This window comes from Crocuta crocuta, unplaced genomic scaffold (assembly GCF_008692635.1).
Source record: "Crocuta crocuta isolate KB4526 unplaced genomic scaffold, BGI_CrCroc_1.0 scaffold26, whole genome shotgun sequence".
In the NCBI taxonomy this organism is placed as follows: Eukaryota; Metazoa; Chordata; class Mammalia; order Carnivora; family Hyaenidae; genus Crocuta; species Crocuta crocuta.
The window spans coordinates 10823019-10895107 of record NW_027532249.1 but is presented as its reverse complement, the minus strand read 5'-3'; positions in this window follow the sequence as shown (position 1 = coordinate 10895107).

The following is a 72089-nucleotide window of genomic DNA, read 5'->3' as shown; positions in this document are numbered from 1 at the left end:
TCAAAAAGGTGAGCTAGGATATGATAGAGGGAACATGTGAAGGCATCAACCTTTGCCAGGCATTTCTCCTTTGAAAGAAGAGGAGGTAGAATATGGGAGAAGATTTAGGTTACATTTATAGATTTGGCCGTGAGAATATATAGCATATCTCTTTACAAGGCCCTCAATATTTCAGTTGTATATAATGCAACTAAAAATGGAAAAAGGATTATAAGTGGCAGGAAATTAGGAAGGAAGAGGTGTGAAATATTTTTTTTGCTGAGAGTAGGATAATACCTTTACTTGAAGAAACAGTATAGGTTTTCCAGTATTGAGAACCAGTTTGCAATTCAAGATCATGAATTTGTGATAAACCCAATCTGGCCAGTTTCAAGATTTTTCTTGCAAAACTTTACTGCAAGAGTCTGTACACAAAGAAGATAAGTGTTTAAATTGCAGCTTGTAGAATTTCTGGCTGAGTATAATGGAAGAATAAAAGGTTTACAAGTGGCTAAATGAGTACTTATGTTGATAGATCTTTAAATTGAAGCTGGAATAAGAGGTTGTGAGGTCTAGAGTAACTGGTAGCCACTGGTTTGAGGGTCTAGAAGAGATTGAAGCATTGCTTCCATGAGACTGTTAGACAAAACAAGCAGTAACAATAGGACATTTGTGTTTTGAAACCTAGGATGTAGCTATGGCTGATGTGCAGTGACGGAAATGGATCCTTTAATATTGCAATTAAAATCCTGTCATTCAAAAATGTATTCAAAAAAATACATTTTCAGTGCTTCCTGTGAGCAGTGTACTGTTTTATGCTACAGGTTTATAGCAGTGAACAGGACAGACAAAAAGTCCCTGCACCAATAGATTTTACATTCTAGTGGATAAAAGAGATGACAAACCAAAACATACTTATAATGAAGTGTCAAGCGTGACAAATGACAGGGACTGAAAAAGGAGAGGAAGCCAGAGGCCTGTTCAGATAGAAGGCCTCGTCAGTCATGATGAAAGGTTTGAGTTTTTTCCTTAGTGTGGTAGGTTGTCACTGGTAGATTTTGAGAGGCTTGTGTATATGTGGTGTCAGGGTTGGGAAGACATCAGATTTACATTTGTAAGTAGATCACTAGGCCTACTATCTGGAAAGTAGACCTTTTGTGGTCAAAGGAAGAGACCTGCTCAGAAGCTTCTGCACTACACAGGCAAGAGTTCAAAGTTTAACCCTATGTGAGAGCACAGCTATGGCAGAGGTAAGCAAAAGAAGTTGAATTCAGGGAAGATCTCGAAGTGGGATGTCGAATTGTTAGGTTCTTGAGCAATAGTGTTTGAGCAGTGGTTTTTTGTGATCTCAGCTCATTCAACCCCAAGAGACTACTTCTGCACTGATAGTCTTGCATGGTCAAAATTCAAATTTGGCAACTATATTCGCATTTATGATTGCATTTAATTATTGCAACAGTTTTATGAGGTAGGTTTCATTACCCATCTTGCAAGTTACTATGCATCATGGACCATGTGGGTTACTTAAAAAGAAGCATTCATTTTATAGATACAAAGAGAATACTATGCTTGTTCTCTATTATATATCTTTATTTGACTTAATAGCAGCCTTGAATTGAATTCTGTCTGTTTTAAGAAATGCACAAGAGAGTGTACACATTTTTGGTTAAAAAATCACAACAGTCTATATAGTTGAATTCCCTAAGAATATCAAGAGACAAATATGTCTCTATTTAAAACTTCACAAAATGTTTTCTACCACAGAAAGACACTGCTTCTGTTTAACAGGTCAGAATTTCTGTACATTCAGTTCTTGAACTTGCTCCCAGATTGTAAGATCTATGAAAAACAAACAGTTGTAGTTCAGAAAAGTAATCTTGATTTGAAGTTACTTTTGTTTTTCTTATGCATTTAACACATGAAATTTTATCACAAAGCAATAACCATCATTGACTTCCTACTCTGTTTTCCCAAGCACTAGTCTTTTTACTGGCTGAGGCACAAGAACAATTAAGAGTACCCTGAGAGATTAATCAAAATGGGGTTGGAGTAAGCTCAAGGAACTGAGAAGTCAGGGTTTTAGAGAACTGCTCTTAAAAATATTACAATTAAAATCCTGTCAGGAGAGGTGTGATGAGGAGATTGTCATCCAAGTCCTCAAAAGACGTCAATAAGGGAAGAGAATTAACAAAGAGGTCAGTGGAAGCCAGTGATGATGAGAGCAAAGTTAAATGCTAGCCCATCATTAGACTTCAAGGTAGTAAGAGCTTCGATGAGAGTAAGGAAAGGAAGTAAGGATATATAGTGTGTCTAGAAAGGAAGAAACTGCTTACTCCAATATGCAGGTGTGATCTTAAAGAATATGTGAAATAGGATTGCCTGAGTAGCTCACTTTCTTGAGGGTCTGACTCTTCTTTTGGCTCAGGTCATGATCTCATGGTTCATGAGATTGAGCCCCATGTCAGTCTCTGCACTGACAGCATGGAGCCTGCTTGGGATTCTCTCTCTCTCCATTTCTCTCTGCTCTTCCCCTGCTCCCACTCTCTCTTTCTAAAAAATAAAATAAATAAACATGAAAAAAAGAATTTGCGAAATAAACACATTCTACTTGATAGTAAGTATTCTCTAGGGATGGCCAGCATCAGTTGGAACAAGGTAGTAGAAGGAACTTTAAGAAAAAAGACTGGGGATATGAGAGAATGTGCTAGTCATAGAGAAGAATTTTAGAGGACACAAGGCAAATTGTTATTATCCTCCTTTACCACACTGAGGTAAACTGAAGCCCAGAAATTATCCTTTATTCAGAGTCACAGGGCTTTTAGGTGGCAATAAAATTTGGTTTCTTATACAGTTTTATGATTCCAAAACCAATGGTCTTTATAGGTGATATGAAGCTAACTTAGTGTATTTTCCAAGACCTGTGATTATTTACCATACTTTGGCCTACAAAGCATCACAACACAGACATGTAACAGTCCTTTTGATGGTAATATAAAGATGAATTCACTACCCCACTTATAAGATGTCTCAATGTCTTGATAGGTTTGTTGACTGCCTCTTAAAAAATTTGTTTACATGCTGGTCAGGGTGAATTCTGGGCTTTGATAGCTCTTAGTGCCTGCTTTAGGACGGATCTGGAAAAAAGCAAAGAAAAGATAGATTTGGTTGTTGAATAATGTTCGACCAGTTGCAGCATAGTTAAGGGCCAGCTACACACCCAGCTATGAAAACATGCTATGCAGAACCATGAAAAATAGAGTTTCATATCAGTAACAACTTTCTTGTATCAATCTTCATTCTTCCGTTTTGCTCTTCTTCTTTAACCATAAAATTATGGGAATGCTAATCCTTGACAGAGTGTAAAATCTAAATTTAACTTAAAAATTTTTTTTTACCTAGTCAAAAGGTGATCAATAGAGTGGATAGCGTTGCCTTAGCAACTAGCACATACAACCATCAGTAGAAATCCCTATGAACCTTGGGGCAAAGGTTTTCTGTGGTTCAGAATGTAAATTATTTTTAAAAATATAACTTTGGCCTCTTTCTACAACTATTTGAAAAAAATATATAGTAGCTCCGTATTTTAATAACTTTTTTTTAAATAGCAAGGCAGACAAAACAAAATATAACTTAAATGTCTTCAGAGGGGGATAATATTAAAACCCTGACTTACTTGAGAGGGATTCAGACATGTGATGGCAATTGAGTTTTGAATCTAAAACTCAAATGAGGGTTGATTATTTACAGCTAGTTGACCCTTTTTCCCTGCCCATCCCCAGCAGGTGAGAGATGTCTCTTTTCTGGAGAAACTAAATTCAAGATGCTGGGTAGTGGGGGGTCAGACTTACTGAAGATATAGGGATTAAGTGAAAATCTGCATAGGAATCATGAGACTTCCACAGTCATTCCTCATCCCTGCTCCAGGAACAGAGGCCAACAGGAATATGCCCTTCCAGTCATCAAAGCAAAAAAAATAAAATATTATTTTCGGGAGAGACTGCTCTAGAAAAATATATTTCTCACTTTTGAGATCTTCTGATGTTTGGAGTCACCTAAGGAAGAGGTCACTCTGTTAGATCACTTTACAATGCTATTTATCCATTAAAAAATCCTGCTTGCCTTGCACCTGGATCTCCCATAGGACCTTTAATGCTTCACTTGAATGAGAATTTAAAGGCAAGGGTTACAAGATAGTTCAAAAAACCTCTAAAATCAAGGCCAAAGTCTAAAATAAACAAGAAAAAATGACATGGAGAAAAAAGATAATTCAAGATAGACAAAAGCAAACTTTATAAAACTATTATTAATATGCTTACTTTGATAAAAATGAATAGTGCATCTATGAATGAGAATAAATTAAAATAGTGCAAATAAAATGTGGAAAATAAAAAAAGCACTCATGGAAATTAAAATTACTGATATTCAAGGGGCACCTGGGTGTCTCAGTTAAGTGTCCAGCTTTGGCTCAGGTCATGATCTCACAGTTTGTGAGTTCAAGCCCTGCATCAGGCTCTGTGCTGGCAGCTCAGAGCCTGGATCCTGCTTTGCATTCTGTTTCTCCCTCTTTCTCTGCTCCTCTCCTGCTCATGCTCTATCTCTGTCTCTCAAAAATAGGTAAACATTAAGTTTTTTTAAGATTACAGTCAAAATTAAAAATTTTTAATGTTAATTTATTTACTTTGAGACAGAGAGACTGTGCGTGGGGGAAAGGCAGAGAGAGAGAGAGAGAGAGAGAGAAAGAGAGAATCCCAAGCAGGCTCTGCACTACTAGTGTATTGTCCAAGACCTGCTATTATTTACCATGCTTTGGCCTGCAAAGCATTGCAACACAGACACCTAACAGTCCTTTTGATGATAATATAAAGAGGAATTTAGTCTGCACTACTAGTGCAGAGCCTGACCTAGGACTCAAGGTCATGAACCACAAGATCATGACATGAGCTGAAATGAAGAGTCAGACACCTAACCAGCTGAGCCACCCAGGCACCCCTGATTGTCAGAATTAAAAAAAAAAAAAAACAATAGAAGTCTCAGAAGATTTTCAAAATAATTCTCCTGAAATTAGAACAAAAACAAAGAAAGGGATAACAGGAAGAAAAATATTTTTTAAAATAAATATTTCTCTAGAATGTCCAGCAACCTCAAAAAAGAGTTTCCATAAGGAGAGAATAGCAAAACATGAAGATCATGCAGTTTTAAATGAATTACTTATGTAATAACTAATAAACTATTCTGTAATTGAAGGAGGGAATTTTTCAGATTTAAAGTGTTGTTTGCTCAAATCAGTGAATGAAAGACATGCATCAAACCACATCGTCTTGAGATCTTATAATAAAGAAAAAATAAGTAGAATAAAGGAAAAATGAGTAGAATATGGAAAAAATGAGCAGATCAAAAAAAATCCCCCAGAAAGAAAAGGTGGCATACAGTTAAACAGACGGAAATATGAACAGCCAATATGAACACAACATTCTGTAGTGAAATCTGGAAAAAACTTCAAGGATTCAAAACCAACCTTAGTATCTGATCCTGAGCCAAATTCTAAATTCTCTGTGCTCATTTTTATTACCTGTAATATGCAGATAATAATACCTTCTTGAGAGAATTAGGTGACATAATGCACAGAGGAAGTTCTCAATTAATATTAGATATTTTTGGAAGTTCTCAATTAATATTAGATATTTTTATATTAATAACATAATTAGGGGGTACCTGGGTGGCTCAGTCAGTTAAGCATCTGACTTCAGCTCAGGTCATGATCTCATGGTTTGTGGGTTCGAGCCCCGCGTCGGGCTCTGTGCTGACAGCTAGTTCAGAGCCTGGAACCTGCTTCAGGTTCTGTGGCTCCCTCTCTCTCTGGCCCTCCCCTGCTCACACTGTTTCTCTCTCTCTCTCTCTCAGAAATAAATAAAACATTAAAAAATTTTAAAAAATAACATGATTAGTATATTTTTCAACAAACAATTCTGACTGGAAAGAATTGTCTGGGAAACCATAGGTGTGAAAACAACGTTTAAACTATTATCAAATGAATAAGGACTACTGAACACGGGAAAATTATGGGAAAATATTGAAATGCTTAATTAGATATTTGAATATATAAAAAGCCACACATAATAATTGCAAATGTAATAATAAAAATATAAATTGGCAAGCTAAACTATAATTTTAACAATCATGTGATAAAGGGTAATATCATTAATTTATAAAGAACATTTTTAGTCAATAAAAATTCTGTTAATAGAAAATGGTCAAAACATCTGAACAAAAAATCATAGGAGAGATTAAAAAAATAAATATGTGAAACAATATTGCTGTAAAAGTAATTAAAGCTATACCACATGAAGAAATAATAGCGTTTTGACATTTTGGTCTAGGAATTTGGCAAATGACACCAATAACAACTCATTAACTTCCTAAGTATATCTTCATTATGCTTTATTCTTTGTTTAATATGTACCTTTACTTAACAAGTACTTTCTCAGGTAGGCTCTAGGCTTTATTAAGGTAGAGACCTTGAGTGTGTTGTTCAATCTGGCTTTCTCAGTCCCAGCCTCAGCTCCCTCAGGCCTATGTCGTAGGTAGGGAAGTCTATCCACAGGTCTTCTCTGGGCCTCTAACTGAAAAGCTGAGCTTCAGGGAAGGGTAGTGGGAGGGTTTAGTCCAAGGCAGAGTTTCTGGGAAACAAGGGTGATGGTGGCTGAAGGCTATTTGGGGGGCCCAGACCACTCCAGATGGTGAACAAATACACAGATATACATCAAAGCTAAGTAAGTAGAGGTGCCTGGGTGGCAGTTGGTTGGGCGTCCAACTCTTGATCCCAGCTCAGGTCATGATCTCACAGTTCATGAGTTCAAGCCCCACACTGGGTTCTGCAGTGATGGCATGGAGCCTTCTTGGGATTCTGTCTCTCTTTCTCTCTGCACTTCTCCGGCTTGTGCTTTCTCATTCTTTCTCTCTCTCTCTCTCCATCTCAAAATAAATAAACAAACTTAAAATTTTTTTAAAAGCTAGATAAGTATTTAATGACTGAGGAAATGCTATTTAGGGTGAGCAGCTATACAAGTAATGTGTGTGTGTGTGTGATTTTTAAAATAATTTGGCAATCTGTAAATTTATGTGTCAAGAGCCATTCATAATCTTTAACACAGAATTGTTTTTTGCTAAAATCTAGCCTAGAAAATCATACAATAATTGTTTATTTGTTAAGTGTGTTCACTTCAAGTTTTAATAATAATGAAAACATGGAAATCATTTATATGCCTAATAACAGGGGATATGTTATGCTAGGATGGAATATTGTGTAGCCATTAAAATCAACAATTTCAAAAACTACTGAATGGGAAAGTACTAATGACATGTTCAATGAAATTTGCAAAATGTGAAACTATACAGGGTAAGGCAAATGCTTAAAAGAACTTACATTTAATAAGGAACTGCACTAAATTTGTTAGTAGTAATTGTCCCTGAGTGTGGAATTATGGTACATTTAATTTCTATATTTTCTAAAACATTGTGAAACATTTTTTTAAAAAATTTGAGCCATATAATAAGCATTATTAAATCAGCAGGAGGCAGATAAAGACAGTAAGTTGTAAACATGTTTTGCACAGTATATGATTATTCCCTATGGGGATCATTGCCTTAGGTTTTAATTTGTTTTTGCTAGAAAGAAGAAACAAAAGTGTCCATAAAGAGATGGTAACTTGCCTGTCAGCAGCCCATTGCTTGAGTACCTCCAACTGAATACCTTTAGGAGAGAGAAGAATGGCTAATTTTCCACTCAGATTAACTAGCTCCTGGGACTGCTTACTGCCTGAGCAAAACCATCCTCTCTTATGGCTGGCACACTGGTACCTCTGGAGCTAAGGTGATCTGTCCACCATTACAAAGCATGACAGTTTCATGCACAACATAGATGAAGTAGTACAAGGTAATTCAAAGACAAATTTATATTCCAACAACTAAATAATTCCTCGAACCACCAGAGCCAGTTCTCTGGTTAATTTGTTGTGTAGGCTGTTGAGTCTCCAAATGTCATTAAATAGTTATAAAAGAATGTCATGTGTGAATAAGTTTGGTAAACAGTGGATTTCATTACTACAGCACTTCTGGGAGCCCTTCTTATACTAAAGAGCTTTGTAAATCTCAAAGATAGAAATATGATTTGCAGATTTTCTAAAACTTCATAGACTCTTGGGCCCATATTTTGCAATATTCTTCTTCTTTGGCATCAAAGATATTTAGGAAATGATGGCCTTGGTATTACCTGTAGAACTCTAAACCTAGATCTCCATCAGGAAAAGAGCTTAGCCTAAAATTTCTTAATCTGCCTTATATTGAAGACAGGTGTGTATTCATGTAGCTGTATGAGTACCAGAGTTATGCAAGGTAAAAAAATAAATAAATAAAACTTGGAGAGTGGGGGAAGATTGAAGTGTGTGGGCCCAGTGTGGAAAAGACATCAGTGCTATTAGAAAGTGGATTTGGATTAGTTGTAAATGTATATTACAAAGTCTATGGTAACCACTACAAAATGAAAAATAATTATAACTGACAGGCTAAGAAAGGAGAAAAAATGCAATCATGTAAAATGCTCAGTAAAACCACAAAAGGCAGAAAAGGATTGGAAGACAAAAATAGAAACAAAGAACAATGGAAGCAAAATAGAAGATAGTAATATATATGGTAAACATTAATCCAACCATATATCCGTCAACACTTTGAATGCCAGTGGTCTAAATGCAGCAATCAAAAGGTAGCAGTGGCTGGCTCTCAAGAAGTCAACAGACTTTAGTGAGGAAGCCAAAGAGGAGAACTCAGAAGATACAAGACTAGCATGAAGTGAATTGCCAAGTATACAATTCTATGAATTGCCATGAACAAGCCTTTGAAAGGTTTAGATGCATGATTGATTTTTATTTCCTATGGTATCTAACATTTATAATGAGATTATGAATTTACCAGTCCTATATCATGTCTCTACATTAGTTATTATGAAAAATAGCTAAATATTACAGTAATTAAATATATTTCCAACATTATTTTATGTCAAAATAGTAGTGAGAGTACAGTCTGGTCTTTGATAACAGCAAATATATTCCTTTCATAATTGGCCTTTGGTTTCTGTCTTATAACCTGTAATTTCCATCAATTTGATTTATCTGTAAAAAACTTTAAGTTTTAACAAAGACATGGCTTCTTATCAAAAATTAAAACTTTGCTTTGACCTCTAGGTCAAATTTGAGGTATTATGTTGATAAACATTCTTTGTTTTCAAGGTCTTTCTATGTAATATACTTCGGCAGGAAAAGAAGGCATTTGCTTCATGGAAGTGCTCCCTCTCTTTAATTAAAACTGAATTGGTTTATAAACATTGTTTCATCAAGAATGCAATATTAATAAATGAACTTGTGTGAGCAGTAAAGAGACAAGGTCTTATTCTGAGATTAGTTATATTTCGTAGGACAGTCAATTATCTTATTCATATGGCCCTACCAAGGAGTTAACTGCTACATATGTACTTTATCCCTAAAAGAGAGTCAATAACTATACCTAGGGATATCACATTATCAGAAGAGTACACATAGGCCACATCATTATGCTAACATTTTCCTTCACAGTCTACCCAAGTTCTGTCATGTCCATTAAAAAATGTCACTCAGGCAACCAGTAGGGGGAGGAGGTGATGGAGCCTTGGAGCTGAATATAAATAGTAGCTGATGCTAAGTATGGTTTAGAATTCAACATTTGAGACAATTGCATGTTGAGAGACATTTTAAAGAAAAATGGTGCTCATGTCCAGAAGAGAAGCATATCAATTTATCCAATGGAGATGAGCTCATGCTTATCCTAGATCTATAGACTCAGTGCCACCTAGTGGTTAATAACAAGTACAAGGCTGCATGGGAATCTTAACTCTGGCCACATTCCCAGTTCCATCAGAAAGAACTACTTCATAACATAGTGCAGTTCATAAAGAGCACTTATATTCATTCTTACTTTGTAGGATACTGTTTTGATTCATATACTCCATTGCTTCAATCTCTCCTGAATCTACAGCCACTAATTCCAAGCCATATTGTTTACTTTGGTATACCTGTTTCCATCATGCTAGCTGGCTTGTTTCATCACAAATTGAGTCCTATCTAGTGCCATTGTATCTTTAAAATAGACCCTTAGAGTCCTGTTAACAGCATAGACTCTGAACTTTGCTTAGAAAAACAAACTTTGCAATTTATTCACATTTTAATTCCAGCTCTAAAACTGACTCATTATATGGCTGTGAACAAATTATTTAACTTCTCTGAGCCTTATTTCCCCAAATCTTAAAATAGAATCAATAACTATCTCTTAATGCCATTTTGGATATATTTATATAAATAAAATGATCTATGTAGAGTCCTAGACATACAGTATGTGTTTGATAAATAGTAGCTATTATTATTAAAGTCTTTGAAAAAAGAAAAGATGCATTAGCAGACATTTTATCTCATTAAATATTTTGTAATTTCATATACAAGAAAATCAACTTTTTGACTGTATCCCACAGTGCTTGAAAAGGTATCTACACATTAGAAATTCAAGGCATATATTTTGAGAGGATGGAAATAATGTCTCTTTTAAGACAAGATTATCCCCTTTTGCTCTCCCTTCCTTGCAATAGCCCTTGGGGTAACAGTATTCACCTTTTGTGTTCATGGAATTCTTTCAAAAACTGGTAAAGGGAAATTTAGCAGAACATATGAAGAGATTAAGTTCCACTCACAGTTATTACATTGTTTACTCAGTCACTTGTAATCACCTTGTTGCAATTTTAGAACTGCCTTGACTGCACCGTCTCATAAATTCAGAAAGCAAATTAATCACATATTCTTGCTAAGTGAGATCTTCTCCTGACCCTTTCATAATAGTTTTCCATTTGGCACACATCACCTTAAAAATCATATATTCCTACTGGTGGCCAAAAATAAATCTTATACAGCGATAGTACTTTGATCAAAACTTGTCAGCAATTGGTTTACTACTGAAAGTTACTGTCTTAATTTTCTCTCTTCCTTCAAGTGACTACCATAGAATTGTGCCTTCAAGTTTCTTCTCATCAACATGAAATATACATAGATAAGCTTAGCCAGCCAGAAGCTGGACTTCTGTCCTGGGTAATGAACTTGGCATGTATGGGGGAGGCTAACAAGATTTATACAAACTACTGATAGCTATGTACACCGGCTCTTTTATATGAAAAATGGTGATATTTTCAAAATGAGTAGGGAATTATCTTTAGAACAAGTAGCACTTTGACTCTTCTCATTACTTATTACCAATAGTTGAGACTTTGGAAGAGAAAAGTTTACTATGCAAAATATCATGATGAGCTGAGCTGTGGCCTAAGACTCCAGAAGGATCATCTCTTGTGCAGAGATGGATTGTATTTCCCAATGTCAGAAAACAGTGTGTTTACTGGAAGCCTGGAAAACTCTGTGTTTTAAACTGGAGATAGAAGATGAGAGGAAAAAATTCCCAGGGCAACGAGAATTCAGAACAGAGTTAAAAGGGTGAGTGCAGGAGTTATAATGCTGAGTAACAATAAGAGGAGACATAAAATGCCTTGGACACTCAGATACTGATAAGCAGCACAGCAGGAAGAAGAAAAGCACATTTTAGTTTAGAGTTATCAAAATAATAAATGAGATGCATCTATGGGAGTGTGAGAAGAGAGTCAAGACTGGAAGGGCATGTCCTACTTGTACTGAGTGGTGCAAGGTTGAAAGTTCAAAACACATGTATTAACATCGAAAGGGAAAGAATCAGCAGTTACATGATTGTGGGAGTTCATCACAAATACCTACATGGTGCACCACACAAAGCCAGCACAGGTGGGACATGTAGCAGTGAGATTCCAATACCTTCAAATGCTTCTCCGTGACATACCAGTTTTACTCAAAACAGTCCATCTAATGCAGTACATCCTCCACCCATCTTATACCCTTACATCCTTACATGAGTAGAAGAGTAGAAGGGGGAAAGGAGCAACTAAAAGTGATGCTCCCGATTTTGTTTGAGTTGACAGAGAGGAATTATAAACTTAGCTGGGAGAAAAGTGAAAAAGTTTGTTTGTGACTTTACTACCTGAACCAGTAACTCTAAAGATAACCTCAGATTCAATGAAAATGCTATTTAAATATTTAAATACTTGGAGATTTTATGATCTTTATCTGTGTGGAACATCGCAGCACTGGTTCTTTCATTTTAAATACTGTTGTATTCAATGTATAAGAGTGCTGTAATTTACTGTTCTACCTCTTGTTTGACATCTGAGTTTTCTCCAAGTTTTTGTTCTTAAAATAATGTTGCTATAAATGTTGAACATGTCTCTGTGTGTACATGTGCAAGAGATGCCTTGTACTCTAGCAGTGGCATTGCTGTATCCTGATCTGTGTATGTATTTGGACCTCTAGATATTTAGATTGTTGTCCATAGTTGCAAGAATGTAACACTCCCATTAGTAAAGTATGAGAAGTTTCATTACTCTGTAGACTCACCAACACATAGGTTTGTCTGATCATTTAAATTTGGCTAATCTAATGGCTTAATCTTTTATTTTATGGATTCTTAATGATTTGAACTTTTTTTTTTATTTTAGAGAGAGAGAGAGCGCACAAGTGGGGGAAAGGGGCAGAGGGAGAAAGAGAGAAAAACTTAAGCAGGCTCCACACTCAGAGCAGAGACTGACATGAGACTCGATCCCATGACCTTGGGATGATGACCTGGGCTGAAATCAAGAGTTGGATGCTCAACAGGCTAAGCCACCCAGGCACCTCTGATTAGAACATTTTTATATATGTTGGTTATTTATGTTCATTTCTTTGTACATTTATTTTTGGTATATTTTCCTGTTTTCTCTTGGATAGTTTTCATTTTTCTTATTGTTTTGTAGAAGTTCTTTATATATTCCAACTGTTATTCCATTGTTGGCTATGTGGGTAAAAAAATATCTTCTTCTAGTATATGATCTTTTGCAGGTTTTTTATGCAGTCTTTTTTATGAACTAAATTCTTAAAGTCAAATTTATCAACAAAGATAATATTTAGATAATCAATCTAATTACCCAGTACTACATTTGGAAATCATGGAGAAGTATTGAGTGAGCGTAAAATGAAACACTAAAATAAGAGCTAGAAATAATGAAATGATGCTAAAACATTCATCATTTTGTGTTATTGTGCACTCCTTGACTTGGTTTGTAGCTTTGTCATTTAGGTATTAGAAAAATAAGTTTACTGGTTTACAGCAATGAGCATTTATTGTCACACTTGTAGGTCTGTAGGTCAGCCATGATTTTGCTAATCTTACCTGGAGTTGGCTAATAACTGTGTTACAGTCTATGGTCAGATTGAAGATTAAGTTCAGGTCTGCTTCAGGTAATTCTGGGATTAGCAGCTATCTGAGACATTATCTCATAGAAATGGCAGATGTTAAGTGATAAACCAAACTGTTCAAGCACATTCTAATGTTTCTGCTCATATCACCTCCCACTCACATTCTTAGTGCAAAACAAGTCACGTGACTAATTCCAAAGGGGAATGGGAAATTACATTCTGGCTCAAAAGAGAAGAAGGTGTAAGTGAATATTTATTGAACAATATTCTAGTCTATCACAGTTAACTTATATATTGGAGGGTATGACCTTTCATGCTGCATTTTTCTGGAGGGACATAAAGATACCATATTTTAAATCAGATTTTGGCATTTATATGTTATAATAATAATTGTGCTTAATAATTTTCACATTGGGGTGCCTGAGTGGCTCATTCGGTCTGACTCTTGATTTTGGTGAGGTCATGATCTCAAGGTTCATGAGAAGGAGCCCCACATCAGGCTCTGCACTGACAGTGCAATTCCTGCTTGGGACTCTCTCTTTCCCTTGCTCTCTGGCCCTCTCCTGAACTCTTTCTCACTCTCAAAACAAATACATATTAAAAACATAATAATTTTCACTTTATAATTTGTTACAAATAAAAAAGGAAGGAGAATGAGAGGATACACATATACATAAATCAAAGTTCTCTATTCAGAATAAACATGTAGAATGATTTTAAAAAATGGCCATTTTTTGTTTTAAAAAGTTCATATTTATTTAGAAGATTTATTCACAGATGTTGCCTTTTCAGTGGTCTTCACTCATTATTGCATTACATCAATTTAATTTGAAGTAACATTCCAATATTTTACTATGAAAATATTCAAATATATAGCAAGGTGAAAGACTATACAGTGACCCATCATATACCTACCATTTAGATTTTGTAATTAACATTTTTACCAAACTTGTTTCATCACATATTTATCTCACTCTCCACCTCTTTAATTATCTACGCATTTTAAAATTTGATGTATGCCTAAGTAAGTTACAGCCCTCACTATGTTGCTTGCTAAATATCTGAAAATGCACACCATTTACTAGAGTTCAATATTTATTCACAGTTACTTTAGTTTGAGTAAAATTTACCTGCAAAGAAATGCACAAATCTTAAGAGTACCATTCAATGAGGTTTTCTGGGTGTCTAGGCCATTACATATAGATTGGAGCAGCTCTTGCTGAGTATAAAGCCTTTAAGATCCTAAAGTTCTATGAAAGTAAGATGAATACAGGAAACAAAGACACTGACAATTCTACAAAAGAGCAATAAGAATAGCTCTAGGATTGATGTTTTTCATATCACCTGGCAACCCTGTCATCTAAGTTACAGAACTTGCAAAGCAGATGAAAAAGTGTTAAGCACAAGATGAGATATTGATCATTACCAGGCAACCAGAATTGGCAACTACTTGTTCTCAAAAACTAAAATTTTAATATACAACTCTTGAGGGATACTTTTGCTTTATGAAAAACAAAAACAAAAAAACCCAAAAATGATAAATATATATTTATATAATGATAAGTATCTCCAGGTAGCTCAAATAAGTAAATATTGAGAAAGAAGAAAAATTAATCTATTTTCACACAGTGTTTATCAGAAAAGTCATAAAAGCCTCCCTGCAAATATACATTATTTAACTCATCTCCCCACCTTTACTTTTTCTTAGTTCTATGGTTGATGATAGCAAGCTTTAATACTGAGTGGAAACATCTCTGTTACAACCCAAATATTTTTTAATACTATTAACTTTTTAAACAGTATTTTGGGGCTCTATGTTATGTTCAGATATAATTTGTTTTTTGCCTTTGGCCAAAAAAATGGAAAAAAAGCAATTTGTTATCCCTGTCCATGGCATACTAGAGTTCTACAAGGGACATAAATAGCTTAGAGCTGCATTCCTTTATATCAGGGGCTTGGAAGAGCTGTTGGTACAGTGTACACTGGGAGCACAGAAAGGGGCATAAACCAAGGTAGAAGACAGGGTAGGGAAGAAAGGAGGAAACAAAAGATCTCTGGGGAAAGAGAAGCCTGAGCTGGATCTTGAAGAACAAGTAAACAAACCAACATGCAGGAGAGTCATTCAAAGCAGAAGGACCAAACTAAATGGAGGTACACAGTTCACAGAAAACATGATATTGTTATCCACTGATTTAACAAAAATTTAATGGTAAGGACTGTGTGTCAAGCACTAAAGACACAGTGTGGGTACAGAGGTGAAGAAAATAGATCCCTTAGAATTCAGAATCTAGTGGGTACTAGACATTGAACACAGAGTAACAATGTGATAAATGATGTAAAGGAAAAAAATTTGTGAGAGATAATCTTCTCTGATAAATAATTTTAAGCAGATATGTATGATCAATAGGAACTAATGAAGGTGGGATGGGCAAAGGAGGAAGAAATGGAAGTTAATGTAGCTCCTTGGCCATGAAAGGGGAGAGAGCATCTGCAGACCCTGAAGCCTAAATAAGTGAAGTATGGCTTCAGAGTAGATTGCAAAGATGAAAACTACAAATGGAGGTTAGAAAAGAAACTGGGGCCTCTTTTACAAAGATTAAAAAAAAATTTTTTAATGTTTTATTAATTTCTGAGAGAGAGAGAGAGAGCAGGGAAAGGTCAGAGAGGGAGATACAGAATTTGAAACAGGCTTCAGGTTCTGAGCTAGCTGTCAGCACAGAGCCCAAAGCAGGGCTTGAACCCACAAACTGTGAGATCAGAGCCTGAGCTGAAGTTGGACGCTTAGCCGACTGAGCCACTCAGGTGCCCCAAAAGATTTTTTTTTAACCAGTCTACAGACAATGGCAAATGTTTGTTTTTCTCTAAAATCAATTGGGTGAAAAAAATTACCTAGAATAGAAATAGATATACATACAAAATAAGTGTTACATATGTGAGATTCTAGAAGGATAGATAGCCAAGAAAGAAACAAAAAAATTAAAGAAAAGGAAAGGAAAGAAAAAAAGAAGAGAAAAGGAAAGGAAAGGAAAGAAGAAGAGAAAAGAAAAGAACGATGTACCTAAGGAAAATGGGCATGTTCATCTTGGTTTGGATGGGGTTAAGTCATTATGGATTCACATAAAAAGTTGCAGAGGATTTGAGTCTTGAAACAAGGTATCTTATAGGAGTCAAGCAATTCATTCCTTACCATTTCAATTTGACTATTCTTTCACATGCTTGGAAAAAACTTCCCATTTGCTAACCTATCATTAGCTGCTTGCTTCTTTGTAAGTTACTTTGCTACTCATTTGATATTCCTTTTTCCAAAACAATGACACAAAATAATGAGCCCATGTTCAGCAGTAGCTGTCAAATTAGCAACATTGCAAAACAATAATCAGAGAAAATGGATTGTGGTGTTCATGCTCTAGTAATGACTATTCCTCTGTGGAGCTATTAGCAAAACCAAGTGATTTGATCAGTATGCAATTTTAATGAAGTCAGGAGTACACAAATGGAAAATGACATGGGAGGTGTTTTATTTCTTTTGGGGAGGTATACATTTGTCCTTATTTTTCACAAACACTAGACTCTTTATCACTGTAAGTGCTTGGAGTCAAATCACAGAAATCATTAGCACTAGAATTTTTTTAAAGGTGATATTCACCAGTGATCCCACAGGATAGATCACTTACAATAGCTGTATATCAACACCCTTGGCTTATTTTAATTTAATTTAATTTTTACTAGATGGTTTAGAGGCTTGGAGAACTTCATATTGTTTCAGTTCCCTCACATGTAAAAAGAACTTGATGAATAATTAAAATGTATAATTACCTCTTTTATGTTTTTAAAACTTCTATACAACACAGATACATTAATACATAAAACCTAAGGAATACATGTTTATTATTCTTTATTTTTGCTTTCTGTTTTGTTTTAGTGTGAAGTCTTGCATCAATCCTTGAACACTTCTGCTAAAGCATCAAACACTTTAAATAAAATTGGAACAAACAATTGACCAGGCTACCAAAGTGCTGTGTAGGCATAGATTTGTCAATAAATATTTATTTGGAGCTATCAAGTGGCAGTCAGTATTCCAGGCTGTGCAGATACATTAGTAAATGAAACACACTGACCCTATCATCATGATATAAGAAAACCAATGGAGAAAACAAAACAAACAAAATATGAACTGACTCTTAAAAAGGGCAAGAAAAGAAAAATAAGTAATATAGAAAAAGTAAAACATGTAGAAACTAACGAAGACAATGTAATCAAGTCCAAATATACTCATAATTACAATAAATGTAAATGGGCTATATTGAAAAGTTAAAAAACAGAGATTTTCAGATTGGATAAAAAAATAATTCAGGAACATGAAATTTACAAAGGAAACAAAAATCCAAAGATACTGAAACGTTAAAGTAAGAGGATGAAATGAGATACCAGATAAACATAGTGTGTTTATGAAAGTGTAAGTCACCATATTTGTATCAGACAATATAATCTGTAATAACAAAAAGCATCATTAAAGATAGAAAGGTTAACTTTATACGGATAAATAGTTCAGTTCAATAGGAAGATATAAAAATTCCAAATTAGTACAAAATATAAAAAAATATTTGTGTTAAGTCAATTGGATAGTCATATGCAACAGAATAAACTTGAGGGGGTGCCTGGGTGGCTCAGTCAGTTAAGCATCTGACTCTTGATCTCAGCTCAGGTCATGATCTCATGGGTCCATGAGATCAAGTCCCAGGCTCTGAGATGATAGCATGGAGCCTGCTTAGGATTCTCACTCTTTCTCCCTCTGGTGTGCTCTCTCTCTCAAAATAAATGAATAAACTTTAAAAAAAGAATAAGATTCGTATACATAAACATATACATATATGTATACATATACAAAAATTAAGTCAGAATGGATCAAGGACCTAGGATCAAGAGCAAAAACCATGAACCTCTTAGAAAGCAAAGGAGTAAATATTCATGATCCTGAATTTGGCAAAGGTTTCTTAGATATATCAAAAGAACGGGTAAAAGAAGAAAAAATTAATAAATTGAATATCATCAAATTAAAAACGTATGCTTCAAAAGATACCATTGATAAAGTAGAATGGGAGTGCCTGGGTGGCTCAGTAGGTTGGGTGATGGACTTTGGCTCAGGTCATGATCTCAGATCTTGTGAGTTCAAGACCCTCATTGGGCTCTGTGCTGACATCTCAGAGTGTAATAACTTTAGAATTCCTCATGTTATTCCCCATTTTATGATTTTAAAAAAACTCTATGATCATTCAAATTAACTGGAGAGAGAAATAGAGTCAAGGGAATGTTTGAATGCTGGTGAGAATGATCCAGTGGAGAGAGAGAGAAAAGATGAAGTGGGAAAGGAAGTAGAGACTTTCTGTAACACTGTCCTTAAGCACTTAGGACAGAATGAGATCTAACTGACAAATGGGAGACTTAGCTTTGGATAGTTATCTATACAAAAATGAAGGAAAAGAAATAAGGATAGCAGTGTGGAGCTGGGACTGTGTATTACTTTTTTCATTGCTTCATTTTTCTCCATAAGGAAGTGTGTGTGTGTGTGTGTGTGTGTGTGTGTGTGTGTGCCTGCGTGCACACGCACAGACTATTTATTAGAAAGCTACAGACATTTAAACCATATGCTAATAAAGACCATTTTCAGACAATCTGGGTATGAGTATATTAGACTATCCTCCAGAAAGGCTGATTTTTTTTTAATATAAAACACTGACTTTAGTTGGACTGTTAGATTTGTTTCTAAGTGCTCTTTGGAATCTTTATCATGGAGAAAGTTCACACCTTCTTTATAAAGCTCAGTGAAGCATGTGACTACATGGTATAGGGGTTAAGAGGAAAGACTGATCTCAGACATTTGATTCCTACAGCCTGAAATTCACTGGCTATGAAAGTTTTAGAACGATGGAGGGGTCCAATCACTTCAGTTCTCTCATTTATTTTTTTAAAAAATAATTTACTATCAAGTTAGCTATCATACATTGTGTACAGTGTGCTCTTGGTTTCAGGGGTAGATTCTTATGCTTCATCGTTTACATACAACACCAGTGCTCATCCCAACAAGTGCCCTTCTCAATACCTATCATCCATTTCTCCCTCACTCCCGCCCCCACTTCCAGTAGCCCTCAGTGTTTTCTCTGTATTTAAGAGTCCTTTATGGGTTTGTCTCCCTTTCTGTTTGAAACTATTTCTTCCCCTTTCCTTCCCCCATGTTCTTCTGTTAAGTCTCTCAAGCTCCACATATGAGTGAAAACTTATGATATCTGCCTTTCTCTGACTGACTTATTTCACTTAGCATACCTTCCAATTCTATCCATGTTGTTGCAAATAGCAGGATTTCATTCTTTCTCATTGCCAAGTAGTATTCTATTGTATATATAAAACACATCCTGTTTGGGGTGCCTGGATGGCTCAGTCAGTTAAGCGGCCGACTTTGGCTCAGGTCATGATCTCATAGTTTGTGGGTTCGAGTCCCGCGTCGGGCTCTGTGCTGACAGCTAGCTCAGAGCCTGGAGCCTGTTTCGCATTCTGTATCTTTCCCTCTCTCTGACCCTCCCCTACTCGTGCTCTCTCTCTCTCTCTCTCTCAGAGATAAATAAAACATTTAATAAAATTAAAAAATAAAACACATCCTGTTTATCCAGTTGATGGGTATTTGGGCTTTTTCCATGATTCCGCTATTGTTGAAAGTGCTGCTGTAAACATTGGGGTATATGTGCCCCTATGAATCAGCACTCCTGTATCCTTTGGTTAAATTCCTAGTAGTGCTGTCGCTGGTTCATAGGGTAGTTCAGTTTTTAATTTTCTGAAGAACCTCCACCCTGTTTTCCAGAGTGGCTGTACCAGTTTGCATTCCCACCAACAATGGAAGAAGGTTCCCATTTCTCCACATCCTTGCAGCATCTGTTGTTTCCTGAGTTCTTAATTTTAGCAACTCTGACCAGTGTGAGGTATCACAATGAGGTTTTGATTTGTATTTGCCTGATGATGAATGATGTTGAGCATCTTTTCATGTGTCTGTTGGTCATCTGGATGTCTTCTTTGGAAAATTGTCTATTCATCTCTTCTGCCCACTTCTTCACTGGATTCTTTGTTTTTCGTGTGTGGAGTTTGGGAAGTTCTTTATAGATTTTGTCCGATATGTTGTTTGCCAATATCTTCTACCATTCTGTCAGTTGCCTTTTAGTTTTGTTAATTGTTTCCTTTGGCATGCAGAAGCTTTTAATCTTGAAGAGGTCCTAATGGTTCATTTTTGCCTTTGATGTAAGAAAGTGGCCTAGTTTCCTTCTTCTGCATGTTGCTGTCCAGTTCTCTTTAGCACCATTTGCTAAAGAGGCTGTCTTTTTTCTGTTAGATAACTTTCCTGCTTTGTGAAAGATTAGTTGGCCATACATTTGTGGGTCAAATTCAGGGTTATCTATTCTATTCTGTTGGTCTCTGTGTCTGTTTTTGTGCCAAAACCATACTATATTGATGATTATAACTTTGTAGTAGAGGCTTAAGTCCAGGATTGTGATGCTTCCCACTTTGGTTTTCTTTTTCAACATTACTTTGGCTATTCAGGGTCCTTTCTGTTTCCATAGAGAAGAATGCTGGTGCAATTTTGATTTGAATTGCATTGAATGTGTAGATTGCTTTGGGTATATTGACATTTTAACAGTATTCTTCAAATTCATGGAAATGAAATGTTTTTCCATTTCTTTGTGTTTTCTTCATTTTTTAAAATAAGTTATCTATAGTTTTCAGCATACAAATCTTTTACATCTTTGGTTAGGTTTATTCCTAGGTATTTTATGGTTCTCGGTGCAGTTGTAAAGGGATTGACTTCTTGATTTCTTTTTTTGTTGTTTCATTATTGGTGTATAGAAAGAAGTGCAATTAATTTCTGTACATTGATTTTGTATCCTGCAACTTTGGTGAATTCATTTATTAGTACTTACAGCTTTTTGGTGGAGTCTTTCCAGTTTTCCATGTAGAGTATCATGTCATCTGCAAAAAGTGAAAGTTTGACTTCTTCTTTGCCAATTTGGATGCCTTTTATTTAATTTTGTTGTCTGATTATTGAGGCTAAGACTTTCAACGCTATGTTAAACAACAGTGGTGAGAGTGGACATCCCTGTCATGTTCCTAATCTCGGGGAGAAGAAAGCTGGAGAATCCATACTTATATCAGAAAAACTAGATTTTAAACTAAAAGGCTGTAACAAGAGATGAAGAAGGGCATTATGTCATAATTATGGGGTCTGTCCATGAAGAATAGCTAACAATTGTAAATTTATGCTTCCAACTTGGAAGAACCCAAATGTATAAGTCAATCACAAACATAAGCAATGTTATTGGTAAGAATATAGTAATTGCAGGGAATTGTAATACCCCACTTACAGCAATGGGCAGATAATCTCAGCAGAAAATCAATAAACAATGGTCTTGAATGATACCCCGGACCAGATGAACTTGACAGATACATTCAGAATTTTTCATCCAAAAGCAGCAGAATACACATTCTTCTTGAGTGCATATGGAAAATTCTCCAAGATAGGTCACCTGCTAGGTCACAAAAGAGCCCTGAATAAATATAAAATAATTGAGATCATACCATGCATATTTTCAGATCACAATGATATGAAACTTGAAATCAACCAAAAGAAAAAATTTGGAAAGCCTCCAAATGCATGGAGGTTAAAGAAAATCCTACTAAAGAATGAATGGGTCATGGAGAATTAAAGAAAAAATTTAAAAATATATGGAAGCAAATGAAAATGGAAACATGACAGTCCAAACCCTTTGGGATGCAACAAAGGCAGTCCTAAGGGTAAAATACATAGCAATTCACACCCATCTCAAGAAACAAGAAAAATCCCAAATACAAAATCTAACCATGCACCTAAAGGAACTAAAAGCAGAACAGCAAAGAAACCCCAAAGCTAGCAGAAGAAGAGAAATAATAAAGATTAGAGGAGAAATAAACAATGCAGAAGCAAAGAAAACAGTAGAATAGATTAATGAATCTAAGAGCTCTGTTTTTGGAAAAATAAACAAAATTGATAAACCCCTAGCCAGACTTCTCAAAAAGATAAGAGAGAGAACCCAAATAGATAAAATCACAAATGAAAGAAGAGAAGTCACAGCCAATACCACAGAAATACAAACAATTATTAGGGAATACTGTGAAAAGTTATATGCCAAAAAACTGGACAAGCTGGATGAAAGGGACAACTTCCTCAACACTCACACACTACCAAAACTCAAACGGGAAGAAATAAAAAATTTGAATAGACCCATAACCAGTGAAGAAATTGAATCAATTATCAAAAATCTCCCAACAAATAGCAATCCTTATCAAAATAACACCAGCATTCTTCACAGAGCTAGAACAAACAATCCTAAAATTTGTATGGAACCAGAAAAGACACCAAAGAGCCAAAGCAACCTTGAAAAAGAAAAATGAAGCTGGAGGCATCACAGTTCCGGACTTCAAGCTGTATTATGAAGCTGTAATCATCAAGACAGTATGGTACTGGCACAAAAACAGACACTCAGATCAATGGGACAGAATAGAGAAACCAGAATTGGACTCACAAATGTATGGCCAACTCATATTTGAAAAAGCAGGAAAGAATATCCAATAGGATAAAGACAGTCTCTTCAGCAAATGGTGCTAGGAAACTGGACAGCGACATGCAGAAAAATGAACCTGGACCACTTTCTTATTCCATACACAAAAATAAACTCAAAATGGGTGAAAGACCTAAATGTAATACAGGAAACCATCAAAATCCTAGAGGAGAAAGCAGGGAAAAACCTCTTTGGTCCTGGCTGCAGCAACTTCTTATTCAACACGTCTCCAGAGGCAAGGGAAACAAAGCAAAAATGAACTATTGGGACCTCATCAAAATAGAAAGCTTCTGCACAGCAGAGAAACAATCAGCAAAACTAAGAAGCAACCGATGGAATGGGAGAAGATATTTGCAAATGACATATCAGATAAAGGGTTAATATCCAAATCTATACAGAACTTACCAAACTCAACACACAAAAAACAAATAAACCAGCGAAGAAATGGGCAAAAGACATGAATAGACACTTCTCCAAAGAAGACATCCAGATGGCCAACAGACACATGAAAAAAGGCTCAACATCACTCATCATAAGGAAATACAAATCAAAACCACAATGAGATAACACCTCACACCTGTCAGAATCTCTAACAGCGGGGCACCTGGGTGGCTCAGTCAGTTAAGTGTCTGACTTCGGCTCAGGTCATGATCTCACGGTTCGTGGGTTTGAGCCCCATGTCAGGCTCTGTGCTGACAGTTCAGAGCCTGGTTCGGATTCTGTGTCTCCCTCTCTCTCTGCCTCTCCCCCTCTTGCACTCTCTCCCTCTCTCAAGAATGAATAAATGTTAAAAAAAAAAAAAACTTTTTAAAAAAACTTAAAAAAAAAGAATAACATTAAAAATTGAGGAAACAACAGATGTTGGCGAGGATGTGGAGAAAGAGTATCTCTTTCGCACTGCTGGTGGGAATGCAAACTGGAGCAGCCACTCTGGAAAACAGTATGGAGTTTCCTCAAAAAATTAAGAATTGAACTACCCTATGACCCAGCAATTGCAGTACCAGGTACTTACACTGAGATACAGGTGTGCTGTTTTGAAGGGGCACATGCATCCCAATGTTTATACTAGCACTGTTGACAGTAGCCAAAGTATGGAAAGAGCCCAAATGTCCATTGATGGATGAATGGATAAAGAAGACGTGGATAAAGAAGACTGTGCATATATATATATGTGCACAATGGAGTATAACTCGGGAATCAAAAAGAATGAAATCTTGCCATGAATGCAACTAGAGGGTACTATGCTAAGCAAAATTAGTCAGAGAAAGACAAATATATGATTTCACTCATAGGAGGGATTTAAGATATAAAACAGATGAACATAAGGGAAGGGAAACAAAACAATATAAAAACAGGGAGGGGGACAACATAAGAGGCTCTTAAATATGGAGAACAAACAGAGGGTTGGTGGAGGGCTTGTGGGAGGGGAGATGGGCTAAATAGTAAGGGGCATTAAGGAATCTACTCCTAAAATCATTGTTGCACTATATGCTAAGTAACTTGGATTTAAATTAAATAATAAATTAATTTTAAAAATCTCCAAACAAATAAAAGTCCTGGGCCAGATGGCTTCCCAGGGGAATTCTATCAAACATTTAAAGTAGAGTTAATATCTATCCTTCTCAAGCTGTTCCAAAAAATAGAAATGGAAGGAAAGATTTAGGACTCATTCTATGAAGCCAGCATTGCCTTAATTCCCAAACCAGACAGAGACCTCACTAAAAAGGAGAATTGCAGACCAACATCCCTATGAAAATGGAAGCGAAAGTTCTCTACAAGGTACTAGCAAATCGAATTTAACAATATATTAAAAGAATTATTCACCATGATCAAGTGGGATTCATTCCTGGACTGCTGGGCTTGTTCAGTACTTGCAAATCAATCATACGATACATCACCTCAATAGAAGAATGAATAAGAACCATGTGATCCTGTCAATAGATGCAGAAAAAGTACTTGATAAAATATAGCATCCTTTCTTAATAAAAACCCTCAAAAAAGTCGGGATAGATGAAACATACCTTAACATCCTAAAAGCCATATGTGAAAAGCCCACAGCTAATATCATCCTCAATTGGGGAAAACTGATCTTTCCCCATTCTCTCATTTTAAAAGCACCTATCCTATTGGGCTGTAGGAACTATTAAAGTATATATAAACCCTCAGTTAGACTGGGTTCAATCTGGAAAACAGAAGCCATACTACATATCCCAGGTAAAAGGAGTTTAGTATGTATACTTAGCATTTAATGACTTGTGGAAAGGCTGGGGAGGTAGAAGTTAGAAAAGCTGCTCCTGAAATTTGCAGAGTTGACACTAAGATCTCAGTTGTAAGCACCAAATTAGGTGGTTCACTTCATCTCACCAGGAAGCTGCTTCAATTCTTGAAATTCTGAGAAGGTGTCACCCATCATTTCAGTCTTCAGTGGCAAAGGGGATGGGAAGCTGCTTTGGCTCTCTTGTCTGCCCAGATATATGGCTGCACCCACTTCCCAAGATTAATGACTTCTTCTTCACTTCCAGTTCACAGACCTCTGAAGTTCCTTTCATTGTTAAACTCTAAGCCAAAACCATGCAAGGAAGGATAGTCTGGGAAACACAATTTATAATCTTAGAATGGAGTGGTGTGATGCTAGCCCAATACTTACTTAACACGGGGCTGGATAGAAGAGAAATTCCTGAATAAATGGTAGCTGTGCTTGTTACGTATCACACAACAAATCCCCATGTTGTGTCTATTGCAGAGCTTCATTGTACACTCAGTTTTAATTTGTGAAATTAAGAAAAGGTTTTGCAACATATGGTCATGTCAGGTTTAAGAGAGTCCTTTCAAACCATTAGTCTGTTTATATGTGGCATAGAAAATCATTTCAAATCATGGTTACTATAGGACAATCAACTGAACACATTAAAGATTTGAATCTTTAAGTATTTATTATGCATCCTGTGAACAAGCACTGCATTATACAACCTGAGGAAAATAAAAATAAATCTAAAACACAGTCCTTGCCTCTGAGAAACTTGCTGACTTACCAGAGAACCAATGGCTGAATGATAGGAACAAATAATTCAATAGCTAATTTCCCTTGATGTTCTACTATAAATGTATTCACTTTTTCCTCCTTAATCCTCTTAATTTATTTGTATTTTTAGTTGGGAGATCTTAAAGTCATGGCATAAACTGCAAAACATGCTTAGATGAATTCGCGTTTGTGAAGTAAGCATTCCTGTGATATTGCCATCAGAACTAGAATATTCCATAAACCTTCTATTTAGATAAAGATAACATTTTCTCCCTAAACCACCTCTAGCAGTTATAAAAACTTTTGGTTTCTTTTGCTAGAATATTGAGGTTTACTAAACAAATTCAGTATATTCACTTAGATATACATTTTCTGGTCTGAACGGTTTTATTTTTTCAGATAATTGTTCTCTCAGCTGGGAATGAATTTTCCTCTTTTGTCTGTCTGGCAGAACCCTAACTATCTTTCAAGACTTACCTTGAGCATTGTCTCTTATAAGGAAACCTACCTCATCTCTCTGAGCCAGAATTAGATGCTTCCTTTACTGTGTTTCCCCTACCATCAGAGCATATTTCTATCATACTGTGTTGTAAATATGCATATTTTCATACTGTATTGTCACTGCTTAAATCCACATCTCCACTGCACACTGATTTTTTTAATCTACAGATACCTGGTTCATCTTTGTGTCCAGTGCTTATTTCATTGCAGGCCCTTGGATTAGTTTCCTATTGCTATAGCAAAAAAAAAAAAAAAAAAAATTACCCCAACTTTGGTGGCTTAAAACAACACAGATTTATTCTCTCATATTTCTGGAGGTCAGAAGTTTGAAACAGCTCTGACTGCGCTAAAAATTAGTATCAGCAGGGCTCTATTTCTTCTGAAGTCTCCAGGGGAGAATTCATTTCCTTGCCTTTTCCAGCTTGTAGAAGCTATCTCCATTCCTTCACTCATGGCTCCTTTCCCATATTCAAAGCCAATGTTGTTTCTTCAAATACCTTTCTACCTCTTTTACTTAAAAGGATCCTGATGGTTATATCAATCTAGGGTAATCTCCCAAATCAATATCCTTAACTTAATCATATCTGCCAAGGCTGTTTGCGATGTAAGGTAACGTATTCCCAGGTTCTGAGTAGTAGGACAAGGACTACTTAGGGAGACAAGGGGAGTATTGTTCTGTTTACTACAGTGTCCAAACAAAGCTTAATCCATGAATGAGGCATCCATATACCTCAACCCCATCCATTCTCTGAATAATGATTTCTTTGAACTCCCTGAACCTCTTTAAGCTCTGTACAATTTTTGTGGCATGGAGCACAGAAATCTGTGTGATTCTGGATGTGAATGCTCTGTTTTTTAGATACACTTCTATAAAAGATTAATTTAATTATGCTTCCAATAGGAACAGTAACATTTGATTTTCCTAAGTAATAAAAATACTGTAGTGTAGATTTTTTTTTGAAAGTATTAGGTTTTCTTAAGTCTCATTTTTTTTTATATAGGCCCTCTCCCACAGTGCAACAGGGAAATACTTTGTCAGACTTATAGAAAGAGTGAGGGCAAAGGAATATAGTTAGTGTTTGATGAGAAAAACAAAATAAACAAGCCATTATTATCACATGAAATACACTGAGATTTGCTGTCCTTTCTGTCTTTTAGGTCCTAAAATTAACCAATGAAGAAGGAAACATATTAGTATAGTTTTCAGACTGCTTTGCCTTCTTTCTGCAACTTTTCTAATCTTTTGTCCTCTCATCCACTTTTCCTCCTTTTTTGTCATTCTTTGTTTTCTTTTTGGTCATATTTGATTTAAAATAATCCTCCATGATGTTTCTTTGGATTCTTTTATACTTTTTAAATAATTTCATTTTGGGGTTATTGTTATTATTTATCCATTGTCAATTTAAATTCTGGAAGGTTCCAAATTTTTAAAAAAATCCCTCATCTTTATTTACAATAAATTTGAAATCCACATTTTATTATAAAGACATCCATTGACTTTATGTTGCTACTATAGCACTGTCACTTAAAGTCCAAATTGTTAGCATCAATGTCAAAGTAAATATCAATAATAAGGTGTCATTTAGTTGCATTCAAATCACCAGAGTAATAGTGATAAGTTGGTATGTGAAAGAAAAATCATTTGAATGCCATAAGGATTTGCAAGTCTCATTGGTGTCAGTTTAAAACCAATTCAAATTTTAGAAGAAATTATTATTTAAAGTACCTGAATTTATATTTGGCAAGTACACGAAAGCTTGGAGGTCGTACAACAAAACTGATGTAGGATAGAAAAGTAAATGCTCACTATGGAAAAAAATAAGGAACTCATATTCTGTTGATTCTCAACCACTCTGGGGAATCCATTCAACCTTCCTAGGCCTTTCCACCTGCGGCCTATGGTAAGAGTGACCAGGTAATTTTGAGCACAGAAACAAATGTTAAATTCACATAAAGAAAAGGTAAAAACATTTCTCTTTGCAAAATATATGATTTTCTTTCAGGGAAACTTTTCAGGAAAACTTAAGACAATCTGTTGATATCTGCTCCTAAGAAATTATTTTATCAGAGGCAACTGTATTTATCATAATAAATTATTATATTTTACATGAAGCTGCTCACTGCTTATCTCCTTACGGTTTACCATAGCATACAACTTTTGAACATGAAAATATTACCCATCCAGGATTGATATATTTGAAATGTAAAACTTTGATGTTTTCGAAAATCTATTATTCTAAGGTTAGTTTTAAAACAGATATAGAGTTGTCTGGACTTACATAAAAGAGTATAGAGTTTTATATAAAAGTAAAAAAAGGGAAAATATTTTCTTCAGATTGAGGCTTAGACCAAGAAATTCATATAATGTGTCATGTCTGTAACTTCGTATGGGCTACTTGAGGGAGCCATGTTACCTTGTCAGCTTCTTGTCTTAAATTCATACTAGCGCTATGGACTTTGAACTTCTGCTCAGATCTATGTATAAAGGAAAAGGCACATATTATATTTATCTTAATTTTCCCTTCCTTTTATATTATGTTGTGTATATGTATATTACATTTTATTAATATTATATATTTATATAAATTCAAAACAAGAACAGAGACAGAAAAATAGTATTGTGAGAACTAGGTAGAACTTAATGAATTATTTGAAGGTCACTTTTAATAAGTTATTTGTAAACTCTCAAACTTATCCTAAATATATAAATAGTAAGGCTAACTTGTTATGGTAGACACATAACCAGAAAAACTCAGATGTTAATAAGTAGCTCTTCATTGCCCATTACATGCAACATTATCTTCTAGATGTTTTCTTCAGTTGCCGGATTGAGCTAAAGGTACAAGAAAAATTATATCCACATACTTATGTAGCTACTTATACTCTTGATATTTTTACTTTATAACAACATGATTTTGAGTTATTATGACTTGTAAAAGAATCAAATGAGATAATAAACAAAGAAAACCATGGATTCTCTTTTGTATTCAATTCTGGACTCATCTGAGTATACAAATATTTGAATAAAAATTAATTTAGCAATCATTTAACCACTCTGTTCATCTTTTCAATCTCTATGTAACTTTACTATCATTTAAAATAATCTTATTTACATGTTTTATTAATATACCATAGAATAAATTGAAATTTAAAAAACTTACTAGGGGTGCCTGGGTGGCTCAGTCATTTAAGCGTCTGACTTTAGCTCAAGACATGATCTCGTGGTTTGTGGGTTCGAGCCCCACGTCCTCGGGCTCTGTGCTGACAGCCCAGAGCATGGAGCCTGCTTCAGATTCTGTGTCTCCCTCTCTCTCTGCCCCTCCCCTCCTCATGCTCTGACTCTCAAAAATGAATAAATGTTAAAAAAAATTTGCTAAGACATTAACAGTTAAAAGTATAGATATTTCCTTTGCCTTATTGTACACTAGTTGAAATATATTAGTGTCTTATATTTTTACAGTGGATCTCTTTTATTATTTTCAATCTTAAAGAAAGATCACTGTTAACTTAATTGAACACTTAAAATCTGTAGTAACAACCCAGAAATGTTTTCTTCTTCTCTATTTCCTAGCTTTCTGGAACCTGCCATGTAATTTGATACTGTAAAATATAAAGGTTAATTTGCTAAATTGCTGAAACTTTAATTACAATACATCAGTTATTTAGACTGTTTGGCATTTCCTGTAAATTCTTCTAATTAGGAAACCCTTAGAGAGTCCTATCAAAGGAGATGAAATCACCAAAATGTGTTGGCAGAGATATTTTTCCTCTTACTGAGGAAACATCATAAGCATTTGGAAAAACTTAGGAATTTTAATTTTACAGTTAAAATGTGAGTGGTATGACCTCAAATGTTTTCTGAGTTTGTTGTAATTGCTTTATAGCCCTTTGTGTGTGTGTGTGTGTGTGTGTGTGTGTGTGTAGAAAAAGAATGTGCTTGCTCTGATATGGGAGGAAATTATGATTAAAGAAGAATTCACTTAAAAGTAAGTTACAAAAGAGGATCCATATTCTTAGACTGTAAATTCAAAACTCAGAATTCAGGAGAGAAAAATATACCTTAGATTTCAAAGTAGTGTTTTTAAATTACATTTTATCTGTTTAATTTTTTTTTTTTACAAAGAGTAGAAAACTCTTTGCTTCAACTTGCAACATATCTATGTAATGTCAAAAACAAAACAAAAATACAGATGGACCATCAGGCTACCTTTTAGTCTACTCCATGTGAAACATATGTAGATTTCCTCATGGAAAATAACCCTGTTATTATAGGGTGTTGCCAAATCCCTAACTACTCATACCAACTGTGCAATGTATTTTCATATATACAAAGGAAATCCCCTCAACACACTGGCACTGTTGAAAAAAGTGCACATTTAATCACAGATAAGACATAAACATTGAAATGTTAAACTCAAAGAGATTCTTAACTTGCTTCCATTTTTATTCTATTTCTGAATAATTTTCTATGTGAATAAGAGAATAGGCCTGAAGGCCTTGTTTATTATGAATAAGACGTTTTCCTGACAAATAACTGGGTTTTAACTACAAACCATTATCTGTTGCAAAGTTGAAAGAGAGAAAGGGGATGGTGTGGTGCTCATGGTCCAAACTGAGGCTGAGAAGAAGAAGTGCCAGGTGCTCTAAGGACTGGGCAGCTTCATGACTAGAATTGATGCAACAAGCCAGTGTTTCCTGGAAAATCTAGAAAACAAGACATGGTTATGTTTCTGAGTTGTTTTTTGGCCAAAGGTAACAGCATTACCAAAAATGATAACTAAAATTTATAATTCCATTAGGTTTCAGGCAGTATGTTCAGCCCATAATCTGTCCTCTAATCCTGAGCCTATGGTGTATACACTAGGGTTATCCTTATTTACACATGGGGAAGGTAAAGCACAAGGAGTCTGAGAATACTGTCAAGGACACATGGCAAGCTGCATCTGAGTTTTATCTCCTAACTAATTTCACCTGTGGAAAGTAATAGGAAGAGTTGAAGTTAGATTGTCAGGCCACAGCCTAGAGTCCAGAAATTCAAAACATTGAGCAGAGTTCACAGGCAGAAGGTCAAATTCATGGACCTGCTGTTCAGCCAAGTAAGTAAAATGCATCAACAGCACAATTCTTATGTCAACACTCAAGAGTTTAAAGTTATAGGGAGGCAGTCTTGAGTAAACATAAAAAGAATGGAGTTCAGAATGACCAACTGGAATCAGTGTCTCAAGACTCATATTGAGCAGGTGATGCAAAAACAACTGATGTTTGACAGCATGCCATAAAAAGTGCATCCTGATCTCTGCCTTAGTATCCTTATCAATATGAATGAAGGAGAAAGTGTGGGCAGCTGCTTTCAAAAAAAAAAAAAAAAAAAGGAATTGTTCAGTTGCTGGATAGCAAAGAAGTAATCTATGTTTAAAATGTTTTACTAATCAAAAATTTCATACTTATTTTCAGATTCCTTTTCTTTTTTTAAACTTAATGTCATTTTTTCCTATTCCAGAATCATCCATGATACTATGTTACATTTAATCATCATGGTGCCATTGTCTCTTATTGACTGCAACAGTTTCTGAGATTTCCATGTTTTTAATGACCTTGACAGTTTTGAGAAATATTGATCAGGTATTTTGTAGAATTCCTTTTGATTGGTATTCGTCCATTTTTTTCCCTCATAATTATATTGAAGTTATGGGTTTTGGGGAGGAAGATCACAAAGGAAAGTGTCTTTTTTATTCCATTCATCATATCAAGGGTACATGCTATCAACATGACAATATTGTTCACTTTAGGCTTGATCACCTGACTGTGGCAGTGGTTGTCAGGTTTCTCTGATGTTAAGTTACAGTTTCCTTCCCCTTTCCATAGTATACAGTTTAGAAAAAAAAAGTCATTATAAACAACCCACACTTGAGAAATGGAATATTTTACTTTACGTCCTTGAAAGTGAAATATCTACACAAATTATTTAGAATTCTTCTGCATGGGAGCTCCGTTTCTTCTCCTCATTTATTTATTTGTTCAATAATTTGTTTATACCACTCTGGACTCATGGGTGTTTATTTCATACTTTGGATTAAAATCTAATATTGCTTTATTTACTTTGTTGTTAAATTATTCCAACTTTGGCTTTGGAAGCTCTTTTACTTGGCACCTGTGTCTCTTTGACACCCCATCATTGTTTTTACTTTTTGTTTTTTGTGTTTGTTTACTTTTGAACATCCCAGAATGGTTTAGGCTCATTTTGTATATTCCCTACCCCAATCCTAGATTCAGCTAGTTCTCCAAGCAGACCTGATTACTTTCATTGCTACTGAAGTGTCATTTCCTCCAAGACCTCTGAGCATCTACCCAAGTACATATATTTATAAGTATTTCTATATATAACTATTTCTAAATTAGGCTAAACAGGACTTCACACTGATCCTCCAACTCTCATTCATCACCACACAAGTCATTCTACCCCTCTTTCCTTGCTCTTCTGGAACTTCTTTCTCCAGTGAGAAAATCGATTTCCAGTATTTGTTAATCCATTCACTCAGTTATTCAATTCCAGCTTACATAACAGCCATTCACACATGGAAAACAACTTTATTTATGTGCTTATTTATAGTTTTTTTCCCTTTAATCTAATATACTTCATTCGTTTCCAAAGCTACTCAAGTTAGCACATTTTCTCCTTCTGCCTTCAGTGAAGTTGTTTAATACTTGTAATATAGTTAGATTCTTCTGTCACATCACATCTTCTCTCCTGGGATCCTCAAATCTATGAAACTATTTTCATAAGAATTTGTGCGCATTAAAGTTATAGCACTCTTTGTGCTGTAAAGTTCTGAGATTTGACTAAAGCATAGTGTCCTTTTATCAATCATAATATTGTACAGAGTAGTTTCACCATCATAAAAAAGACTTGTGCTTCATGTATTCAATCCGTATCCAATGAACTGTTGACAACCACTCATCTTTTTACTGTCTCAGTAGTTTTGCCGTCTCCATAATGCCTATAGTTGGAGTCATACACTATGTAGCTTTTGTAGATTGGCTTCTTTCACTTAATAATAGCATTTAAGGTTTCTCCTTGTCTTTTTTAAGTTTTTATTTATTTCTAGGAGAGAGAGAGAGAGAGAGAGAGAGAGAGAGCGTGAGCAGGGGAGGGTCAGAGAGAGAGGGAGTCACAGACTCTGAAACAGGCTCCAGGCTCTGAGCTGGCAGTCAGCACTGAGCCCGACGCGGGGCCCGAACCCACGAACCGCGAGATCATGACCTAAGCGAAAGTCGGACGCTTAACCGACTAAGCCATCCAGGCGCCCCTCTCCTTGTCTTTTCATGGCTTGATGGCTTATTTCTTTTTAGTGCTGAATAATATAGCATTATCTGGTTGTACCACAGTTTATCCATTCACCTATCAGAAGACATGTTGGTTGTGCACACTTTTGTGTGGGCAAAATACCAAGGAGAATGACTGCAGGATTGCATAGTTTTGTAAGAAACCACCAAACTCTTCCAGAGTGGCTGTACCATTTTACACTTCTGCTAGCAATTCATGACAGTCTTGTTCTACATCCTCACCAGTATGTGGTGGTATCAGTGTTCTGGATTTTGATGTGCAGTAGTATTTCATTGGTTTTTAAATTTGCATTTCCCTAGTAACATATGATGTGGAGCATGTTTTCATATGCTTATTTGTCATCTGTGTATATTCTTAGGTGAGGTGTCTGTTTTAAAAGTTGTTTTGTTTACCTAATGCTGAGTTTTAAGAGTTCTTTTTATATTTTGGATAACAGACCTTTATCAGGTGTGTCTTTAGCAAATACTTTCTCCTAGTGGGTAGCTTGTCTNCTTGTAAACCCCAGCTTATTAATTCTATCTTTCCTTTGATTTGTGTGTAAAAAGTCACTGTCAAACTCAAAAATCATCCCCATTTTCTCCTCTTTTATCCTCCAGCAGTCATAGTTTTGTGTTTTACATTTAGTTTATGGTTCAGTTTGAGTTAATTTTTGTCAAGGGTGTAAGATCTGTCTGTAGATTCTTTTTTTTTTTNAAAGACAGAGTACCCCAAGCAAGGACACTAATTTCCTAGGGCTTCCATAATAATTTTTTTTTAAGTTTTATTTATTTATTTTGAGAGATAAAAGGAGGGAGGGGCAGAGACAGAGCAAGAGACAGAATCTCAAGCAGGCACCACACTGTCAGCACAGAGCCGGATGCAGGGCTCAAACTCATGAACTGTGAGATCATGACCTGAGCTAAAATCAAGAGTTGGATGCTTAACCGCTTAACAGACTGAACCCCCCCAGGCACCTCAGGCTGCATAATAAATTACCACAAACTGGGTGACCTAATAACAGAATTTTTTCCCCTCACATTTCTGAAGGCTAGAAATCTGCAATCAAGGTGTTGGCAGGGCTATGCTCCCTCTAGAGGTTCTAGGAGAGAATCCTTCCTTGCTTCTTCCAGTTTTGAGAAGCTGCTGGTATCCCTTCGCCCTAGCAGTGTCACTCCAGCCTGCCTCCTTCTTCATGTAGCCTTCTCTGTGTCTGTGTCTTCCTTCCTTTTCACTGCTTATACAGTTACTGGATTTGGGACCTCCTCTGATCCAAGATGATCTTAGCTTATGATTCTTAACTTGATTACATCTTCAAAGACCCTTTTTCCAAAGAGGTCCCATTCACAGGTTCCAGATAGACCTATCTTTTGGGAGGCCACCAGTCAACCCACAACAATGACTATTCATTGGCTCTGATTTCTCATGGGCCACAGTTGTTTTTGCCATACTCTTACTTTGTGCTTTTAAACCCCAGGCACGGGATGGTTAAAGGAATGACTTGAGGCAGTTATCCAACAAGGAAGTGGGTTTCTTTTTCAGAGTGTGCTAATGTGAGTTGGATTCAATCATGGTACATGACTGGAAAAGGCAATATAAAAACATGATAATAGGAAAACTAGATACCCTTTGTTCCCTTTGGATTTTAATGTTGAAGTTTCTACATTTTATATTCCTCCAGCCACACAACCCATCCTTGTCCCAAGTGTGTTTTCCTCTGATATCAAAGAGAAAGATAACTTTTCTTATCAAAGGTGGTAGCTCTGTGGACTTCGATTTTGTTAATGTGAACATAGTTTGGTGAGAACAGTATTTCTACCCATGATGCATTACTAGACTTACAAGTGATGCTTCCCCACACAGCTGATTCTTTTTTTTTTTTTTTTTTAGATGTATTTGACAGTTGTTCCAGCACTTTTTGTTGAAAAGACTATCTTTCTCCATTGTGTTTGATCCTTTGTCAAAAATTAATTGACTGTTTTTGTGTGGGTTTCTCTTGGACTTGTATTCTGTTTCAAGATCTATTTGCCTATTCTTTCATCAATACCAATCTTAATTACTATAATTTTATTGTAAGTCTTGAAGTTGGATAGTGTCAGTCTTCCAACTTTGTTCTTCTCATTCAATATTATGTTGGTTATTCTGGGTCTTTAACTTCTCTATATAAACTTTAGGATCAGTTTGTAGATATTACCAGGATAACTTGTTAGGATTTTGGCTGGGGTTGTACTCAATCTCTAGATCAAGTTGGAAAGAACTGATATCTTGACAATATTGGGTCTTCCTATATATTTAGATGGACTAATTCTCCATTCACTTATTTCTCTTATTTCTTTCATCACAGTTTTATAGTTTTCCTCATAATCTTGTATATATTTCATATGATGGGTGCTAATGTAAATGGTACTGTATTTTAAATTTCAGATTCCACTTATTCAATACTGGTATGTAAAAAAGCAGTAATTTTTGTGTATTAACCTTGTATCTTGCAACCCTGCTTTAATTGCTTATTAGTTCTAGGAGAGGTGGGTTTTTTTTTTCTTAAAAGAAAAACCCAGTGCTCATCCCAACAAGTGCCCTCCTCCATGATCATCATCCCCCTTCCCCTCTCCCCCACTCCCATAAGCCTTCAGTTTGTTCTCAGCATTCAAGAGTCTCTCATGGTTTGCCTCCCTCCCTCTCCCCAACTATTTTTCCCCTTCTTCTCCCCCATGGTCCTCTGTTAAGTTCCTCCTTATCCACCTATACGTGCAAACATATGGTATCTGTCCTTCTCTGCCTGACTTATTTCGCTCAGCATGACACCCTCAAGTTCCATCCATGTTGCTACACATGGCCAGATTTCATTCTTTCTCATTGCCATGTAGTATTCCATTGTATAGATGAACCACATCTTCTTGATCAGTTCGTCCGTTTATGGACACTTAGGCTCTTTCCATGTTTTGGCTATTGTTGAGAGTGCTGCCATGAACATTGGGGTACATGTGCTCCTATGCATCAGCACTCCTGTATCCCTCGGGTAAATTCCTAGCAGTGCTATTGATGGGTCATAGGGGAGTTTTATTGTTAATTTTTTGAGGAACCTCCACACTGTTTTCCAGAGGGGCTACACCAGTTTACATTCCCACCAACAGTGTAGGAGGGTGCCTGTTTCTCTACACCCTCACCTCTAGGAGAGGTGTTTTTGTTTGATTGGCTGGTTGGGTATTTTTGGCCAATACTTTCAGATTTTCTTCATAGACAATTATGTAATCTGTGAGTAAAGGAAGTTTTATTTTTTTCCTGATTTACATGCCATTTATTTCCTTTTATTGTTCTAATGTATTAACTAGGATTCATTCTTATTTTGATTTGTAAATCTTCAATGACAAATGATATTGAGCATCTTTCCATATGTTTGTCATTATCAAGTATTCATTGTGAGGTATCTGTTCAGATCTTTTGCCTATTTATTAATCAGTTCTTTTGTGTGGAATTTTGGAGGTTTTAAACAATGTTTTTGGCAAATCCAAACATATTTTAATAAATCTTTTTTCAGATATGTGTTTCAATCTGCTTGCAAATATTTTCTCCTCATTTCAGGACAGGTCATGATCCCAGGGTCATTGGATTGAGTCCTGCATAATGGAGCCTGCTTAAGATTCTCCCTCTCTCCCTCTGCCCCCTCCCCCACTCATACTTGCTTGCTCTTTCTCTAAAATAAAAAGAAGAGAGAGGAGAATAATTTTAATAAAGTGTAACCTATCAATATGTTTTTCTTTCATGGACTTTGCTTTTAGTGTTGTACCTCAAATGTCATCACCAAAAACGATGCCATGCAGATTTATTCTATCATCTAGAACTTCAGATTCTGTGTCTCTCTTGCTCTCTGCCTCTCCCCATTCATGCGCTGTCTCTCTTTTACTCAAAAATAAATAAAAACATAATTTTTTTTAAAATGAAAAGACCGTCCTTTTTCTACTGATTTGGAATTTGTCCAATATTCCACTGAATTGTGTATTTCTCACTTTACATTTATGCAGGTCTATTTCTAGGCTCTTGAATCTGTTTCATTAATCTATGTGTCTAATATTTTATCAATACTACACTGCCTTGATTTCTATAGTCTTATATTAAGTCTTGAAATTGATAGTTTTAGTTCTCCAATTTTGTGTTTCTTCTTTAGTATTGTATTGTCTAGTGTGGACATTTTTTCATATAAACTTTAGAGTTGTTTTGTTGATGTCTCCAAAATAGTTTGCTGGGATTTTGATGGGGATTGCACTGAACCTATAAAACAATTTGAGAAGAATTAACATATAAATAATATTGAGTCTTTCAATTCATAAACATGGAATATTTCCCCATTTATTTTAATCTTCTTTGATATATTTCATCAGTGTTTTAAAATGTTTGGCACACTGATCATGTATGTTGTGTTTAATTTGTGGTTAAGTTTTTCATTTAGCTTTGTGCTATTATTAATGGTATATTTTTTAATCAAATTTTAGTTGGTCATTGTTAATGTATAGGAAAGAAATTAACTTTTGTATAGTAACCTTTTATCCTATGATCTTTTTATACACTCACTTTTAGTTTCAGTATTTTTTTGTTGATTCTTCAGGATTTTTTACAAAGATAAGTATATCATCTGCAAATAAAGGAAGATCTATTTATTTATTTCGTTTGTAGATCTTATATTTCTTTTTCTTGTCTTATTTCACTACATAGGGAATGATATTGAATAGACGGGGAGAGAGAGTATGTCTTTACCATGTTCTCTGTCTTAGGGGAAAAGTGTCGAGTCACACTACTCACTATGATTTTAGCTATGGTTTTGTAGGTGTTCTGTATTAAATTGAGGGTGTCCCCTTCTGTTTCTAGTTTGCAGAGAATTTTTATCACAAACACTGGAGTTTGTCAAATGCTTTTTTGGCATTAGTTGATATGATTGTATGATATCTTCCTTAACATGTTGATGTGGTGCATTGTTTTATTGATTTTTTTCAAATGTTGAACCAGTCTTGCATATTTAGAATATGTCTCACTTTGTCATAATGTGCAATTGTTTTTCTGTTGTTGGATTCCATTCACTGATATTTTGTTGCTAATTTTTATGTCTGTGTTTATGAGAAATATTAGTCTATAGTTTTCCTTTCTTGTAATATCTTTATTTGCTTTATGTATTAGGGCAAGGACAAACCCATATATTGAGTTCTATTTCCTAGAAAGGATTATAGAAAATTGGCATAATTTCTTGCTTGAACGTTTGTGACAATTTGCAATGGTACTATTATTATTTATTCCATCTCTTTTAATAGATATAACATTATTCAGATTACCTACATTTCTTTGTTATAGTTTTGATAGTTTGTGTATTTCAGGCAACTGGTTGATTTCATATAAGTTATCAGTTGTAAACACAGAGTTGCTTGTAGTATTCCTTTTAATGTCCAAGAAATCAGTAATAAAAACCCTTCTTTCATTTCTGATGAAGGTAATTCATTCTCTTCTCTCTCTTCAAAGAACTGTCAAATTTCATTTATTTCTGCACTATTTTTATTATTCTTTATTTCTCTTAGTTTTAGGCATATATTTCCTTATTTCTTTAGTTTCCTAAAGTGGACACTTAGGTTATTAGTGTTAGATCTCTTTTATTTTCCAATATATGAATTTAATATTATAAACTTTTCTCTAAGCACCATTTCCCCCATCCTCCAAATTTTCCTAGGTAGAATTTTCATATTCATTTAATTCAAAATATGCTTTAATTCCTTTTGATACTTTTTTTTGACTCGTGTTTTTTAGAAGTATAGAATTGTATTGTTTAAACTGCGTTTGGTGATTTTTTCCAGTTATTTTTCTGGAATTGACTTTTAGTTATTTCTATCAATAACACACTCTATACAATTTCTATATTTTAAATTTATAAAAACTCTTTATGACCCAAAATGTAGTTTATTTTGGTGAATGCTCCATGTGAGATTGGAAAGAAAGTGTATTTTTGCTGCTGTTAAATTAAGTAATCTTTAAATGTCAATTGTATTTAGTAGATTGATAGTACATTCAATAGATCAAATCATTGATTTTCTGACTGCTTGCTTTATTAATTGTTAAAAGTGGAGGAGCACCTGGATGTCTCAGTTGGTTAAGTGTCCTACTGCAGCTCAGCTAGTGATCTTGTGATTTTGTGCTAACAGCTCAGAGCCTGGTGCCTTCTTTGGATTTTGTGACACCCTCTCTCTATGCCTCTCCCCTGCTCACACTCTGTCTCTCTATCAAAAATAAATAAACATTTAAAAATTATTAAAAGTAGATTGTTTAAATCTCTAAGTATAATAGTGGATTTCTTTTTTAAATTCTTTCTGTTTTTGTGTCAAGTATTTTGATGCTACGTTGTTAGGTACATGCACATTTAAGATACTGTCCCTTCTGTGGGGATAGATATATTGCCATTATGACCTTTTTATAGTTGGTAATTTTCCTTGTTCTAATCTCTACTTTGATTGAAATTAACATAGCCACTCCAGTGTCCATTTAATTATTGTTAGCATGATACATATTTTTACTTTTAACTTATTTCTTATTTTTATATTTTAATTTTAATTGTTACTGTAATCATACTGTGTAATCATACAGTGTAGTAATGATTTCAGGAGTAGAATCCAGTGACTCATCCCCCATATATTACACCTAGAGCTTATCCCAATGGGTGTCTTCATTAATGTCCCTTGCCCATTTAGCTCATACCCCCACCCATACCCCTCCAGCAACCCCCAGTTTGTTCTCTGTATTTAAGAGTCTCTTATGTTTTGTCCCTCTCTCTGTTTTTACATTATTTTTGCTCCCCTTCCCTTATGTTTATCTATTTAAAGTCCTCATATGAGTAAAATGATATGATATGTATCTTTCTCTGACTAATTTTGCTTTGCACAATGCATTCTAGTTCCATCCACGTTGTTGAAAAATGGCAAGATTTCATTCTTTTCTATTGCTGAGTAATACTCCATTGTATATATATGTATATATACCACATCTTCTTTATCCATTCATCCATCAGTGGTCATTTGAGATCTTTCCATACTTGGGTTACTGTTGATAGTGCTGCTATAAACATTGGACTGCATGTGGCCATTTGAAACAGCATACCTGTATCCTTTGGATAAATACCTAGTAGTGTAATTGCTGGGTCATAGGCTAGTTTTTAATTTTTTGAGGAAACTCCATACTGTTTTCCCGAGTGGCTACACCAGTTTGTATTTCCACCAACAGTGAGAAAGAGATCCTTTTTCTCCACATCTTCTCCAACATCTGTTGTTGCCTGAGTTGTTAACATTAGCTATTCTGATGGGTGTGAGGTGGTATCTCATTGTAGTTTTGATTTGTATTTCCTGATGACGAGTGGTGTTGAACATCATTTCCTGTGTTGGTTGTCCATCTGGATGTCTTCGGAGAAGTGTCTGTTCATATCTTCTGCCCATTTCTTCACTGAATTATTTGTTTTTGGGATATTGAATTTGGTAAGTTCTTTATAGATTTTGGATACTAACCCTTTTTCTGATATATCATTTGCAAATACCTTCTCCCATTCCATTGGTTGCTTTTAGTTTTGCTAATTGTTTTCTTCACCATGTTGAAGGTTTTATCTTGATGTGATCCCAATACTTTAATTTTGATTTTGTTTCCCTTGCCTCTGGAGACATGTTGAGTAAGAAATTACTGTGGCCAAGGTCAAAGAGATTGTTGCCTGCTTTCTCCTCTAGGATTTGGATGGCTTTCTGTTCATCTGTTCTGCATCCCAGAACAGGTTTTGGGCTTTTGGGCTTTTGTGTAATCATTTTCATTGCCTTCCATGTACCTTTTAATTTCCTCTTTAACTTCTTGGTTAACCCATTAATTCTTGAGTAGGATGGTCTTTAATCTCCAAGTATTCATTGTCTTTCCAAAGTCTTTCTTGTGGTTCATTTCGTTTCAGTAGTGTTGTGGTCTGAAAATATGCACAGTATGATCTCGATCTTTTTGTACTTGTTGAGGGCTGATTGTGATCCAGCATGTGATCTGTTCTGGAGAATACTCCATGTGCACTCGAGAATGTGTATTCCACTGCTTTAGGATAAAATGTTCTGAATGAATCTGTTAAGTCCATCTGTTCTAGTTGTCATTTATTCTATCTTATTTGTACATTTTTTTTTTTACTGTTTAAGGATTTTCTTTTTTTCTCTTTTCTTTTCTTTCCCCTTTTTTGCTATTCCGGCAAGCTTTTTTCAGCAACCAGACCAAAACACACTCAGGATCTAGCTTCCTTAATTTGATTTTTTATGTTGTTTTAAAGTTTTTAATTTAAACCTTTTATTTTATTATTTTTCCTCCTTTAAAATGACAAAATGAAGGAATTCACCCCAAAAGAGAGAATAGGAAGAAATGATGGTCAAGGACTTAATCAACACAGATATAAGTAAGATGTCTGAACTAGACTTTAGAATCACGATAAAAATACTAGCTTGTGTTGAAAAAAGCATAGAATCCATTTCTGTGGAGCTAAAAGAAGTAAAATCTAGTCAGCATGAAATTAAAAGTGCTATAACCTAATAGTTGGGGAGAGGGAGGAAGGCAAACCTTGAAAGACTCTTGAATGCTGAGAACAAACTGAGGGTTGATGAGGGTGGGGGAAAGGGAGGGGCTGACAGGCATGAAGGAGGGCACTTGTTGGGATGAGCACTGGGTTATATGGAAACCAATTTGATAATAAACTAAGAAAAAAAAAGTGCTATAACCTAGATGCAAACTTGAATGGATGCCACAGTGGCAAGGATGAATAAAGCAGAGTAGCAAATCAGCAGTGTAGAAGACAAACTTAGGGAGAATAATAAAGCAGAAAAAAGAGGGAAACTAAGGCAAAAGAGCACAGTATAAGAATTAGAGAACTCTGTGGCTCATAATAAGAAATAACATCTGAATCATAGGAGTCCCAGAAGATGGAGATGGAGAAAAAGGCGTAGAAGATTTATGTGAGCAAATCATAGCAGAAAACTTTCCTAACCTGAGGAAAGACACAGCCATCAAAATCCAAGAAGCAGAGAGAACTCCCATTAGATTCAACAAAAACCAACCATCAACAAGGCATATCATAGTCAAATTCACAAACTACTCAGGCAAGGAAAGAATCATGAAAGCGGCAAGGAAAATAAATTCCTTAACATACAAGGGAAGACAGATCAGGTTTGCAGCAGACCTATCCACAGAAACTTGGCAGGCTAGAATGGAGTGGCAGGATTTATTCAACTTGCTGAGTCAGAAAAATATGCGGCCAAGAATTCTTAATCCAGCAAGGCTGCCATTCAAAATAGAAGGAGAGATAAAGAGTTTCCCAGATAGAGAAATTCTAAAGGAGTTTATGACCACTAAACCAGCCCTGCAAGAAATTTTAAGGGGGACTCTCTGAGGGGACAGAGGTTGAAACAAAACAAAGCAAAAAGACCAAAAGCAACAAAGACTAAAATGGGCCAGAGAACACTATCAGAAATATCAGCTCTAAAAGCAACACAATGGCACTAGATTCATATATTTCAATAATCACTCTAATTAACAATGGACTAAATGCTCCAATCAAAAAACATAAGGTATTAGAATGGATAAGAAAACAAGATCCATCTATATGTACCCATTTTAGGCCTAAGACACCTTCAGATTGAAAGGAGATTAAGAACCATCTTTCATGCTAATGTTTGCCAGAAGAAAACTGGAATAGTCATAACAGAATATCTAGATTTTAAAATAAAGACTGTAATAAGAGATGAAGAAGGGCATTATATCATAATTAATTAAGGAGTCCATCCAGCAAGATGACCTAACAGTTGTAAACATCTATTTCCCCGGTGTGAAAGAACTCAAATATATAAATCAATTAATCACAAACATAAAGAAACTCATTGGTAATAAACCATAATAGTAGAGGACTACAACACCCCACTTACAGCGATGGACAGATCATCAAAGCAGAAAATCAACAAGGAAACAATGGTTTTGAATGACACACTTTATTCTTTACATTTGATATGAGTTTCTTGTAGACAACATACAGTTGGATCTTTTTTTAAATTCACTTTGACAATCTGTGTCTTTTAATGAATGTATTTATACCATTCACATTTAAAGTGATAGTGATAAAATTGTAGTAATATCTACTCTGATTGTAACTGTTGTATATTCATTGCACTTGTTCTCTTGTTTTTTTCTCGCTTCTCTGGTTTTAATTGAGCATTTTAGCATTTTATGAATCCACTTAATCTTCTCTCTTAAGGAATCAATTACACATCTTTTTTTAAAGGTGGTCTTACTAGAGTTTGATGTATTTGTCCATTTTTATGGGACATAAGACCTCACTCCAATAACATGTAGTATAGGTATCTTAAGTCAAAGTGTATCTAATTTCTCCCTGACATTCCTCATATTACTGTTGTTCATTTCACTTATCTTAGTCTCTTTGGACTCTGTTTTTTTCTTACTCTTTGGCATGCAGTGTAATTGTTTTGTCTAAAGCTGGACATGTATTTGGGTAACAGAAAACATTGAAGTTGATAGGCCTTTAGTGTGAGAATTAGTGTGAGAATTCATACTCTGCCTAGCAGCTGCATTGTGCTTAATGTTTGCTGTAACTGTAGGTGCCAGAAGCTTCAGAATCCTCTTGTGCACTTGTGTTTGTTTCCTCTCTTGACTTTGGGCTTCCCTAAGTACTCTTCCTCAGAGACACTGTGTCTTGCAACCCTCAGCTATAATTCACTGTTACTACATTGATCTTCTTGGTCTGGTAGAAAGGTGTGGGGAAGGGAGAACATTCTACAATTTTGTATTACAGTTTTGATTAAATTTTTGATTAATTTGATTAAGTCCTAAGTCTCTGAGATTGCAGCATTCCCAATGTAATGTTTGGCACTTTGAACCCTGTCAACTAATTGAATATCTTTCTTTTATAGATTAGAGAGAAAAATGAGGGAGCTGGTGTGGGAATAATGTCTTTCTCCCAGTTGAGTTAAAGCTCTGGGAAAGTCTTTTCCCTCTTAAGAATAGGTGGAGTTGTGGAGAGGGCTCTGGAATGTTTTACAATAATGCTCTTCTCCTCTGCAAGAGCTACAGGTAAGTCTTTTTGGGATTGGTTGTAAGAATCACAGGATTCCTGGAGATAAAGCAAATAAATTGCGGGATCCCTCTTAAGACTATGGCCCTCCTCCCAGAGTTTCTTACCCAGATGCTCACCCAGATTCATCTTCCAACAGTTTCTAAAAATTAGCGTTTAAATATTCTTGAAGTTTAGGATGGTAGCAATTTTTGCTTCAGATAAGCAGGTCTCCTTTCTGTCTCTGGATTCACTTGTCTCTACAGATTTCCAGATGGTAGTCTGCCCTGCAATTTCAGTTATCTGATGGTTTCAAGAAAGAAATTTCTGGTTTTTAGTTTGTCCAGCTTTTTATTTTTTCTTGCAAACACAGAAGAGATGACTTCCAAACTATTTACATATTGGAGCTGAATCCAGAAATCACTGAGCAGTCTTTTAAATATGTCTTTTCTTCTCTTAATTTCCATTTTAGACCTCTTAAGAAATTCAAAATAAGCAGACAATATATTCTTTTCTTTTAAGAACTAATAATTTAGATAGAAAAATCACATATTCACACATATATACATATATAACATTTTGGAGTGCATAATTAATTATACTTAATTTGTAGTTCCTCATCTGTCTGGAATGTGAATTTTCTGGAAAATTGATATTTCTTGAAAATCTTTCTTTTTTTAATTATAATTTATACTTCTTGATGACACAAAGTTGCTTATATATACATACGTAGAAATTTTTAATATATTTATTTATATATAATCATTTATATCTATAGTTTATATATACAAATACATACATACACATATACATATATTAGGTTAACATGCTCTGAGAAAAACCTCAAGTCTTGTTTCCCTTTATATTGTCCTTTCATACTACTCTGCATTCTCCATTATATATTTTGAGTTCTTGGGTTGGCTTTCATATTTCATATATTTCATATGAATATGAAATATTCATACTTTTTTGCTTTCATAGTTTTCCTGTTCATTTTAGGTTTCAGGTGACACTTCATGCTACCTATTTGCTTCCATTAGAAGCCAGCCTGTGAAAACTGTGTATAAAATAAAATACACTGCTTTCGATATGTCTTTACCAGTCACTCTATCAGCAAATTAATAAACTTTGAGTTGTTTATTTTGGCTATTTTTAAACACTTTTGCTAATTATAATGTTCTCAACTTTGTCCTGAATAAGTGCAATTTTCCAGGTAAGAAATGTCTGGATAAATGGGGTGCTGAGAGCTGACTCAAATCCTTGTGGAATAAACAAAATAATTCTGAAGGCATACCAAATAAGACCCTTAAAATTGTGGTTAAAATTCAAAGTCTGATCATTAATTCTGTACAAGTTGCTTCATTAAATTTGTGAGAATTTGAATTCTTACACTTTATATATTCAGTCTGACTTTATGATTTTAATTAAAGAAAACCATTTAAAATCGAGTCTTTGCAAGAAAACATAACTTTCTCACTAATATATTTAAAACAAATTTTCTATACTATCTCTTTAAATATTATTAATACAACAAAAGAATTGCCAGCAAGCATATTTTTAAACACACGCTGGGCTCTCAGGGACTACTCAGATTTCCTTTGATGAAAGAAGACAGGTGTGATCTGGACATTTTTCAAAGATGGTGTAACAGGATACACATATTCATTATTCCAAATTTTATTTCTGTTGGCAATGGTTAATTTTTCTAAAACTCTCCATTTCCCTCGCATAATGATGTTTTACTAATAGCATCACTAAAGCCCACTTGGACAGAGGTAATATTTGATAAAAGTAAATGAATCCATATTAAATTGAGTAGGAGCCAAGGGAACTCAAGGTCAGTTGTTCCTACCAGGCTTCCATTAGGAGTCTGCATTCCAGGATACTTGCTTTCAATGAACAAAGCTATTGTGAAAGTAATTTATAAGACTAAGTTTTAGAATTTCCTGATAATAACACAGATTCATTTGGGGATCATAAGGATAGCTTGTTCACCTGAAAGCAAGCTAGGATACCTAAGAGCATTGGGTATTAAATGGCCACATGTGATGATCTCTTACTGCATCAGTACCTCCCATGACCTTCTGTAAGAAAAAGCACACTGCCAGAAACCTTTACGTTCCTAGTACATAATGCTCGAAGAGTTCTGAATTCAGTAATAGATGCACAGGTGTGATTTGGGGTTAGTGAGCAGTCAGAGACTGAGTCACCAGCATTGTATTATATGAGTCATAGCTGGGGGAAAAATCACAGTTCATTGAACTAAAACAGTTATGCACCTAATTTCTCCTGAGCCCGTATTTTTAGAGCAGTAATCAGGCATTCTGCATACTTTTTAAGTGCCCATGAGTTTATTCTTCTGATCCCTTTGGAAGGTAAATAGACTCATTTTTTCCACTCTTTTTTGATATCTACTGAAACTATATCAGTGAACCAACAGCTCAAGTCCTTTTTCATGAATAAAATAACTACTTGGTTAAATAAACACAAGGAAATTTTGAAATTAACTTGGAGTATATTTATCGAAGATCATTCTGTATTCATTAGTTTAACTTATTTATATTTTATATATACTTTTAAGGTTTTATTTTGAGTTTATATTATGGTTAAGAATTAATACTGAGTTTTAAAATGCAATTGTATTGTTTTTGCACATTCAGCATATGTTTAAAGGCTTTTGAATTCTGACCTCTACTATAATGAAAGTTTCTTAGTTTCTCATGTCCTAGAGGATCTTCCTCCCAACCTTCCTTCTGCTCCTGCTAACAAAATCTTCCAAATATCTGTTTGATTCCTTAAGTTGGGCCAAGAGGAATGAGCCTTATCTATCAAATGACTCAGAGTCAATAAAGAAAACTGGGTACTAACAAGAGGAGACCCAGTACAGCACATTCCAAGTTGCACATGTGTCTCCACTCAGAATGGAAATGGAGCATAGGAAATTTCAGGGACTTGTCAAGATCAATTTTCTAATTGTTGGCAGAACCCTATACATTATGCATGAATGCCTGTCCAAACTAGCAGCAGTATGTTTAACCCTATATATGAGAATCACAGCAAGAAAAACACCACCTTCTTTTACTCACTAGATCTGTCCCTTTATCTCTAGTACTAGATACAAACCTACTTCAAATGTGAGTTTTTAATTCAATGATTATGAAACTTATTTTTGAATCACAAAATTTCTTATAACCTGTTAACCTCTAGAAATAAAAAGGGTGAAGATAATTCATCAAATAAATTAGAAAATGTTTTATAGTTCTAACATTAACACGTTAAAGCTTTTTACCACTTTCCCAAGTGCTTCTTTTTAAAAAAAATACCTACTGAAAAACCAAGTAGCCATTCTTAAGCAGAAAGCACATTTAGAAATAGCAGTCAAGCAAAAACTTCCTGAATTTATTTCAGCATTGTAGACCCAAATGGTCCTGATTCTAAGAAACACCATTGCCTTTTTCCCCCTTAACTTAATTACAGTAAGGAATAATATTCTAAGTTTTATTAAAATTGAACATTAATCTCTAGAGATTTTTTTAAATGACAGTCTAAGCCCAATGTGCACATTTAATTTCACGTGTACATTTATTAAAGATCTTCTTCTTAGTAATAAGAAAGGCATTTTATGTAATACATTATTATCAATATAAATTCCATCTGAAGTTTATTTTTGTACCTGTATATATACTTGAGAATCAAGTATGGGAACTTTTAAATAAGACAATTTTAACACTTATCTTTAACTATCAATCTTACCCTAGCTGGCTCATTTGATAAAAACAGAAAGGTCAGGTGTCAGTGGATGAAATTAATATCCTAAAGCTTTTTTCCCTCATTTTTATAGGGATATACATTGACCTCTATCTGGCATTCACTGCAATGCACAGAAATCTACATTGCAATTACAGAGGTGATGAAATATCTAACTTAGGAGTTGGACAGTTACAGTAAAATGGCCTTGTGTAACAAGTCTATATAGTTTATCTTTGTAAACTTGCTCAGATACAAATGTTTAACCCCTCAAGAGAAGGAGCCATTTCTTTTACAAACCATTAAAGAAAAGTAACCTTCTTCACAACTTAGATTCTGTAAATATTCCTGCATTTAAGCTACTAGGGGTTTTAAGGGGTGAGGTTTGTTGAAATTTTGTGGAAGACTTTTCTTTATAGTAAATCACATACCAATTGGTGTAAAAGTTTGGTGATTTGGATATTGAAATACTTGCAAGGCGGTAGGAAGATCACTTATTAGGGACTGGAAATGGATCACAAACCACTGTTGTATGGAAGGAAAGGGAGAAGACAAGTCTTAAAATTATAGCCAACTACCTCAGTTAATTGAACTAGTTAGACTTACATGTCCCTTCCTTGTCTGCTCTTCCTGAACTTTACCATGAATTGTGGTCACAAATCTGGAAATGAGCCCAAAATGGCATAAAAAAAACTTTGTCTCTGAATATATCACCTGACTCTCAATTGGATCCAAGAAAACCAATACTAATAATTGTTAGAGTTCAAAGAGTAAGAATGAATTTTTCTGATTAAAAATATTACAGAATTATTTTAAATGTATGATAAAAAAGGGGACAAAGTATGCTGAGTACAGAATGATATAAATCTTCTGTTCTACTTCTATTCACACTCCCCAGGATAACTCTCTTGACTGTATGTTTTTTCTTTTTTGATGGATAACACCATAATTCTAAAACAATGCTTTATTCCAAATATTCTTCTACTTTAACCTCTATTTATTCACTTCTTGATATAAAAAGTAAGAGTGGTTCCATTTGCTATTTCTCTTCTTCAGTTTTCCTCCACGTAAATAGTCATAATTTTTAATTCTCCTATCAATATCATTTACAACTATAATAATATAATTAGTATTTCTTATTACATTAACTTTAGAAATTATTAATCCCAAATAAATTGTACATCTACACTGCCCTCCAGTACCCCAACCCCACCCCTCTTTTGTTAGCACATACGTTGTTTTTATGTTATCAAATTTCATTATTGCCTTTTTTCATAATAATAATGCAGTGCTTAGTATTGGAATACAGGTGTCTTTGTCCACTCAGGCTGCGACAACAAAATACTACAGACTGGGTGGCTTATAAACAACAGAAATTTACTTCTCACGGTTCTGAAGGCTGGAAGTCCGAGATTAAGGGTACTGGCATTGTCAGGTTCTGGTGAAGGCCATTGAGTAGCAGACCATCAGCTTCTGCATGTGTCCTCAGTTGGTGGGAAAAGCAAGGCATCTCTCGCAGGTCTCTTGTAGAAAGTTATACAGTTTTATGGTAGACAAAATGTTACTTCTATACAAGTACTCACTCTTTTTATCAAAAGTTAATTTTAATCTCAGTCTACCTTGTGCTGTATTATCCTGCTGCTTTGTAACAATTTGTGGTCTGCATGCCTTTTTGTATGACAGCTAGATATCCAACTGACATTGAACTGCCAATTCTACAAAGTACAAAACTCATGTTACCTTTTGAAGGTAATTTAAGTTTTATATCTGGGAATTCAGAGAAGTCACATGATTTTCCTGCAGAAAGAAAAATAGGTATATTTAGCAATGAATCTGGCTTTCGAGTTCAACTACCTAAGATCCTTTACAGCCACTAGGTGCTGAAACTAAAAACTAAATGATAAAAGTTTATTTTTGAGAACTGTCTCAAGTTTCTTAAGTTTAAAAAAAAGTCACACTCATTAAGGAAGCCACTAAGGATTTTTTTAATTGGAAAAAAAATCCATGATTCTTATGCAGAAAATAGAAGTAAATATTATATTAAAAAAACCAACCTATTTGAAAACATGACTATATCAGAGGAGGATTATTATTTGGAGATCCTACGACAGAATTGTAAGGACTGGAAATACATGTTGCTCCGAGGCAGTAAGACAAAGTAAAGGAGTATTTCGATAGTCTTTACATGTATATATGGACTAAATCAGGGTAAACTGAGGTTAACAAAACTTAAGGGCAATTAAAAGATAGCTTTTCTAAAATAATTTGAAAATTAGGTCAGTTGGTAGTTTTCGGTAGCTAAAAGACACTTCTCATGTTTTGAAGCTATGAATATGGGGAAAAGGCTTAATACTAATACCAGTGTTTGCATGTGACATGCATTGTATGTTTTGACCTCTCAGATAATTGTTTTAATCTATAGATGAAAAGTTTGAATTATTTCAGTTATTGGAGTTCTGCTTTTTGAGAGGTCTTACAGTGGAATGAGGCTCACTGTTTTCAAGGAATTATTGATACTACATTATAGCTGGTCCTTAGTACAATTTAAATTTGGACAGATTTATTCTAGTTAAGCCATAAATGTCAACACTGTAAACTTGTTTTGATTAAAGGATTTTTTTCTATCAATAAAAAGGAGAAAGGCATTAGTCTTATTCATGAAAGTTTGATCATGACCAAGGGCCCCACATCTTAACACCATCACATAGGGTATTAGGATTTCAGTGAATTTGTGGCGATACATTGGGCCTATAGCAATAGGTTTCTTCTAAAACTCAAAAAGAGCCAAAATTTATGATTACATGAATGTCATTTCATGTCATATTCAATGTATCCTTAAAGGAGAATGTTTAGACCATCTAGTGCAAACGTATTCTTTTCTTTCAGTGACCAAATTATGCCATATATATTGCTTTATCCTAATGCATTTGTGTTGCTTTTTATTCCTGACTTTCCTAATTGCTTTATTTTTTTAAAGATAAAGCATATGATCAAATCACTCATATTCTGACTTCTTAATCTTTTGAATACAATCTGCTTGATTGCCAATATTTTAATAGACTACTTCTTTTATGGCCTACTCTTTTCTAACTTAAATTATTTAATTTCTAGGACTGCTGCTTAACTAACTAGCTCCCTGAAGTTCTTTATGTTGAAATCCTGATTTAATACTACTATTGATCAGTTCCAGTGTCTTTCTCTTTTATTATTCTGAATCTTTTTCATTTTCATTTTTTTCTGGAGTGTTTCTTCAAGTATTTTCTTAAAAGGAAGGTACATAGTAACTAAGTTTCCTCTTGCATATTGTAAAAATATTACTACTTTACCTTTATACTTGATTGATGATTGATTACATATCTGAATATATATTTTAGAATCAATATTATTTTCCTTCAAACTATGAAGCATTTTCCAGTTTCTTGTGGTTCATAGGATTACTACCATGGTATCTGATACTTATCTGACCTTAATTTCTTTATAGGCAACCTGTTGTATTTTGTGTTTCCTCTCAGGAAGCTTTTTGGATAGTCTTTTGATCCCGAGGTCCTGATATTTTACCAGGAGATATTTAGTTGTGTGTCTTTTGTCATTCCTCCAGATAATGAAGACTTATTTTCTTCATCATTCAGAAAATGTAAACTGCACTTTCTTTCATTATTGCCTCTTCTCCATTTTCTCAGGATTCTTTATATAGTGGATATCTTAGGTGAATACTGAATTTCCTGGATTGAGTCTCTACTCTTGTTGGATTTTATATCCCAAAGTCCTTTCCTATGTCCTGCATTTAATCTCTTTCCTTCCAGATTCTGTTCTTCATTTATCTTGAATTTATCTCTCCCTTTGTGCTTTTTCAACTGAATTTATCCTTCTCTTTTGTGCTTTCTCAACTGTCTGGTAAATCTGCTTATCTAGCCATGTTTATGAGTGAAGAATTATGCTGAAACTCTCAGTAGCTTGTTTGGATTTTCTCAGGAGACTTTTAGTCTTGTTTCCCCTGTCTTCCGTACTGACTGTCAGCTCTGTGTACATGGTAAACAAATGTCTATTTGTTGCCTTTGCTTTAGGAAGAGCAGACTTGGATTTAGACAGAGTATATTCCACTTTCCCTGCAAGAATAAACACATCTTTATCCTAAAATATTGGTTTCTGATGCAGGAGCCCGTTTTTCCCCATGAAAATGACTCCAGGCCATTTTTATCAATGCCATCCTAGATTTATCCTGGGAATCACTGACCCTGTTTAACTGGGAATGCTAGAAGCCTAGCTGGCACCATAGCTCTTCCCACAGACTGCCTTTCAGTTGCTGGCCTGAATGCATTCTCCTCCCCAGTTTTGTTCTCTAAATCTCTAAGCTGAGCTTGGTGCCTTAGACATATAACTCCCTCCCTAACTTAGGATTTCTCCTCAGTGTTTTATGGACTGTAGTTTCTCCTTTACAGACTGTCAGCATACCTCCATATGTTTCCATTTTCTAGAAATTAATAAAATTATCTTCACTCCTCTGGGTTCCCCCCCCCCAGTTTTGTTACAGATTTTTTTTCTTTTTATTCACTTTCACTGTATTTTCATTAGAATTTTATAAAGGAGAGTAGGTATGGGTTTATATTCAAGTACACTTTTTGGATGAGAAATGTAGAATCAATGTTTTGGTTTTATGTAAAGGGACTCTTCTTACATGGTATTTCAGAGAATGGGCTCTAGAACTTGATTGCCTGGGTTTGGATCCTGATTCTGCTCCTTCTGTGTCTAATGTTGTGCAAATCCCTGTACTCTTTAATTCAATTTCTTTGTCTGTAAAATGTATAGGTTCTAATAATATTTATCTCATAGAGCTGTTCTTGTTTTTCAGTATATGCATATATCATGTCTACAAAATGCTTATTATACAGAAATGGTCACTAAATATTAGCTATTATAATGAATTGTATTGCATGGGATTGCATAAAGTTCATGAACTTTATACCTTATAAAGAAGAGTGTCACTAAATATGACACTAAAACTTAAATACATCATAGTATTTAATAGTATTTTTTTGTTTATTTAAAAATTTATTTTATTTTCTTTTTTAGTACTTAAGGGGATACCAACCATAGGGCCTTCACAAGTCCCTTTTACTAGCTGTTCCCATATTCAAAGGTCATGATTTATGAATGAGTACATTGTATCTTCTTATGAGTAAATATTTATGGACTCCTAATTGTCTTAAAGAGAGATAATGAGGAGCTTGTCTTGGTTTTTGTGTATCAGAAATCAGTTGAGATGAGCTCATAGGGAGTAAAATGTCTATCATGGTAGCTGTAATCTATCTTAAGGGATGGATGTTATAGCTAAGATTTTGAAAGTTAAATTTAAAAAATTAAACTATGAGTATATGCACCCTTTATTCATAACTAACCCAGTTTGTAAATTTGTTTTATTTTGGTACTGACAATTGAACACCTGCTCTCTGCATCCCTTTTCACTTGAAAATAACTCAGTAGGTTGTACCTTGCACAGCAGCTTTTCTCAACATACAGGTATTTAGGATATAGGGCAGTAAACACATTCAGCAGGCTACAAAGTTACACTACATTGGAATCTTTATGATTTTTGGATCATAAAGCCATCTAAAGAAGTAACTTCCTGTGAAGACAACGGCACAAGGTGATTCAGAAGATAACATGAATCCACAAATTTGTAAATAATACATTAATATCTCTACGTAATACAGTAATTTGAAATTTGCAAAAATGAAGAGAAAGCCAAATAAAGGAACTATCATTATCTTTTAGGCATGGCTTATTTTTAAGAATTGAGCAATTTTCTGGAGGGGAGTCTTTTTGGTAGCTTGCTTCAATTATTGTATTTGCACCAAGCCAGAACACAAACTATAAATATCTACATCTTCAGAATTTTTATTCTGTTTAAAGTTCAGCACTGACTTGATTGGAATCTGGGATTCAGTTTATTCATATCACTGAGTTTAGAAAGAGTCTTATTCAGGAAATTTGAAATGCAGAAGAGAATTAAGCTTATGCAAGTTAAAACCACAATGAGATACTACTTCACATCACTAGGTTGGCTATCCTAAAAAACACAGGCAATGGCATCTGTTGAGTTATTGTAACTGGTGAGGGTATGGAGAACTTGGAAACTTCCTCTTTCCTGGTGAGAATATAAATTGGTGCAGACACTTTGGAAACACTTTGACAGTTCTTCAAAATCCTAAACCTAGAGTTACCATGTCAACGAGTGATTACACTCCTTAGATTTCCCATTCTAGAGAGAATGAAAACATATGTCTATACAAAGCTTGCACATTAATGTTCATAACAGCATTATAACTCATAATATCCCCAAAGTGGAAACAACCCAAAAGTTCTTTGATAGATGAATGAATAAACAAAATGGTATGTCCATACAGTGGAATACTACTCAACAATAAAAAGGAAATGGATTACTGATGCATACTACAACATGAATGCACTTTGGAAAGATGCTCAGTGAAAGCAGTCAGCTATAAGAGACCACATATTATGTGATTTCATTTATACCAGATGTCCAGAATAGGCAATAAATAAAGTAGATTAATGGTTGCCAAGAGTTAGGGAGAAGGAGAATGGAAAGTTAAGGCTAATTAGATTCTGGTAATGTTATACAACTCTGTGAATATAGTAAAATCACTTGAATTGTATACTTTAAATTGCAAATTTTATGATATGTGAATTATACCTCAATAGAGATGTTACAAAGGAACATTATAGTTTAAAAAGGCAAATCAATTTTTAGACACATCAGGTGAAAATATTCAATACTATAAATTGTGCTCTAAGAATAGGGATGTTAAGTCAGAATCTTTATTTCTGTCTTGTGTAAATTAAAGGGCCTGGTCCTCACAATAAAAACAAGCACACTAAAGAGAAAAGAAAAGAGGAAGCAAATGAGCTCATGTATAAACTGCACAAGGATATAGACACCTTAAATTTAACTATGTCTTATGAAACTTACAATTTCTAACATAGTGTTTCGCATATCAAAAATTCCACAAATGCTTGTAAAACGAATGAAGAAAAAGATGAATCCTTCTTGTGTGCATAAGTTGATATATTACATGCCCCTTGTCTAGCCTGGGATTGAACTTTTCAAACTCTGATTTAAGGAATCATAGAGTACTTTCAAATATACCACACAGGCCAGACAGCTATCCTGTGTCATTTCATGTCTGCTTTTCTAATGAGTTCATTTTAAAATTAAAAAGAAATTATTTAAAACCAAAAGTAGAGTATTAGATTGAGAGTAAGAACTAACTCCAGCTTCTGTACTTCCATTTAGGAAATACAAACATTCTCTGTAAACTAAACTAGCAATATGGAGCATTTGTTCTTCTTCAACTGTTAGTAGTTATATGTTTGGAACAAAAACTGTTTCCGGCTGCTAAAATAACACCGAGGTGATTGTATCATATATCTAGCATTATCTTACGGCTTGTTGTGTTTTAATTAAATATTACTGTCATGATTTACTAATTTTGGAATGGACATCACATTTGAGCATTTGAAAGTTGATGGTCAACAGGGTGCCCTAAATTGACAGAGATGTTGGGGAAAAATCATCATGGGCCACTGGGAGATGACTGCAGTGACATGATCGCAATAATTCTGGCTGAATATAAGCATGATCCCCTATCAATAAATTTAGCATTCTGGAAATTTACCATGTTATAAACCAACACTTGTCATTAAGTGACTTGAGCATCTAATAATCTTAGTGCTTCAGTTTCCTCTCTGGTCCAGTAAGGTGTCCTTGATTAGATGATCTCTAGCTCTGAGGTTTTTCTGGTATAAAAAAAAGCGAATTGCTCATTGCACATCATATAGATACTTCCAATTACATGTCTTTCAGATTAATTAAAAATCTCAGCACTCTAGGATACATGTATTACCAGTCATTGGATTATGTTCTGACAATATTAAAGTTTGTTAAATCTTCATTAAATTCATGCCCATCATTGTTGCTGGATTCTAGTCCAACCCAGCTATAAAATGAAGTAACACAGTGTGCAGTCAGAAAAATTTGGTTCTACCTCTAGGCTTTCTCAGTTAAGGTATGACAATTACTATGTTAATTAATTAATTCAACAAATATTCAATAAGCACCTGCTATGTATCAAGCACATGTCTTGGTACCAGGGATACAGTGTAAACAAAATTGACTTGCTCTCTCTCCTCATGGATAATAAGTTAGTGAATTTTTCTTAATCGGTTCATATTTATTTGGTTTATGATTTGTGTGGTATACAGCAAGAGTTATAGTCTCAAAATTTTATAATTAAAATAAACCTTAAACTTTATATAGTTCTAGCACTTTATTTAACAAATGCTGCTACTGAGACTTATGGAAGTAACAGGTTTGTTCAAGATAATAAAGCAAGTGAAGTTTTTAGAAAAGGCAGAGAGAAATTCTGATGACTAGCCAAATCCTCACTGTTTTTTATAGTAGCTATATTAATAACATGCTGCTCAAGAGCAAAAAAGCACCTCATATGACTAAATTATTCTCTGGCAGGATAATCTTAATTTACTTGTTATGTGGCATCTTTGGAAAATGTGAACAAGGTCAAACACCAAAATGCCTAAAGCAAAATCTGATTCACTTTCTATAAATGCACTGCTTAAGGCTATTTATCTTCTAAGGATGCTACTTTGAAATGTAGCTCTCTCAAGAGTATTTCCCCTCATACTTTATATGAGTTATTTTATATTTGTTTTCCTTTTGTGAATATTTCTCATCAATAAATTACTTCTTAAATTGAAGATTAGGATTTTTAAGCAGATACCTTGAAAAAGACTTCTCTATTTGTTGCCAACATACAGATTCGAGTATGAGACCTCATTATTGGGCAGAAGTCGAAGTGTCAGAAGGACTGTAATTTAACCTCATACCTGTCCACATGACTTTGACAAATAACAAAATGACTCTAAACCCTAATTTTCTAATTTGTAAAATGAAGGAAATTTATAATAATCTTACGGAAGACACCTCTCAACTCTGAGTACTATGCCATTATGGTTAGAAAAAATGAAGATAATATCACTGAACTATAATGGATAATGCTTATTCTGGCAGTCATTAGGGCTGTTCACCAATTAAGTCTTCAGGGCACATTGTAGTTTTGTTCTTCCTCATCCTCTTGAAGTTATACATTGCTGTGTAACTTTTTTGGCTAATCCAATGTAAGTAGAAGTTCAGTAGGACATGAGACCCATAGCCGGATACAAGTTTCAGGGCACCAAATATACTCTGGAGAAAATGCTGCATGAGTTGAGGCTTTGCATATATTTTATGCTGATTTATATGTGTGCTTGAAACACTATTTGCATGTTTGTTTTGTGTCAAAGCTAGAAATGCTTTAGCATCTGGACGGCAGGTGTTCAGGACTCACAATTAGGTTAAGTGTAGATGTCAAGTACTGATACACTATACCATCCAGAATCTATAAATTCTAATATCTAAAAACTTATAGGGATACCTGAGTGGCTCAGTCAGGTAAGCGTCCAACCCTTGATTTTCAGATCGGGCCATGATCTCATGGTTTGTGAGACTGAGTCCCGTGTCAGGCTTGGTGCTGATAGCATGGAGCCTGCTTGGAATTATCTCTCCCTCTCTCTCTTCCCCTCCCCGACTTGGGCTCTTTCTCTCCCTCAAAATAAGTAAACTTTACAAAATAATCATAATACAGTTTTAAAACATTTATAAAGACTTCCCAAGGATCCTGCTTTCATTTAAAAGGACTCTGGTTTAAAAAGAGAATTTGTGAACAAATAAGGAAAAAATCCTTACTTTGGGAAATCAAGGGTTAGATTTAGTCAACAAAGAAAGAGTTAAAAATTTCAAGTGATTTCATAAAGTATTGGTTTCTAGGGAAAGTGGAAGAGCAAATGATCAACTGGAACTGGGGAAAGAACATAGAATCTTGGGCAGTTTGGCAAATAAACCAGAGAAGGCAGAACAGAAAATTTCAAAAAATAAAAATCTATAAATGTAATCAATAAACTTGTGGGATTCAAGAAATATGAAGCACATGGGAACACTGGATATTAAACTTACTTAAAAATTCATTGGTTAGAACTCACAATGAGAATTCCTTGCAGGATGTTTTTATAAATAGCCTCCCAAGATATTTTGTCCAACAAACCTATTTAAACCCTAATATCAATAGTATCCGTTTTGTGAAAATTGTTTCAAAAAATCTTTTAATGTTTTTTATTTATTATTGAGACAGAGAGAAACAAAACATGAGTGGGGGAGGGGCAGAGAGAGAGGGAGAAACAGAATCTGAAACGGGCTCCAGGCTCTGAGCTGTCAGCACAGAGCTCGATGCGGAATTTGAACCCAGGAACTGCGAGATCATGACCTGAGCCGAAGTTGGATGCTTCACCAACTGAGCCACCCAGGTGCCCCAAAAATTGTTTCTAGAATACATACAGAACTGATAGGTTTGTGATATTATTTTACCAAATTATATGGAATAAATCTAAGAATAAGAAGGAAATAGATGACTTTTAAGGAGAATATATAATTAAAATTTGCACCAGAATAATTAGAAGTCTTAAATCAGTAAGAGAAGTAAAAAGCTGAGAATGTTATGAATTGATCCTGCTCTGACCATGGAGCTGAAAAAAATCAAGCCAGGCAGAGTTACATTTACAAATCCATTCTTTCTTAAATGTAACAAATAGAAATTTACCAATATCATGCTCAACATAGTGTTAAAGTTTAAAAAGAGGAAAATAATACTGATACTAAAAACTAACAGAGGAATAGTCCAGCCTCACTTCACAATGTTATAAAATATTAAACAAAATACTAATTAATAAAATTAGGCAGTACATTAAAATGAGAAATTAAATTAAAATGAATTCTTCAAAATTCAAGGGTGATTTAAAACTTTGAATTAGGTGGTATTTCTTATTAATAGGTCAAGAGAAATGAACATGTGATTATCTCAAAAGTGATGAAACAGGAAGATTATTACTTGACCATATTTTATGTAGTGCATACTTTAGTTTATCTACATATCTATATATCTATCATCTATTTATTAATATTGTGTTATAAATTTTATCCTCATTGAACCATATATTATCTATCTAATAATATGTTCTGTGTCTCAAAGTACCAGTAAAATGTTTAACAATGAAATAATAAGATTGTTATAAGCAAAGCAGTAAATACATGATTTAACATGAGGCTGGATTTTGTCATATACTTTATGGAATCTACTAAGATGATTATGATGTTTTGTCCTTTCTCCTATTGATATGGTATACTAAAGTAATTTTCAGATTTTAAACCAACTTTGCATTCCTGTGATAATAACATGAGGTAGAATGCTTTTTCTTTTTCTTTTTCTTTTTTTTTTTAGTTTATTGTCAAGTTGGTTTCCACATAACACCCAGTGCTCATCCCCACAAGTGCCTTCCTCCATGCCCATCACCTCCCTTCCCCTCTCCTCCACCCCCATCAGCCCTCAGTTTGTTCTTAACCCTTAAATCTCTCATGGTTTGCCTCCCTCCCTCTCCCCAACTATTTTTCTCCTTCTTCTCCCCCATGGTCCTCCATTAAGTTCCTCCTAATGCACCTATACGTGCAAACATATGGTATCTGTCCTTCTCTGCCTGGCTTATGTCGCTCAGCATAACACCCTCAAGTTCCATCCATGTTGGTACACATGGCCAGATTTCATTATTTCTCATTGCCATGTAGTATTCCATTGTATAGATAAACCACACCTTTTTGATCCATTTGTCCGTTGATGGACACTTAGGCTCTCTCCGTGTTTTGGCTATTGCTAAGAGTGCTGTTGTAAACATTGGAATACATGTGTCCCTATGCATCAGCACTCCTGTATCCTTTGGGTAAATTCCTAGCAGTGCTATTGCTGGGTCCTAGGGGAGTTCTGTTGTTAATTTTTTGAGGAACCTCCACACTGTTATCCAGAGGGGCTGCACCAGTTTATAATCCCACCAACAGTGTAGGAGGGTGTCTGTTTCTCCACCTCCTCACTAGCATCTAGAGTTTCCTGATTAGTTCATTTTAGCCACTATGACTGGTGTGAGGTGGTATCTCAATGTGGTTTTGATTTGTATTTCCCTGATGATGAGGGATGCTGAGCATCGTTTCATGTGTCTGTTGGTCATCTGGATGTCCTCTTTGGAGAAGTGTCTGTTCATGTCTTCTGCCCATTTCTTCATTGGATTCTTTGTTTTTCTGGTGTGGAGTTTGGTGAGTTCCTTTATCCTATATGTCATTTTCAACCATCTTTTCCCATTCTGTCGGTTGCTATTAGAATCCTTTTTCTATGTTTCAGGACTTGTTTTGCAAAACTTTAAAGCATTTTGGTGTCTGTTCATGTATGGATCTACAGTTTGCTTGTAATATATCTATCTACCTAAATGTTATGGAGGTAACATTGACTTATTTTGTTGCTCAAATTGTATCACCTTTGGCCATTGGGAGCTCCTTCATGTTATATCCTATGTTTTGTTTTGTTTTGACAAGCACTCATCATTTCTTTTAGCACTTTGTGAACTTTCTGCCACTGCACTATATTCCAGATTCCTTTTGTGTTTTGCTTGTCCCAGCCTTTGGATCAGCCATCTCTTCAAGGATCCCTGATGTGATTTATTTATTTTAGAAAACAGTATTAAGTATTAAGAAGTCAAGAGCTGGGCACTGGATATGCTCATATATATTGAGGTATCCCTGCTTCTGGACCCTCTCAGCTAGGAAATGTATACATATATATACTTATCCACATTTACATATATATCTACAATTATTTCTGTATATTTCTGTCTCTATATACTTTGGTATGAATATTGGCTCATACTGATGTTGTCATAATCTAGTACCACAGGATTCGTTCTAGTCTTTCCCTCACACTTAGTTGTCCTTCGTTCTGTAACATGAAGAACCTGGTTCCTACTATCATTCACTTTTTTTACTCAGCTCTAGTATATATGTAATGTAGTTTCAGAATTACTAACCCTTAGCAATATGAGAAACACACTTAACCACTAGAGTATAGTATTTATGTAGAATTCTTTTTGTGTTAAGCATTACAACATTCAGTCAAAACATAGTGCCTATATTCCACATCTTCTTCAATAGGGTTATGCCATACATTTGTAATACAGTCAGATTCATTGTCATGGTTTGTATTCCATCCAGTGTATCCTATAACATCCTGATTTTAATATGCATATGGTAAAGTTCACTATTCTGTTGTGCATTATGGATTTTGACAAAAGCATAGTGTCATGTATTCACTACCCAGAACCATACGGAACAGTTTTATGACTTTAAAAGTTTCATTGTATGGCCCCTTTTTGTCAACGACTTTTTTTTGTCATCAACCCTTGCAATCTTTATTTTCTGTTCATAGAGTTTGATTTTTCATTCACTACCAGTGTGGATGCAAAATAACACAGTCATTCTAAGACAGTTAGTTTGGCAGGCATATATTTATAAAGTTAAATGCATATTTACCATACGATCCAGCAATCCAAAAACCTACAAAGCAATAGCCAAGTGAGTTCGAAATTAATATTCACACAAAAGCTAGAGACAAGGGCTTCCGTGCTGGCAGGGTATTTGGGGAAGTGATCCTAAGGAATAGGTGTGATGAGATGCTGTGAATAGTAAAGGTGAAGGAGAATAAGAAATCAAGTGTACATTATAAAGCTAGTCAATACTGTGGGTAAGTGAAGCTCATTTCTGTTAGGAAATTTCTGAGAGGCTATTGAAATGATTAATTAATGGAATTATCTGCCTGAAAGACAAAAGGGGATAAATTAATCCCTAGTTCTTGTCTTACACTAATCAGTGTCTTTATGCAATGGACATCTTCATGTTCTTGGGCCTTGGTTTTAGTGTAATTTTTTAATAATATAAATCTGACTCTATCAGTTCCTTTGGGACATCAACTTCCTTTCTGCCTCACACATTTTATCCATGCTGTTTTCTTTAACTAGAGAGCTCTTTCACCTGGCTAGTGATAATCTGGATAAAATGGTTAGTTGGGATCATCAACTTGATTTTAGCTGAAGTGACACTACATCAGGGGAGTACTCCTTGCTCTTTCCCATAAAAGTCTGTGGTTTTATTTTAAATAATTAACATATTTCTCTTAAGGTATTAATTGTACAATCTTTCCACATTATCTTTTCTACTAGACTCTCAGTTCTTCAAATACTGAAGTGGTACCTCCCTTACTCATTTCTGTGTCTTGGTTCCACAATAATGTGATACATGAAAGGCTCCATAAATCAAATTAATGAATTCAAAGAGTCATACTTATGAATAGAAATTTTACTACCTCTTTTTAAATGTAGTCACTTATTTCCCTAATAATTTAATTTCCCAAATGTTCTCCTTCTTCAGAGAGCTGACACAAAAATTTCATTGCTATTAGTTACATTCTCTTCTTTAATAAATCCATTTACCTGTTGTTATTTTATTCTTCTAAAGTAACCAATGGAAGTATTTTCTTGGTCTGGATACTTGCTCAAAAACTGTTATACTGCTATAACTTACATTTCATTTTTCCCAACCTTATGAAAAATATTTATTTCTAGATATTCAGAAAGAAATAATAATCTGCCACTTCTTTTCTAATTACAGGATAAGAAAATTCTTGGGGCACTATTGATTGACTCAGTGATATGAAAAACTGAAGATGTTATTATGGTCATATTTCTTCCTTGCTCCTATTCTTATTATCAGTTTTATTGTTTATTTATTTTTTTAATGTTTTATTTATTTTTGAGAGAGAGAGAGACAGCAAAAAATGGGGAGGGTCAGAGAGAGAGGGACTTACAGAATATGAAACAGACTCCAGGCTCTGAGCTGTCAGCACAGAGCCCAACACAGGGTTCGAACCCATGAACAATGAGATCATGACTTGAGCTGAAATCGGACGCTTAACAGACTGAGCCACCCAGGTGCCCCTATTATTATTTAATATTATCAACATTTATGACAGTTACATTCACATTTGTAGCCATAATTACCACTGTGCTAATCTTAATTTTATCTTTGAATAATTCCTTTGCTCAGCACCAAAGCAATTCACCATGGCTTTTACATTCACTAACTCTTCATTTTGATTCATCTTTTTACTGGATAGAGATCATCATCAAATATATTTCTTAATAGGTCATGTACATAGATATTTTAGCCCCTAAATTCTTCCATGCTTAAGAATGTCTGACACCACATTTCAATGATACCTTGACTAAGTATAATAATCTTGGATTACATTTTGTCTCACAAATGTGTAGACATATTTCCATTTGAATGTGTTTGTGAGAAAATTCTGAGGCCTGCCTACCTTTTTCGTCTTTGCCAAATAATTGCTTACTGCATGAAGGTATAAAGAATTATTTCTTTGTCCTTCAAGTTCAATAATTTAACCAACATGTGACTCAGATTCTGGTGTTATATAGCACTTTTTTCTGAGAAGATCGCATGGTCTTTAAAGCATCAGCATCTTTTTTTTTTAAATTAAAAAAATCATGATCTATAGCACATATAAAACAAAGTACATATTAACTTCACCCCAGCATTTCTCATGTCCCATATCTTCACTCAGGGATGATCTATTCTAACACAAAAAGTACTCAGAAGTTCTCACTCTCATTCTTACAAGAAAAAATCTGAACAAGCTGAAAATGGAAAATCTTAGCTCCATCAGAGAACTAAAGTTGTAGGACAAAATGTTACCAGCCCCCCAACTGGAGAGGCAAGGGGATACAAAGAATCAAACCTCTTGAAGCAGTCACCATTAGGAACACTTAAAAAATAACTGACAGATTGTTGGAGACTGAGTGTGAACCAGTTCACATTGGTCTCCAAGGGTCCAATATTAGGTGGACTTTACACTTTAGTTAGTTTCCTTCCCAGAGCACCAACTGGTTCTCATGGTGAAGATTAGAAAAGATACCTCATGGTTCCATCAGATAGGAAAAGTAACCATTTTGGAATATACCAAGGGGGATAGTAACCATTTTGCAATATGCCCCCAGGGTTGTGATATTCTCCACAAAATGCCGACCCTTAGGCAGATCACTTTCCAGAACCAACCCAAAGTGAAGGAAGGGAAATACTAAACTCCAGCCCCATCCAACCTTTCTGTCTCATGTAAGTGGGGAAAATAATGGAGAAAATTTGTGAATGTTACAGCCCAAATATAAAGACTCCCTAAAAGACTGGCCTCATCATAGGATCATAGTATATTTCCTAACTAGGAAAAAATAGAGATAGCAATTACTAGTATGAGATATGAAAGATGTGCCATCAGTACTATCCCATGGACAATCAAATGATGATAAAAGAATATTATGAAGAATTTTATCCTCACAGATTTTATGCATTGACTCAACTAGCCAACTTTAAGACTTATTATAAAGCTACAGTGATCAAGATGATGATACTGGTAAAGGAATAGAACAGATCAATGAAACAGAATAAAGAGCCCAGAAACACACCCGCACAAATATAGTCACCTGGTCTTTGACAAAGAGCAAAGGAAAATCAATGGAGAAAGAATAGTCTTTTCAACACATAGGACAAGAAAAACTGTACTGTTCATATCAAAAACTGAATCCAGACACAGACAAAATTCATTCCAAATTGATCGTAGACATAAAGGTAAAACACAAAACTAACAACTTTGAGAAGATAATCTAGCAGTCAGTGTATGTGACCTCAGGTTTGGCAATTAGCTTTTAAAAACAACACTAAAACATAGTCCATGAAATAAAAATTGGTAAGTTGGGCTTCATTAACATTAAAATCTGTTGCATTTCTATACACAAATAATGAAGCAGCAGAAAGAGAAATTAAGGAATCAATCCTATTTACAAGTGCAGCAGAAACAATACCTATCCAATGCGGTAAAAGACCTATACTCTGAAACTATAAACTACTGATGAAAGAAACTGAAGACAGCGCAAAGAAATGGAAAGACATTCCATGCTGGTGGATTGGAAGAACAATTATTGTTAAAATGTCTATACTACCCAAAACAATCTATATATTTAATGCAATCTCTATCAAATACCAGTGGCATTTCTCACAGAGCTAGCACAAACAATCTTAAAATTTGTATAGAACCACAAAAGACCTCAAATAGCCAAAGTAACCTTGAAAAAAAGCAAAGCTGGAGGCACCTCAATTCTGGACTTCATGTTGCTTTACAAAGCTGGAGTGATCAAGTATGGTACTGGCACAGAAATAGACATGGAGATCAATGAAAGAGAAAAGAAAACCCAGAAATGAACCCACATCTATATGGTCAGTTGGCAAAGCAGGAAAGAATATCCAATGGGAAAATGACAGCCTCTTCAACAAATGGTGAAAATAGGACAGCAACATGCAAAAGAATGAAACTGGACCACTTTCTTAATCCATACACAAAAATAAATTGAAAAAGGATTAAAAACCTAAAAGTGAGACCTGAATCATCAAAATCTTAGAAGAGTTCTCTTGACATTGGCCATAGCAACTTCTTTCTAGATATGTCTCCTGAGGCAAGGGAAACAAAAGGAAAAATATACTATTAGGACTTCATCAAAATAAAAACCTTCTACAAAGTGAAAGAAATAATCAACAAAACTGAAAGGCAACCTTTGGAATGGGAGAAGATATTTGCAAATGACATGTCAGATGAAGGGTTGGTATCCAAAATCTATAAAGAACTTCTAAAACTCAATACCTCAAATAACAGATAATCCAATTAAAAATGGGCAGAAGATACAAATAGACATTTTTTCCAAAGAAGACATCCAGATGGCCAACAGACACATGAAAAGATTTTCAACATCACTGATCACCAGGGAAATAACAAAGCAAAACTACAATGAGCTATCACCTCATACCTGTCAGAATGGCTAAAATCAACAACACAGGACATAACAGGTGTGGGAGAGGATGTGGAGAAAGGGAAGCCCTCTTACACTGTTGGTGGGAATGAAAAGTGGTGCATACACTGTTGAAAACAGTATAGAGTTTCCTCAAAAAGTTAAGAAATAAAACTACCTGATGATCCAACAATTGCACTACAAGGTATTTTACCCAAAGAACACAAAAATACTAATTCAAAGGGATACCTGTACACTTATGTTTATAGCAGCATTAACTACAATAGCCAAATTATGGAAAGAGCCCAAATATCCATCGACTGATGAATGGATAAAGAAGATGTGGTGTATATATAATGGAATGTTACTCAGCCATAAAAAAAAAAAAATGAAATCCTGCCATTTGCAACAACATGGATGGAGCTAGAGAGTATTATGCTAAGTGAAATAAGTCAGTTAGAGAAAGAAAATACCATATGATTTCACTCTTATATGGAATTTCATAAACAAAACCAAGGAGCAAAGGAAAGAGGGGGTGGAGGGAGACCCAAGAAACACACTCTTAACTATAGAGAACAAACTGATAATTACCAGAGAGGAGGTAGGTGGGAGAATGGGTTATATTGATGATGAGAATTAAGGAATGAACTTGTTGTGATGAGTACTGGTTGATGTATGGAAGTATTAAATCACTATATTGGACACCTGAAACTAATATTATGCTGTATTATAACTAATTGGAATTTCAATAAAAACTAAAACAAAAACAATAACAATAAATTTCAGTAAGCAGGAAAATAATAGTAAAATATTAAAATAAAACCTGTGGAAATGATTTTGAATTAATTAACTAAAAACAGGAAAAATAGAATATAAAATACAAAGCAGGTTCTTGAAAAATGAATAAAACATACCCTCTCTAAAAAAAACAAAAAATCAAAAACTTATGCTCTGTGAAATGCAGTGTTAAGAAAACAGACTAGCCACGTGCTGCAACAAAATATTTGTAAAACATATATCTGATAAGTGACTTGTATGCAAAATATACAAAGAACTGTAAAAATTCAGAAATAAGAAAACAGCCCAATCAAAAGTAAACAAAAGATCTGAACAAATTCCTCACCAAAAAATCTCTCTATCCATCTATCTACAATCTGTCTCTCATCCATCCATCCATCGTTCATCTATCCATCCATGTTGTTGCTAAGCATATAAAAAGGTCATAAGTCTCATATTTTATTAGGAAATTATTAATTAAAATAACAATGAGACACAAGCTTCCAGTTATAGAATGAATAAAAGACATAGCATAAGGAATACAGTCAATGATATTGTAATAGTGATGCATCAGATAGTAGTTACACTTGTGGTGAACAAAGCATGGTATATAAACTCATTTGATCACTATGTTGTACACCTGAAACTAATGTAACATTGTGTGCCAAGTATACTCAAAAATAATACTAATGAGATACCACTACACACCAATTAGAATGGGTAAAAAAAAAAATTAAGCTGATATCATCAAGTGATGGCACGGATGTGGAGCAACAGAAACTCTCATATGGACAGTGGGGATGCAAAACAGCACAGCAACTTTGGAAGACAGTTTGGCAGTTTCTTACAAAACTATGCATAGTCTTACCACACATTCCAGCAAATATGCTAATAGATATTTACTCAAATGAGTTAAAAAGTTATGTTCACATTAAGATTTGCACATGAATGTTTATAGCAGCTTAATTCATAATGGACAAAAACTGGAAGCAACCAAAAATGTCCTTAAAAACACAATTAATTTTAAAAAACATAATAAGACATGGAGGAAACTTAAGTATATATTGCTCAGTAAAGAGGCCAGTCTGAAAAGGCTACATACCATTTGATTCTAACCATATGACATTCTGGAAAAGACAAAACTAAAGATAGTAAAAAGGTTAGTGATTGACAGAAGTACAGGGAGATGGAGCCAAGGATGAATAGGTGGAACATACAGGATTTTTAGGGCAATGAAACTATTCTGTATGATACTACAAATATGGATACCTGACATTATGTATTCATCAAACCTACTCAATGTACAACACAGAGTCAACTCTAAAGTAAACTATGGATTATTTAGTAAACATGATTACTTAGTTTTACCCCTTTTTGATCTTTATGCTTCTTTCACTTAGTGTTATATTAATATTCACTCATTTTCACACCTGTATTATGTCATAAATATTCCAGTTTGACTATTCTACTCTTAAAGGGTAGGAGTTGTATCCAATTTAAGAATATTATGATAAAACCTTCTCTAAACATTTCTATTTATGTTTGCTAGTATAAATGTACATGCCTATCTGTAGGCTATATACTTTAAAGTGGATATCTGAGTTGTGAGTGATATGTTTTTTCAAATTTACTAGACAATGATAATTTTTCCAAAGTGGCTTTATCAATTTATACTCCCAGTAGTATATGTGTTGTCCCACTGCTCCAATCCTCCCAAATATTTGATCCTGTTAGACTTAATTTTATCCATTCTGGCAGATATGTAGTGGTATCCCATTGTGATTTAAATGCATTTACCTGGCCCATTTTTTCTCTTTTTGGCCATTTTGTTTTCCTCCTTCTGAACAAAGAACATAATCAAGACTCTTCCATTTTTCCATTGGGTAGCCTGTCTCTTTCTCACTTATTTGTAGAGGGGTTTGGATATAAACCATTTCTCTATTATGTGTATAGCGCATCTAGTATCTCACCATCGCAGCTAAACTGCACCAACTTCTCTTTATTGCGGCCTTTCTTGCTTTTTACTTCATGGTCTCTTAAATGAGGAGGGATTCTTAATTTTAATGCTGTTAATTTAGAAATCATTTTTTAGGTTTACTTATTTATTTTAAGAGACAGCAAGAGAGCAAGAGCATGCGAGCAAGGGAGGGGCAGAAAAAGAGAATCCCAAGCAGGATCCATGCTGTCAGTGCAGACACCTTCATAGAGCTCAGACTCACAGAGTGAACCATAGATCATGACCTGAGCCAAAACCAAGAGTCAGATGCTTAACCTACTGAGGCACCAAGATGCCCCCATAAATCATTTTTTATAATAAATGCTTTTTATGTCTTCATGAAAGAATTGTACATAAAGTTCCTGCAGATATTTTATCTACTTTCCATGGTCATTTTTAAATCTTATACTGAATATGGATAGCTCTTTGCAGGCCTTTTACATGATCTGTTATTGCAGATGACATATTAAGTCCTCTCCTATTGCTTCTAAGACTTTTCTCTTCTGAGCTGTAGTCTAATTTTTTTAAATGTTTTATTTGTTTGTGAGACAGAGAGACAACGTGAGCAGGGGAGGGTCAGAGAGAGAGGGAGACACAGAATCGGAAACAGGCTCCAGGCTCTGAGCTGGCTGTCAGCACAGAGCCCAACGCGGGGCTTGAACCCACGAACTGTGAGATCATGACCTGAGCCGAAGTCAGACGCTCAACCAAGTGACCCACCCAGGTGCCCCCTGAGCTGTAGTCTAACAAGTAGGTATTCCTATGTATACTTCTGCCTTCTGAGCATAAGGCATATTCAAAACCCCCTATCAGCTGCTACAGGGTCCTGTCTCATTGATTAAAACAACTAGCTTGTGCTATCCCTCCTAAGATTTAGTTGACTAGTTTATACTGTGGTTTAATCTGTTTCCACAGATTAAAGAGTCATTGGATAAGGTATAAGATTCATTCCTTTTCATATACAGAAGCTTTGTAGTCTTAGTGAATTCACTTTAACTTGCTTCAGTCTGTTATATTTCTTTCCTTCTCCTCTTCCCCCATTTTCCTTAACATCATTTTCTGTTATTCCAGAATAAGACAAATAAAAATAAAAGTTTTCTTCGTTTAGGTTATTTTCATTGATCTATCTTTGAATTCACCAAATCTGTCTTTTCTTTTGTCCAGTCTGCATTTAAATACATACACTGAGTTCTGAATAGTAAGTAGTATGTTTTAGTTTTAAAATAGTCATATAATTCATTTTTGTAAATTCCAGATTTCTATGAAAATCCTTCAACCTTTCCTCTGTTTTGTCCCTCTTTTCCTCAGTTTTCTTTAACAAAATTAGTCATAGTCATTTAAAAGTCCCTGTATGCTAATATCACTATCTGATCAGTTGTGAGTCTGTATCTATTATATGCCTTTCCTCTTGATTATTGGTCCTATTTACTTTCATCTTCACATATCTAGTAAAGTTTTTCTGAATACTGAACATTAGGTATAAATGAAATAGAGGCTGCGAGTAGTATCTTCTATCAGATGTGGTTCTCTTTTTTATGTTATGCAGATAGGGTTACAGGTTGATCACCTCAATCAACCTTTCAATTGAATAGGAAGTTGACATGGGTCAGATTAAATTGCAATGACAGTGACACTTGCTCTACTGTGCTTAATGGCTGACCCTCAAGTGTGTCTCTACTGCACATCTGAGGGTAGCCCAGAGGCTCTCTAGCTAACTTCCTGGAAGAATGTGGAAGATCTAGCTCTCTGACACTCTTGTCTTCAAACTCTGGTAAGGCCCTGCTTGTCAAACATTCTTTTTCCTTTTCCAAATCATTTCAAGTTCTCTGCAGGAGTTCTCACTCTGCCTTTCAGAAACAGTTGGCTTAGTTCCCTAATTCTGTAGTAACACCAGGATTCAGCGAAAATTCAAAGAGGGAAACAGTTTTATGTTTGAATCTCCTCACATTTCTTGATTGTCACAAGCTATCCATGCACCTCTGTGTATAACTTATAGTACAGAAAGTATCACAATGGCTTGTTCTTAGATAATTCCTTTATGTTTCTTCATTAAGCGGTGAATTTCTTGAAGGCAGAAACTCAGATTTTTTATTCTGTATTTTTAGAATACCAGGCACAAATTAGGCATTCAGTATGTATTTGTTGGTAGATAAAAACAATACGTGATCCTTATAAGAATCTTTTTTTAACAGAGAGAGAGAGAGAGAAAGGGAGCGCACAAGTAGGGAGGGACAGAGAGAGAGGGAGAGAGAGAATCCCAAGCAGGTTTTACACTGTCAGCACAGACCCTAACACAGAGCTCAATCCCATGAACTGTGAGATCATGATCTAAGCCAAAACCAAGAGCTGAACACTTCACCAACTGAGACACCCAGACACCCTGAATCTTTCATTTTTATATATTTTGAATTCTAGCCATTTTATTGGTCATATAAGTGTAGCTAATCAATTATGTTAATCAATTATTCTAGCTTTTGTAATAGGCAATTCTGTACGTTTAAAGTTCATTTGCATGGTTACTATCCTTCTCTGTTGAATTAAAGTCCAGCCATATGTCTTAGAGTTCAGGCATATACAATACTTTTGCAAAAAAAGATAGTGACAGAAGTTTGGTCACAGTTACAATATTAGGTACTTGTATTCATAGTTTATTACTCATTCATTAAGTATATAATTGTCTCTTCAGAAAAATGTATTTTCATTTCTTTTGAAGCTATTGATAAATCTACATGATAT